Below are 72,089 nucleotides of genomic sequence, written 5' to 3' on the forward strand. Positions count from 1 at the left end.
AGTATGTATGTAGCATGCATGTAGTATATATGTAGTATGTATGTGGTATGTATGTAGCATGTAGTATGTATGTAGCATGCATGTAGTATGTATGTAGTATGTATGTAGCATGCATGTAGTATATATGTAGTATGTATGTAGCATGTAGTATGTAGCATGCATGTAGTATATATGTAGTATGTATGTAGCATGTAGTATGTAGCATGCATGTAGTATATATGTAGTATGTATGTAGCATGTAGTATGTATGTAGCATGCATGTAGTATATATGTAGTATGTATGTAGCATGTAGTATGTATGTAGCATGCATGTAGTATATATGTAGTATGTATGTAGCATGTAGTATGTATGTAGCATGCATGTAGTATATATGTAGTATGTATGTAGCATGTAGTATGTATGTAGCATGCATGTAGTATATATGTAGTATGTAGCATGTAGTATGTATGTAGCATGCATGTAGTATGTATGCAGCATGCATGTAGTATGTATATGGTATGTATGTAGCATGTAGTATGTATGTAGCATGCATGTAGTATATATGTGTTATGTATGTGGTATGTATGTAGCATGCATGTAGCATGCATGTAGTATGTATGTAGTATGTATGTAGTATATATGTAGTATGTATGTAGCATGTAGTATGTATGTAGCATGCATGTAGTATATATGTAGTATGTATGTAGCATGTAGTATGTATGTAGCATGCATGTAGTATATATGTAGTATGTAGCATGTAGTATGTATGTAGCATGCATGTAGTATATATGTAGTATGTAGCATGTAGTATGTATGTAGCATGCATGTAGTATATATGTGTTATGTATGTAGCATGTAGCATGCATGTAGCATGCATGTAGTATGTATGTAGTATGTATGTAGTATGTATGTAGTATATATGTGGTATGTATGTAGCATGCAGTATGTATGTAGCATGCATGTAGTATATATGTAGTATGTATGTTGCATGTAGTATTTATGTAGTATGAATGTAGCATGTATGTAGTATGCATGTTGTATGTATGTAGCATGTAATTTTTTTTTTTTTTTACATTTAACACATTAGCCGGATGATGGGACTACTACTGTCCCATCATTGGCTAATGTGTCAATCACTGTCATGGTAGCAGGCATCGCCCGATGGGACTTGTAGTCCCATCGGACGATGCCTGCACAGACCCCCGGAGCCTGCACAGACCACCCGCAGGCCGGCACAGACCACCGGCAGGCCGGCACAGCCCCCCGGCAGGCCGGCACAGCCCCCCGGAGCCTGCACAGCCCCCCGGCAGGCCGGCACAGCCCCCCGGCAGGCCGGCACAGCCCCCCGGCAGGCCGGCACAGACCACCGGCAGGCCGGCACAGCCCCCCGGCAGGCCGGCACAGACCACCGGAGCCTGCACAGACCCCCTGGCAGGCCGGCACAGCCCCCCCGAAAGGCCCGTACAGACCCCAGAGAGGCTGTACAAGGGCAGGAAAGGGTTTTTCTTATTCCGATACCGGAAGTCCCATAGACTTGAATGGGACTTCCGGTATCGGAATCGGTGATACCGATACTTTTTTTAAAGATCGGCCGATACCATCCGATACGATACTTTGAAGTATCGGACGGTATCGCTCAACTCTAGTTGCTTCCCTTCCCTCGGATTGCCCTTCGGTTGTTAATGTGTACATATTGCTGATTGATAATGTCTATGATAAATGCCTGCAGTAATGCTACATAGAAATATGTAGTATCACTCAACTTTAATGGTATTGCCACATGTCTGCGTTACCATTTTGTAGAAAGCTGTAACATATTGGCTTGTGTTCCTTTATTGCATAATATAATGTGTTTGTTCTGTATGTACAGTTAAGGTAAGTTAGTGCATTCTTTTTGGGGGACATTAGAAGAGGGCACTTTAGTATATAGTTCATATAGACATGGGTAAGCGTATTTCTGTTGAGGGCCACTAGATGGGGGCATACTAGTGGGCCTGATAGGTGTAGCTGATAGGATGATTATAGAGGGTTAATTGTAGGAAGGGTCTGCAGGGTAGTAAGAGAGAGTTTGCTAGGAAGCTAGGCCAGATGGGACCAGGGTGCCATAGTGTCCACATGGGCTATAGGCCCAGGGCAGCTTAGCAGCCACATAACGTTCAAGCGCTGCAACTCACATTACCTACAGCCACTGTGTGTCATAGCAGTGGGCCAGTGCAAGGAGAGGAAGGATGTGGCGACTTATCGCCTGGGTAAATGCTTTTAGGGCTGGAATCAGCTGGACAGCTGAGATTAAGGAAGTTGGAGATCGGTACAGACGGGCTGGATGCTTTACCAGACGCAACCAAACTTGATGACTGATGATTTTGAGTCTGGGGTGAAACAGGCAGAAGGAATTGTCATCATGGTGAGGTCAGGCCATTAAGGACCTGGGGAGCGGTCTAGGACAGTTTCGTCCGGGCGTGTACTGCACAGAAGCAACAGCCAGAGAGGGAAAGATGAGGAAACCAGCAAATGTCTTGATGTACCAACTGTGGATGTAACGTGTGAAGTACTCAGTAAAGAAAGTGTTAATGTTTACTTGGACTGTGTCTCCATTGCTGGGGGTTGCCTGCAAGAGGGACCGGTGATACCTGAGAGGTGTCCAGAGGAAGCTGAATCTGGAGATACAGGTATGCAGAAGAGAAGAGTACAGTTTTCTGTAGGGGAAGGAATGGATCTCGATATTGCAGTTATTCAGGTCACGACTACAGTCCTGTCCTTTCCTTACATTTGGCATAGTCAACAGGAAGTGACTATCTCACAATGCGGACAACCCGCAGAAGGAAATTATAAAGATGTGTGTGCGACTGCTGTGCCCCTGGAAGTTGACCAGGAGGAAGAGCAAGCAGTTGTTATAGCCGAAGAAGAAATTGTACCCGAAACACTGGATTTGCCTGACATTGATTTTGTGACAACACCGGACTTGACTAGTGAATTGCATTTGACCAATTTGGAAAGAAAATCTGACATGTCTACTGTGACCAAGATGGCGGCGGTGAAAATGGCTGGAGAAGGTGAAGAAGCAAACAGCAACAAGAACCGCGTCCTTTGTGGGCATTGCTGTCACCTTTTGGCATCAAAACCTGCCTGTCAATATGCCCTGGTCCGCCCCTGGTGGGTGTGGCTGAAGAGAAGAAGGCCTCTCCCCCTGTCACTGACCAACAATGGATGGGAGGAGCAGTTGGAAGCGGGCTCAACTGGAAGCGGGTGGGTACAGAAAGAACATGTTATGTATGGCCGTGTCTATCGGGATTGGCTGAAGAAGGCTGATGAGATAGAGAAGCGGGGACCAGCCAGCCAGTGGAGAATGGAGCTCACAGCTGCAGAGTCCGCGTTCTCTCAATCCCTGGAACCAAGGGTTACGGTGCTGTGCCTCCTGGAGTCGTGGCATACGACCGACGGTGCGGAGGAGGGTACTAGCCACGGTCCCGGAGCATGCAGGATGTACTACAGAAAGGTGGTGAGTGCGCCTCAGTTGCCCCAGCTCTGACTCCATAGGGTTTGGTCTGCCCTTTCCTCGTCTGCTTCCGAAAGTAGTCCCTAAGGATGTGCCGCTCAGTCACCTGGCGCAGGGGACTGTGACTGAGGCTATCGCCAGCGTATCAGCGGGCATTTCCTGTACCAATCAGACGGAAGAACATCCGCTCCCGTCCACATCTCTGCTTTGTGGTGCTGCCGCTGCCCTGCCCAGATGGATCCTGAAGTCCACGGCTACGGAATCGTCTTTGGCCCATACCAGGGTGTGGAAATCGAAAAAATACAAAGGGGACATGGGCCTCTTCCCGGAGTCAGTGCAGACCCAAACATCAGCCAGCCCCTGGGAATCTGAGAGCGCTACAATGGTGCCATCCACATCTTCTGCGGCTGCAGAGATGGCAGTTGAGAGAGCGACACGCGGTGTGTGCCATTAAAATCTGAACGTAATAATGTATTTTGCTTGTTACATCATCTTTGGAGCTGACAGGACTGTTTTGCGTCCCTGTGGGCACTGTAGCCCTCTGGAAAAAGTTTCCCCCGCACATGGTAAGCGGGAATAGCACGGCCTTTGGGGATGCTGATGATAAAGCGTTGTCCGCGTCAGTATTTCAGTATGCGATCTTGGCCTAGAGGACTGCGAGCTAGGCAGAATTTGTGGAGCCTGTGCACTCTGTTTTTTTGTTGCGCCCATTGCACCCATTCTGCTGGAAACAGTAGAGACTGTCTCCCTAACAGGAGACCCATGGAAAGACTGTACTCCCCTCAAGGGAAGGGGGAGCACCTCTCCTAGGAATGCTTCCTCACTTGTGGAAGTGTGTAGATAAGATCTTTAAATCTTGGAGGACTGGGAACCAGGAATGTTACCTGTGCGTCATGAACTGCGATGCGTACCGGATGCAGCTTATATTAAGCCAAATGACGTGCATTTTTTTATGGTTTAAAAAAAGTTTTTATTATTATTGGTTTTTGTATCATGCCTTGGTTGAGGATGACCAAGTTTAAGGAAAGAAGGAGTGTAAGGGGGTGAGAGATAATATCTTTCTTGCTTCCCTTCCCTCGGATTGCCCTTTGGTTGTTATTGTGTACATATTGCTGATTGATAATGTCAATGATAAATGCCTGCGGTATTGCTACATAGAAATATGTATTATTGCTCATCTTTAATGGTATTGCCACATGTCTGTGTTACCATTTTGTAGAAAGATGTAACATATTGTCTTGTGTTCCTTTATTGCATAATATAATGTGTTTGTTATGCATGTACAGTTAAGGTAAGTTAGCGCATCCTTTTTGTGGTACATTAGAGGAGGGCGCTTTAGTATATAGTTCCTATAGACATGGGTAAGCGTATTTCTGTTGAAGGCCACTAGATGGGGGCATACTAGTGGGCCTGATAGGATGTTCATAGAGGGTTAATTGTAGGAGGGGCTGCCAGGTAGTAAAAGGGAGTTTGCTAGAAAGTTAGGCCAGACAGGGCCAGAGTGCCCTAGTGTCCACATGGGCTATGGGCCCAGGGCAGCTTGGCAGTGATGTAACGTTCAAGCACTGCAATTCATGTTACCCACAGCCACTGTGTGTCATAGCAGTGGGCCAGTGCAAGGAGAGGAAGGATGTGGTGACTTATTGCCTGGGTAGATGCTTTTAGGGCAGGAATCGGCTGGACAGCTGAGATGAAGGAAGTTGGAGCTTCGACGAGATTGGTACACATGGGCCGGATGCTTTACCAGAGGCAACCAAACCTGGTGACTGATGATTTCAAGTCTGGGGCGAAACAGGCAGAAGGAATAGTCATCATGGTGAGGTCAGGCCAGTAAGGAACTGGGGAGCTGTCTAGGACAGTTTGGTCCGGGCGTGTACTGCGCAGAATTGACAGCCAGAAAGGGAAAGATGAGGAAACCAGCAAATGTCTTGATGTACCAACTGTGGATGTAACATGTGAAGTACTCAGTAAAGAAAGTGTTAAAGTTTACTTGGACTGCGTCTTCATTGCTGGGGGTCACCTGCAAGAGGGATCAGTGATACCTGGGTAGTGCCCAGAGGAAGCTGAATCTGGAGATACAGGTATGCAGAAGAGAAGTGTACAGTTTCTGTAGGGGAGGGACTGGACCTCGATATCGCAGTTATTCAGGTCACGACTACAGTCCTGTCCCTCCCTTACAATAGTACTGTGCATACAAAAACTTTTTTAGAATCTTCAACTGAGTCGGTGGGAGTGATGTGTGTGTCAATTTTTTTTTCTAATCTTAGGCAACCATGCCTGTCATAGTACAGTGCCAAATGGAGCTGTGTGCATTCTTGAACCCATATCTGTGGGAGTAGTTTGCCAAAAGTTGCTGTGTGTACTCTGCAATTCTGGGTAAGGCTAGTTTCACATTTGCGTGTCAGAGTGCAGCGACGGCCTGCGCACGGCCGCCACTAAGCCCCGCCCCCTGCCGTGCCTCCTCCGGTAGCTCCGCCTACCGGCGCATGACGCTGCATGCGTCCCCTATCTTTATCACTGGGGACGCAGGCCGTGCGCAGTATGCGGGGGGCGGGGCTTAGCAGCGGCCGTGCGCAGGCCGTCGCTGCGCCCTGACACGCAAATGTGAAACTAGCCTAAGTCTGGATAAGAAATTTATCTGCTTCTGTGATGGAAATTTGTAAACATGCTCGGTGCGTGCAATTTTTAACTGGACTGCCAGCAGCAAGCCTCACTGTGGACCGCCAGCTTTTCATCAGTGGCATTTGGAACATATGATACTAGAGCAGACATTTTGGAGCTGTGGAGGTACTCTGCCCCATGTTCTTTGGGTGAAATTTGTAAGCTGCCAATGTACGAGTACTCTGAGCCATGGCCTGTGCGTGAAATTTGTAAGCTGCTTCTTAGGAGGTACTATACCCCATGGTCTTTGGGTGAAATTTGTAAGCTGCTTTTTAGGGGGTACTTTGCCATATGGCCTGTGGGTGAAATTTGTACTCTGGACACCTCAGACTTTGGAAGCACAATTTTTGTGTTTTTTCTTTGGACTGTCCATTGGGACCTTTTTAGACTTTAATTTCTTGCCATTTCAGGTGGAAACACATTTACATTAGTCCCATTGGTCAGATCCCGACCCTATGTTTTGCATTAAAGTGTCTAATTAGCGTGTACAAAGGTCATTATGAAGGGAGGGGGAGTAGGGTCAGCTGTGATATTGCCAATTGTGATTGACGGATCCTGTAATTAGAGGCATTACCTGTCATTGTAACCCTGCCTCTGATGATAAGTAGCCTGCAGAAAGCTGTTCCTGAAAGGTCAGGAAGCATGGGTATAAGAAAGCACCCGCGGTCAATGTAAAAATTGAAAAATATGATAAAAAAAAACTACTGCCAGTAAAAAAAAATACATGTAACACAAAAACATGATTTAAATTACAGGTAACATACATAGTAACATAGTTTTGAAGGCTGAAGGAAGACCTTATGTCCATCTAGTTCTGCCTATTTTTAGTGCAGCTGTTCTGCATTGTTGATCCTGGGGAAGGCAAAAAACCCACAGAGTAGAAGCCAATTTTCTCCATAGGGAAAAAAATTCCTTTCCCTAAGCTGGTTCAACTATCTACCTATAATATTATGTTATTCGTAATCTTCTATACTGTTATACAGTTATTTTCTTTTGTCAGCTACTCACTAAGTCAGGTTTTAATGTTAAATGTATTTTTTAATGTTTATTAATTTTTTTATTTTCCATATCAATATCTACAGGTCTGGCAAAAATTAAGAGACCACCACATCAAAACCCTGTCATGGCCAGCCTAATCTCCAGACCTGAACTCCACTGAAAACCTCTGGATTGTAATCATGAGGAAGAAGGATAGTCACAAGCCATCAAACAAAGAAGAACTGCTTAAAGTTTTACAGTATGAAAGACTGGTGGAAAGCATGCCAAGACGCATGAAAGCTGTTTTTAAAAATTATGGTTGTTCCACAAAATATTGATTTCAGAACTGTTCCGGAGTTAAAACATTAGTATGGTTGTTTCTAAATGATTATGAACTTGTTTTCTTTGCATTATTTGAGGTCTGCCAGCACTGCATTTTTTTTTTAATTTTGACCATTTCTCCTTTTCAGAAAAAAAAATACAAAATGTATTGCTTGGAAATTCAGAGACATGTTGTCAGAAGTTTGTAGACGTAAATAAAAATTTACATTTTACTCAAAATTATACCTATAAAGAGAAAAATCAGACAAACTGAAAATTTGGAAGTGGACTGGATTTTTTCCAGAGCTGTATATTACAAAATATCCAAAATCTTGCAACTTTCACGCTGACCCCCTAAGCCTAAAAATAAATAAAACTCTCTGTTCTGTACAGATCACTTTTCAATAGCTACATTGACTTAGGTACCAAAACTTTTCTAGACAAAGCTTGATCTGGGCAAAGGTTTTTATGAAGAAAGAGGGAGCAGGTCAGTTATGACATCGACTATTCTGATTGGTGGATCCTGTGTCATCAGCTGTGTATAGAGATGTTACTTGACATTTTAAACCTGTATGTGATGATAATGAGACTGTTGAAATGTTATCTATACTGAACAGAAATTGTGACCCTGATTAAGAAGTTTCCAACAGAATTCTGGAGTAAATTTGTTTGATATCTCACATTTTTTGCGGAACTCATAGTTGTGCAAAAATGTTGTAAATTTGGCATTTTTTGCACTAGTCCTGGCCAGTTGCACCTATTTTTTGAAAAGTGAAAAGGGCGTGATTACGAGCAACCAGCAAATTATAATTCATGTCACAAATGTGTTGTAACTTATGCACAGCATCTGACACATGCCCCAAAGCACATACCTGTTAATGTATTTGGCACATCTTACTCCAGCGCATTGGTCTCCAACACTGGTGTACAAAATGCCTGTCTTGATGTCAACGTGAAAATCGTAACATTTCAGATTTTCAATAATATTTATTAATATTGACAATTGAAAAAATATATCAAAATGTAAAAAAAATACAGTAGCATTTTACATGAATATCTGAGTTAATTGTGATGGCACGTTCTCTTAAATAACAGAATTGTCCAGGACAGTAATCATTCTTCCGTGAATGTTAGGAGTTAGAATTTGGTGTACTTGCAGATAGCAAAATTTCCAGCTTTTAGGCTGCAATCCTAGAATAAGAGCAAATATGCAAATGTGAAAGAGAAATATTTATTTCAGGAGAATTGAGATTTGTATTGAAAAAGAGTCCTTCATAAAATTTTGCTTAGCAGAAGTCTAAATCTGGTCACAGACACAGTAAACGCCATTTGGCATCACCATTTCAATGGTGGATGCAGATATTGTTGAACAGAATGATGGATCAGGTAGCTGTTCCTGTGCCATTCCTCAGCCGGTGCATCTGGGTCTCAGGGCAGCAGTTCCAATGTCATCACTAGATCAGGTATTAGGGTATTTGCACTCGTTGCGGATTCTGCTGCGGATCCGCAGCAGATTTGGCCCTGTGGATCCGCAGCAGTTCCGTAGGCATTGTACAGTACAATGCAAAGCAATGGGAGTTCAAAACCACAGTGCAGATGCTGCGGATTTTTCCGCACTGATCTGCTGCGGTTTTCAATCCACAGCATGTCAATTCTTTCTGCGGATTCCGCAGCGGTTTGACACCTGTTCCATTGTCCAGGTGTCAAACTGCAGGTCACTTTACCTGTGGTTTTACCTGCAAATCTGCACGGAAAAATCCACACTGTGTGCACTCACCCTAAGGGTGTGTGCAGATGCTGCAGATTGCGCTGCGGATTTAGTAAAATCCGCAGGTAAATCCTCAGGTCAGAAGACCTGCGGTTTATCTGCGGATTACCCTGCGGTTTATCATCTCTACAATGGAGCAGATGGCAAACTGCAGCAGAATCCGCAGAAAGATTTGACATGTCATTTCTTTCTGCGGATTGAAAACCACAGCAAAACCGCGAGGAAAAATCTGCACCGTCTGCACTGCGGTTTTCGTTTTCCATAGGTTATAATGCTACTGTACACCGCAGCAGAAACTGCTGCGGATCCGCAGGACCAAAACCGCTGCGGATCCGCAGCAGAATCCGCAGCGTGTGCACATACCCTTACACTGCAAAGAGTGGAGCATCGAATTGAAGAAACAGGGTGAATAGAATAGTTTATTTTTTATATTGGTTAGTATTTGCAGAAAGCTGTGGTCATCATATTGTGTGAGTATGCTTTAGGGACATTATATCATACTGTATGGGGAACAGTGGGGCTCATCACACTATCTCTGGGGCGGCAGGAGTATCATACAGGGCGTGGGGGCCAGAGAGGACATTACACTCTGGGGGGGGGGTTACTGTCAGGTGTCATACTGATTTTGACGGGCTGTGATGCCCATTAAATTGTGTGTAAGTTCAATAGGGGCCATCATACTGTAGTGGCCATTATATTGTTTGGGGAGCGTGTGAGCATCATTCTTTGTGCTGGGCGGTGGGGATATGATACTGTGTGGGGGGACTGCGGGGTTTCACGCTGTGTTGGGAGTCTCTGAAGATCTGATAATGTGTGTGAGACCTGTGGGTGCACCCTACTATGTGGGGAGTACCGTAGAGGCACCATACTGGGTTGAGGGCATTGTGGGGAAAGCATACTTTGCTGAGGCCACCGTGGGGTCTAGTTAGCATCCATGTGAGGGAATTTACTGCGAGGATAACATACTATGTGTCGAGGGTAACTTTATTGACATCATAATTGATGAGGGCCATGAAAGGCAAAAAAATTACTGTGTAGGGCTGGGGTCACACTTGGAACTGCAATGCGAGAAACTCGCGCGAGTCTCTCGTCTCAATACCTGGCACTGCCGGCGGCGGCTTGGACCGGAGCTTTCAGCTGCATAGAAATACATGCAGCTGCACACTCCGATCCCGAGTGCTGGAGGCAGTGCCTGGAATTGAGGCAAGAGACTCGCGCGAGTTTCTCGCATTGCAGTTACAAGTGTGACCCCGGCCTAAGTGTTTAAATAAGTGCTTCAATCCATGTCCATGTCTGTCCAGTACATGTCCATGTCTTTATGTGGTATGTCCTTCTGTGGCTGTGTCATGACCCCACTTTCTCTGCCAAATACTTTTTTGGGGGGAGAAGGTACTCAATTAAAGACTTTTGCTATAAAACCCCATGATTTCTATGTACACCCCTGCACAGACAGATGCCACTGGATTCTCTGTGATAACTTGCTATTTTTCTATATCAAGTATTTTTAAGTAGATTTAGGTTCTGTTATATTAGATCCTACAATAAAAAATTACTATTGATAACGGCAGGATATTTTATTATCTTTTTACCTCTGTATGGTTATGTGTGTGCATAGTTTTTTTGAAGAGGTCAAAAATTATGAGATTTTCAAGTAGAAATAGCATAAGGTAATGCACATGCTATGTGACATTTAATAGTTGCTTTTTGTGGTCACATAGAATGACGTGCTCCTATGCTCATGCGCTGTTATTGCCGATGTCAGAGATTGAAAGCAGCACAGGTTAACAGTCACAGGAGGAACTGGCGGACTCAGTCTGTTAGCCCGTATGGTACACTGCTTTCAAACTTGCACAGTATGTTTACCGCAGATTTCGGGAAGCGATTAATTAGCTTCAAGTTTTCAAAAACTCCAAAAGAAGTGCGTGGACTGTTTTTCAGGTGTTTTCCACTATCAAGATGATCTGTTCTTTGCAATACATGTCAATGGGAAGTTACAAAAAATACCACAAAAGAAGCCTGTGTGTCTTTTTGAGAATTTTGCAAGCCTTTTAAGGCATTTTTGCCTCAGAGCATTAAACATGTTTTACTTATTGCTATGTTCACACGTTGTGTTTTTTCTGCAGGCAAAACCTGTTTAAATTTGCAACAAAAAAGTAAGTTTTTTCACAGCAGGGACAGTGCCACGCTCCTTGGTCAGTCCAGCTACCACTCTCAGGGGCTCAGATCTGTCACTGCGCACGTCGGGTCTGCCCGCACTAGCAACTGTCTCAGGCTTGTCAAGGGAGTCTCATCCGGTCACGAAGGCTGGCGGGTCCACGTTTACACAGAGGGCGCTCACAGTGCACTGTTGGTCTGTCTCAGTCCTCAGCAGGAGGTCTCTTTTGAGCATACGGTCACACTTGGGCAGAGTGGGTAAGGTACTCACTGTGTCCTAGTGTACGGCACCGGGCTTAGCTTCTGCATGCTCTGCTCTGTTGGCACTGCTCCGCACACTCTGCTCTGCTGGCACAGCTCCGCACACTCCGCTCTACTGGCACAGCTAATTTCCCCAGCACCACTGCTCCTATTCCGGGCAGCAGCAGCATGGCCTGTCACAAGGCCAGCACCTTCTGGAGGGGGAAGCAGATGGTGCTCTCCTCTGCTTTGTGCGCTGCACTTGGTGTCAACTCCTGCTGCAGTGAGTGCTTTTTCTTCTTATACCTCTGTGTCAGTGTGCTCTCTCTGGGCTCTCCCTGCCCTCTTCTGTCAGCAGGAAACTCCGTCTCTCCTCTCCTTCCTTCCTGCAGCAGGGGAAGGTCTGTCTCCCTCAGGCTTCCCCCCAGAAACAGAGGATGCAGCCCCTTCATTTCTGGACCAGGCATGCAGGTACCCATGGTCCAATCCACTTCCTTACATTTTGCTGCAATATTTGCTGTGTTTTTGTTGTCTCTTGTGGATGCGGCTAAAGTTTAGTGCCCCCCAAAAAATTATGATGCAACTTCCTTAAGGTTTTTGCACCAAAGACGCATCAAAAACTGATACCTGCGCTATTTGCTGCGTTTTTGCACTTGCCCATTGTTTCCTATGAGTGAAAAAACGTTGCAAATAAGCATAAAAAAACTGAAATAAGTGACAACTGCAGTTTGCAAAAACGCAGCAGTTCTCCAAATCTGTCAGGAAAATAAAACCAAGTTGTGTGCATGAGATTTCTGACATCTTACAGACTTTGCTGGTACTGTAAAACGCAGCTTAAAATTTGCAATAAAAAACGCAGCAAAAAAAATGAAACATGGGAATTTAGCCTAATGGATTTCAAAAAACGTGAAAAAAAGCACGTAAAAAATCTTAAAACAAACGCAGAAAATGCAAAGTTTTGCAGAAAATGCTGCAAAAGACGCTTCAGAAAGAAAACTATAAAACACGACATAGAAGGAGCATTTCTTGAAGCGTTTTTTGCTTGAAAATCTTATCATTTTTGACAAGCTCAAAAAAACAATGTCTTTGTGTTCACATAACCTTAGAGAAAGTATACGATTATTTTAAATGTGGACCATGAAATACAGAACTGTTTCTTGCGTTTTAATGGTGAAGGATAATGGAGGAATGAGGTACTTGACACATTCACTCTCCCCAGGATACTCACAACCTCTCCTCGGTGTGTGCATTGTTCTTACACAGCTGAGGTAAAATGAAAGCTGAGCTCTTATTGGTTGCTAAGGGAAATGCAGACAGTTTTGATTGCTCGATAAGTGTCACTCAGTACAGACCACACAAGCGAAACAAGTCTCTGGTTTTCATGGCTGGCGTTGTATATCGGCGAGATTTGTTTCCTATTATTGTCATCATCTCTCTCAAAAGTGCCACTTAATTTCTAAAAAGGGAGAACTTCAATCTTACAGACGATTCAACAATCCCCACATGTAGGAGGGCTGAATCTGAACACGTGTGGGGCACTCCCTCCACATGCGGCTGATGCTGGCTATGATAAAGAGCCAAAATCAGTTCTCTAATAGCCACAGCAAGAACTGAATTGCAGACACTATTATATGACGCCATTGCGGGTGTGAGCGTGTGCTGTCTCCTATCGTCGCCCCATGATGCGAATGTAAAGGGGTTAAGTTAATAATGTTCATTGTTGTATTTATGCCTTTTTGCTTACTGTTATTGCTACATGTTACATATACTACCTCATGTATGATATGGTACTGCTACCCCTTCTGGGTATTACCATTGCTTTGTCTCCATGTTCTTCATTGTATAAATTGTGATAATGTTCATTATATTTGGTGTACAGTATAGGGAAAGCATAGTGCTCTCAGTTGGACACTAGAGGGGGGCACTCTAGTATACGGAACAGTTAGTAGATAGTATAAGGTTAAGTGTAGGATGGGCTGCCGAGAATTAAGGTTAGAGCAGAAGGGAATTTAGTCAGACAGAGCCAGGGTGCCCAAAGTGTCCACATGGACTATAGGGGCCAAGGACAGCTTGGCAGCCACGCAACGTTAAGCAGCAGCAGCCCACGTTATCCACGGCCACTGGGCATCATTGCAGTGGGCCAGTACAGTAAGAAGATGTGGCGACTCATAGCCTGAGCAGATGCCTTTAGGGTGGGAGTCAGTTGGAGTGAGGAACAGAAGGAAGTTGGAGCTTCGCAGGGAATGGTACAGATGGGTTGGATGCTTTTCCAGTGGCAACCAAACTGGGTGGATGATGATTTCGAGTCTGGGGCGAAACAGGCAGAAGGAATTGTCATCATGGTGAGGTTAGGCCGGGAAGAAGTCTAAGACTGTCCGGTCCGGACGTGTGCCGTACAGAAGCGCCAGCAAAGTAGGGAAAGCTGAGGAAGCATGTAAAGTTGAATGTGAATTCCATGACGTGCCAACTGTGGATATAATGTGTGAAGTTCTAAGTAAAGAAAACGTTCAAGTTGTTCTGGACTGTGTCTCCATTACTGGGGGTCGCCTGGAAGAAGGGCTGTTGCCGCCTGGGAAGTGCCCAGGGGGACCTGAACCTGGAGATGTAGGTACGCTGAGCAGTGGATTACACTTTCTGTGAGGGAAGGTCTGGACACAGATGCTTCAGTGTCTCTGGCCAAGACTACAGTCCTGGTCTCCCCTTACATTATTGCAGTGCAACAATAGGTTAATATGACAGCCGGGGGCTTGCTGAAGACCCTCATCTCTGCCATGTAGGTCCTCCTCTGAAGATCAACTATACACTGCGCTTTAAAAAGAACTATGAATTTTTACTATATACTACAAAATTGTGATACTGCAGTATAGAGCATAGGTGGACGATTACAAGTTCAAGTCCCCTAAGGGGCAAAAAAATGAACATGTTTGGTTTTTCTGCATCTATAAAAGTTCGATCTACTAAAATATGAAATTTATTAGCCGATCGGTAAATGCTGTAGCAAAAAAAAACAACACAGAAGTGCATTTTTTCTGCCACCACACCTGCCTAAAAAAAATACCATAAAAAGCTATCAAAAAGTCTTATGTACCCTTATGTACGGTACGCCGACCTGTGGCAAACGCATCGTGCTGCATTTTGGTGCATCTGGCACACCATCAAAAAGACGCATGCACCGGCAAAAGCATACCTGCGCACGGCCTGCGTACCCAATGCTAAAGATAGGGTACGCAGGTCGCATGCAGCGTCATGCACCCATAGTCGGAGCTGACCGGAGGATGCGTGGCAGGGGGCGGAGCTTCATGGCAAGCGTGCGCTGTTCCTCAAAACGCTAGTGTAAAACTAGCCTTACCTGTCTAATCATGTTTCCAGTTCAAATGAACGCCATAAAAACAAAAAAATCCAATGTCGAAATTGCATGTTTTTCCTCCATTTCACCGCACGTTTTTCCCCATTTTTCAGCACACTATATGGTAAAATGAATGGTTTCATTCAAAAGTACAACTCGCCCCACAAAAAAACAGCTCTCAAACGGCTGTGTCAACTGAGATATTAAAACGTTATGACTAGAGTTGAGCGAAACGGGTCAAAAAATTTCAAAAGTTGCCGACTTTTGGTAAAGTCGGGTTTCATGAAACGAAACCCGACCCTAGGGTGAGGTCGGCCACGAGCTCGGCGACTTTAGCGCCAAAGTCGCGTTTCAAAAGTTTGTTTTCCACCCTTTTTCAGCCAATCAGGATCCACGGACACTGTGGGCAACGTGATGACATAGGCAGGGGTCACCACCATCTTTGAGAAGGGCATGCAAGTGATTGGCTTACTTTGGGGGGCGTCACAGGAGGTATAAAAGGGCGTGCACGCCGACCGCCATGTTACTCATGCTGATCTCAGAATAGGGAGAGCTGCTGCTGCTGATGATTCTGCAGGGAGAGTGTTAGGCAGGGAAGAAGACACCAAAAACTGCTTCTGCTGCTAGCTATTTTGCCTGTACAACACAACAGTCACTGTGTGTGCAGTGCAAGTGGAGGCTATATTTTGCTGGATCAGCTGTGTTGGTTGTTAGGCTGCCTTATAAGGCTTCCTGATAGCTGCATTGCTGTTTTCCCACTGCTCTGTAAACTGCTTTTTTAAAAGCAATCCAAATTTTTTTTTTGGTCCTGGTGAGGTACTGAGCGTGCATTTTTTCACACCATACAGCGGTGTACGCTCCTCACACAGTACCGTGTAACGACTGTTATCACGGCCACAGTGAAGCTATCTGTGTGTGACTCTGTAAGGATAAGTCGAGGACATGTTCCATTCTTACAGACCTCCACCTTCTAGTTTTGTCTGGTTTTCAAACATTTAAGTATATTTGCTGTTTGATCACATTCAAAACTATAGAGAGACAGCGTGTGTCAGGCCGTATACTTAAAAAACACGGAGCTTGACAATTTTACGGACACCGGACAGCGGTGTACGTGCACGCTCCTCTCTCAGTACCGTGTAACGGCTGTTATCACGGCCACAGTGAAGCTATCTGTGTGTGACTCTGTAAGGATAAGTCGAGGACTTGTTCCGTTCTTACAGACCTACACTCTAGGGAGATTCCTATTCTGCCCAATTCTATATACACCTTGTAGTTTGTCATACACTAGCCAATTTATGCCTGTGACATAGCGGTGTGATATTCACTGGGCCTCACACAATCCAACAGTGTCCACAAGTGTGTTCAGAAATTCTACATCTCCCCTGTCCTATAGTGACATTTTTCACACCTGCGACATTGAGACTGTGACATAGCGGTGTGATATTCACTGGGCCTCACACAATCCAACAGTGTCCACAAGTGTGTTCAGAAATTCTACATCTCCCCTGTCCTATAGTGACATTTTTCACACCTATGACATTGAGCCTGTGACATAGCGGTGTGATATTCACTGGGCCTCACACAATCCAACAGTGTCCATGAGTGTGTTCAGAAATTCTACATCTCCCCTGTCCTATAGTGACATTTTTCACACCTGCGACATTGAGACTGTGACATAGCGGTGTGATATTCACTGGGCCTCACACAATCCAACAGTGTCCACAAGTGTGTTCAGAAATTCTACATCTCCCCTGTCCTATAGTGACATTTTTCACACCTGCGACATTGAGCCTGTGACATAGCGGTGTGATATTCACTGGGCTTCACACAATCCAACAGTGTCCACAAGTGTGTTCAGAAATTCTACATCTCCCCTGTCCTATAGTGACATTTTTCACACCTGCGACATTGAGACTGTGACATAGCGGTGTGTTATTCACTGGGCCTCACACAATCCAACAGTGTCCACAAGTGTGTTCAGAAATTCTACATCTCCCCTGTCCTATAGTGACATTTTTTACACCTGCGACATTGAGCCTGTGACATAGCGGTGTGATATTCACTGGGCTTCACACAATCCAACAGTATCCACAAGTGTGTTCAGAAATTCTACATCTCCCCTGTCCTATAGTGACATTTTTCACACCTGCGACATTGAGCCTGTGACATAGCGGTGTGATATTCACTGGGCCTCACACAATCCAACAGTGTCCACAAGTGTGTTCAGAAATTCTACATCTCCCCTGTCCTATATACACCTTGTACCTTGTTTTACATTACTATATAGTTTGTGGGATTTTGTGTACATTTTTACCAAAAATGTGGAAGGCTGGTGGAAGAGGCCGTGGAATTGGGCGGGGGTTGGCAGCTGGTAATGATGGTGTTGGTGGTGGATCTGATGGTAGTGGCAAAAGCAAAATAGGACCGAATGCAGGAGGTGTTGAGCCTGCGTCATCGTCTGGCTCCACAAGGCCTCGAAGGCTTAGTTTTCTAGGAGTTGGCAAACCGCTTTTAAAGCCAGAGCTTCAGGAAAAAGTTTTGGCTTACATTGCTGACTCAGCCTCCAGCTCTATCTCCTCCTCTTCTGAAGTTGTAAAAAATAAAAGCACTGAGTCGTCATTGGAGGCTCATGTTCATGAACCACACCTTTCCTTGTGTCCTTCACCCCAACCAAGATTGAAGGATGACGCAGGCCATACAACTGCTTACTCCATGGAGCTGTTTTCACATACCATGCCTGGGTTATCAAGTGAAATGGTGAATTACCGAGGCCAAGATGAATCTGACATGGAGTGCACTGATGCACAGCCACTGATAGATGATTCTGCTGGTACATTCACTCAGAGCACTACATTGTCCTCGCAGTGTAATGAGCCAGATTCTGACCCTGATGAGACTCAGGTGCCCCTTCCCGCATACTATACCACCATACACGGTGACACAGAGGAAGGTGCACATGACATTGAAGAGGAGGTGATGGATGACCCAGTTGTTGACCCAGATTGGCATCCATTGGGGGAAGAGGGTGCTGCTTCCAATAGCTCAGATGAGGAGGAGGAGCATCCACAGCAGACATCGACATCGCAACAGCTGTTATCTGGCAGGCCCGGAGCACTCCAAAGACAGGTTCCAAAAATCATAAGAGTTGCTGGACAGCTTGTCCAGACGGTCAAAATAGCACAGCGTGCTAGGCCGCAAAATGTCTTCCAAAGTAGGAAGATTGCAGTGTGGCACTTTTTTGAACAAAATCCTCATGATCAGGCCAAGGTTATCTGTAAGAAGTGCGCAAAGACCTTTAGCCGAGGGAAAAATCTGAAAAATTTGAATACCAGTTGCATGCTTAGACATTTAACCAGCATGCACTTGCAAGCGTGGACACAACACCAAACCTCAAGTACCACATGTGCAACTGATCACAAAGAAGGTAGTCAGCAACGCTACATTGTTTCCCCCACTGTAAGCCCACCGGTTAGCACAGCAGCAAATGTTGAGGTGTCGTTGCAAGGCCAAAGCAGTCAGGGAATCCCACTGTTATATCAACGAAAGACTGAATCTAGGCCATCAGAAAGAACACCAACTCCATCACCATCATCAACCCTCTCTCAGTCCGCCCTGTCCACCGCTAGTTTCACCATATGCAGCTCTCAAGTCCAGCTCACCCTCCCAGAGACTATGAGTAGGTCAAGAAAGTACTCAGTCTCTCATCCGCGTACACTGGGTTTGAATGCCCACATTGCCAAACTAATCTCGTTAGAGATGATGCCCTATCGGTTGGTGGAAAGCGCAGCTTTCCGAGAAACTCATGGCCTATGCAGTACCACGCTATGACCTACCCAGTCACCACTTCTTCTCTCGCAAAGCCATCCCAGCCCTCCACCATCATGTGAAAGACCGCATTGTCCATGCACTCAAGCAGTCAGTGAGTGGAAAGGTGCACCTCACAACTGATGCATGGTCCAGTCGGCATGGCCAGGACCGTTACGTGTCCATCACTGCGCACTGGGTTAATGTGGTGGATGCAGGATCCACAGGGGACAGTGGTGGTGGGACAGTGCTGCCTTGCCCACGGTATAGGAAACAGTTGGTTGTAGGCGTTCGACCCTCCTCCTCCTCCTCCAGAAGCGAAAGCTCGTCCACAGAGCGCAGTCGTACGAGCACTCCATCTGCAGCTGCCACTGTTGCACACAAGGTGTCCCCCTATCAAGCAGCTAGTGGAAAGCGTCAGCAGGCTGTGTTCCAGATGATGTGTTTGGGCGACAGACACACCGCGGAGGTGCTGGCCGAGTACTTTCAGCGACAAACTGAGTCATGGCTGGGCAGTATACATCTTGAGGCAGGCAAGGTAGCTAGTGATAACGGCCATAATTTTGTGGCAGCCATAGCCCTTTCAAAACTCAGCCACATACCTTGCTTGGATCACACCTTGAACCTGGTGGTGCAGTGCTTCCTCAACAATTATCCGGAGTTAACAGCCCTGCCGGTCGCCTGTACACTCCATTCGTATGCAGAAGCTGCAGCGATTGCTCCACCTTCCCAACCACCGCCTCATTATCGACATTGCAACAAGGTGGAACTCCACCTTGCACATGGTTGAGCGGCTGTGCGAACAGAGGCAGGCCATAATGCATTTGTGGGAGGATACACGGCCAGGCACTTTGAGAGCAGACATGGAGTTGACAGGTGTGCAGTGGTCGAAGCTGAAAGACCTCTGTAAAGTCCTTCAGTGTTTTGAGGAATACACACGGCTAGTAAGCGCAGACGACGCCATCCTAAGCATGAGCATCCCACTTATGCGTCTGCTCATGCAAACTTTGACGCACCTTAAGGAGCAGGCGTCTGCAGTCAATGTTGACGAGGAGGAAGAGGAGGAGGGAATCCTTGATGACATTCAGCCATTGTCTGCTCAGGGACCTCTCCTGGACGAGGTGGAGGAAGAAGAGGAGGAAGAGGATGATGATGGGGATTACTTAGGGGAGGAGGATGCATCTCGTGGGGCAAGTGAAAATGTTGGCGTGGCAAGGTCTGGTACAGGGTTTGTGCGTGACTGGAGGGATGTGGATTTGCCAGAAAGTGCTCCTCCAACCAGCACTCGCAGTGCATCATTGACACCGGGAACATTGGCCCACATATCAGATTATGCCTTGCAAATCCTAAAAAGGGACCCCCGCATTGCAAAAATGATGAACGATGACGACTACTGGTTGGCCAGCATCCTGGATCCACGCTATAAAGGCAAATTACAAAACATCATGCCACAGGAGAACCTTGACCTAATATTGGCTAATAAACAAGCAACTCTGGTAAACCGGTTGGTTGAGGCATTCCCAGCACACAGCATGGTTCTCACATGAGCCGTACGGGCCGGGGGCAGCTTGGCAGAGGTGTGGTGCACACAGCAGAAGTGGCGTTGGAGACAGGGGTTTCATGACAATGTTGTGGACTGATTTTTCAAGTACCGCTCACACAACTGGTAATACTGCATCGAGACAGCAGTTGTCAACTATGGTTACAAACTACTTTTCCTCCCATATCGATGTTCTCCCGCACAGGTCATTCCCCTTTGACTATTGGGCCGCTAAACTGGACACCTGGCCTGAATTGGCACAATATGCCTTACAGGAGCTCGCTTGCCCAGCTGCAAGTGTGCTATCGGAAAGAGTCTTCAGTGCAGCTGGATCAATACTGACAGAAAAAAGGACCCGTCTGTCAACCCAAAATATGGATGATCTAACCTTCATTATAATGAACCATGCATGGGTTTCCAAGGATTTTGTCCCACCTTCCCTTGATGACACATAGGTTGCCAGAAAAATGGCTTGCTTTGGTCCTCCTCCTATTCTGCGAACTTGACCTATTTCGCCTTTTGCAGCAGCTGAATGTCCCACATCAACATATGCCACTTTGTAAACCGCCCTAACTGGGCTGCCCCGCCCATGGCCGGGGTCACCACCTAGCGCACGAAACCGTGCGAGTGCCGTTGCCCTGGACAGGTGGATAGGCCGACTCTTGGGCGCGGGCACTGGCAAAAGGGTCCCTTATAGTGCAATCAAGTGTCTCTGACGGTGATGGTTAAGATGTAGCTATGCCCTGTCCTGCTGGCCAGGCTCTAGCTCCAGATAATCAATGGCTTCCATTTCTTATGGACGTCGACTCACAATGACATGCAGTGGTGGTTTATCATCAGCTTTCACAGTTTTCCTACTCACAAACGTGTGACATTCCAGCGCACATTTTAAAATGTGCCCTCTCATGCCAATCAAATAGAATCGCCTACGGCCTGTGGCTTCTGTCTTTTGCGCTCCAAAGTTACGTGACAGATCATGATAGCCAGTGAGCACCATGTTTACATCGCTCCCTGTGATAAAAATTTGATTGAGATGAGTAACAGTGATGGAATCAACGGAAGTGCGATACAGCAAGACTTTATTCACAAAAAAATGTTTTCACTGTCTCAACACACAAATTAATTGAGGGTCAGCATCGCCTATGAGAATTGTGACGGAAGTTTTTCCCGTAAATAGTAATTCCTAGATTTCTGCAATCACTAGCCTTTATGTCAGTAATTGTATGCATCTCATTTCCTATTGCGGAAAGGCTGGACTGTATTACTGAGACAGAAATATATATGAAGATTTAAAAATAACACCAAAAGTATATAGTTGTGTACGCCTCAAATGTATTTCCTTTTTTCCACTTTTTAGATTGCTGTGTAATCCATACTGAGAACACGGAGATTTTACATGTTTAAACTATGCTATATATACCTGCTATCCAGCGATAAAGTACCCTTTCTCAACTTTGTACAATCTGGTCAAATCCATACTGGGCCTGAGAACATCTGAGTCTGCCTCCTGATCTATAGACATATATTTTTAATGTGTAAACTAGGCTACATATATACGTGTTATCCGGTGAAACTGTACCCTTTATCAACTTTCTACAATGTTGTTGAATCCATACTGGGCCTGAGAACGGCTGCCGAGCTGTTAAGCAAGCTACAGCACCTGTGGTTTGGACACGTAATTTTTTCAGGAATGACGGTTAGGCCTAACTCCGGAATTGCGGTTGACCTGAACTTACTGGGAAATCATCGTTCGCGGGGAATAATCGGAATCCCAGATCCCCATCACTAACGGAGTTCAGCAGGTTATCTGCACCTGTAAGCGACAAAAGCTGGTCCTTTCAGTGTAGCGTGCATGCAGCCCTGGACATGTACGGGAATGCTAGACCTGTTATTGCTCGATCTCACGTGCCAGAGCCTCGCTTATCCCTCTAGTAAGCTTGACGCGTACTGCGGGGGCATGCCGGAGTCTCGGTTTTTAACGGAATAAAGCTGAGAAATCGCTAGCACAACTACAAACACACATACCACACCACACACAGAATCGACAAAGCTTTCAAAGTTTGCATCTTTTCTTCAGGTGGCATGGTTGTGGTTTCCTGGGTGGAGTCCAATTCTGGTGGTGCCCTTTTGGACATTCCTTTAAGGTTCAGCTTTGCAATCATACTGCCCCCGGAAACCAAAAACTTTGCCTTCATGGATGCTGTTTGGAGGTTCGTGGGAATAACGCCGCCCGATCAGCATTCGGCATATGGGTCGCCCTCCCAGGGCTGTGGGGTACTCGGTACCGGGCCGGTGTCAGTGGGATGTGTCACAGCAGCGGTGACCCGGACGGTGGCCCTGGGCACCCATGTAAATGGCGTGGTATAATGGTAAACAGTTTATATAGATAGTTTGACGCCACCTGTGGTGTTCGGCAACATAGATGTTAGGCCAACGCTGCATGCAGATCCTCTGGGACTGATGGTGTTGTGCAGCAAAGATGGTGAAGCTCCCCACAGGTGGAGCTGGAGTCCCAGGGAAGTGTAGATGTAGTGATGGGGGAAAGGCACAGGCGGTGTAGGTGCTGGTACGCAGATGTAGCGGTGCTGGAATAACTGTAGGACACCAGAGCGTGCAGTTCCAAAGCTTTACTCACAGTCTGCAGGTTACACAGATGCCTGCCTCCGTGCTGTGTCCTCCGGGTCAGGACTTCAGCCAACCTCCGGGACCAAAATGGAAAGCTCCCTTCCAACACTCCGCCAACATGTACCTTCCTGAACGTCTCCTTTCTAGCGCTTGTGGGGGAAGCACTCACAGGACCGTGGTTCACTGAAGCGCCTCCTGTCTAACAGATGTTCCTCAGACTTTACTTGTATGGCAGACAGCTGTAGCCTTTTCCTTCTGGCTCCCACACGTCGATGCTGGGGCCTCCGAGCCTTAGTTGGGTACAGAGCATTTATAGCTGCTACTTCCCCCAGTTTCTGCTGCAGGAACGTCAGTGTCCCTACAAACTCGGAGACCGGAAACGGGACCATGCGCTCCAGCTAGGAGTGAGCCTTAACTCTGCTCATCCTCCAGCTCCCCTTCTCACGTCCACACACTTCTCCTTCCCTGCACAGAGTGTCCTAACTTACCTCCTCCCGACCACAGAGATCAGCTCCTCAGCAGTCAGGTTCAGAGGTCTCCCTGCTAGCCTGGAGTGGGAAATGTGTTGTGTGTTGGTTTCACTGCTAGAGAGATCTTTCGTTGCTCCCAAGCTTGACAACACACTCCCTAGGAGGAAGGTAATGCCACAGTGGCGACCGTACTCTTGGGGACGCCACAAGTGCACTGAGGCCCAGCCACTGCTGGATGATGCTGCTGGTACATTGACCCAGACCACTACATTCCCCTCGCACTCTACACTGCCAGAATCTGACCCAGAGGAAACTCAGGTTCCCCTTCCCACATACTATACCACCTTACACGGTGACAAAGAGGAAGGTGCAGATGAAAGTGCAGGTTCCTTGAGCAGGTGGGGGGGCATACTCATGGGCGATGGCACTGGCACAGGGCACAGCATAGTACGCAAAAGTGTCTCTGCCGGTGGGAGGGCCTAAACAGCCAAGTGCAGTGTGATGGAAGATGGGGACGACAAGGAGTTCAGAGTAGTGCAGGGATTCCCTAGCAAGGAGACTTATGTAATTGTTTTCAATGTTGGGACAGCAATTTTTGGGGAGCACTATACTCTGGTGAATGATATATGGGGCCCACCATACACTGGAGCATTCGAAAGGTGGACATCAGACACAGGAGCAGCATTTACATGGCCCATTATACACTAGAGCAGTAGAAATGGGGCCCATTATATATGGAGCATTATTTGGGCCCATAAGACAGTGGAGCTTCATCCATTGGGACCAACATATACTATAGCATTATGTGGAGCTCATCATATACGGTTTGAAACATTATATGGGACCAATGATTCCATATGGAGAAATATATGGGCCTCATTACTCTGTATAGTGCACTAAGCGCTGGCCATAATACTGTATGGAGTTATATACTGTCCGTTTTTGGATTTATTGGAGAATTTAAAATGGATTTCTCTGCCGTATCGGAGCATCATGAGTTGTGGTATGTGTTAAAGGGGCGCTCTTTGGCCCTACCCCCCCACAACTATAGCCAAATAACCCCCATTTTTCAGTGCGTAACTAGTATTATGAAGTAAATTAAGGTTGACAAGCTTAAGTAATAAGAATTGATGCTTTTGGCATTCAAATGGGCACTGTAGGTGTGTTTCCTGTCATCCTCTCACTGCCGACTTTAATTCCCCATTGACTTACATTGGGTTTCGTGTTTCGGTCGGACCCCCGACTTTTCCCCATAGTCGGCCGATTTTGCTCAACCCGACTTTTGGAAAAGTCGGGTTTCATGAAACGAAACTCGACCCTAAAAAAACAAAAGTCGCTCAACTCTAGTTATGACTTTTGGAAGGAGAGGAAGAAAAAATTTCCTGGATTAATTGACGTTTAGGAAGTATGAGAAATATAGGACTTTAAGGGTATATTTCCACGTTCAGGAAACATCGTCCAATCTGCAGTGTCCAGATGTTACAGCATAGTGGAGGGGATTTTATGAAATCCCATCTCCACTATGCATGCAAATACGCAGGTGGCAGACCTACGTATACACACATGTGGCACGTCTTTATAGACCACAGAATGTCTACTTATCTTGTGGAGATGCTCAGTCTCTGCAAGATAAATAGCACAGTCTATGTATAGGATGCGGTAATTCCGCATGTGTTCTTTGAACACATGCGGAATCACCACGCGTAAAAAAGGGGGCAATGTTTTGGGTGTAGCTGCGTCCTCTCCACAGTGTTTCCTTCGCGTGGAAACATACCCTATGGCTGGAGTCACACACAACGATTAAAAAATCGTTCCGATTTTTACGGTACGAAATCGCACAAAGATTTTTTGTCCAGGGATCCGTCTGTCATCCGAATTTCCGTCGATGAACCGATTTTATTCGCATCTAAGCATCCATTTGACATCCAATGCCAATGCCTGATGCTATTTCTTTGACCAGGAGAAGTCTTGCGATTTAATCGCAAGTCACATGTGTGGTCCGTTTTCAATACGATTTTTATTCGCATCCATAGACTTGCATTGGCGAATCCGATCCGAAAATCGGTGACAATCGCAGCATGCTGCGATTGTCTCGGCCCGAGAAATGGATCCGATTAAAAAACGGATGATGGGAGCAGCACCATAGAATAACATTGGGACGAATGCAATGCGATTTTTTATCGCATTGCATTCGTCCGATTTAATCGCTAGTGTGACTCCGGCCTAAATGTAATTTTGACAATGGCATTTAAATATTATGATTGTAGGTGCATGTGTGCACCGGTTACTATAGGCCGTCTGTGACTTGATTGTGGGGTACTATGGCATCCATGGTCCTCCTTAGTGCCAGTTTTACTCTCCTGTAACACAAGGTAAGCTTCATAGTAGACTGTGATTTTTCCTATATACTGCAATGCTGTGACCCTGCAGTATATGGTATAAATGATAATAAGATCGCAGGTTCAAGTTCCCTAAAGGCGATAAAAAATAAAGTCAAAATGTAAAAAAAAAAAGAAAAATTTATCCACTTAGTGGATAAATAATAAGTCCAGTCTCTCAAAATATAAAATTAATTATTCCGCCCAGTAAATACAGTAAAGAGAAAAAAAATTAGAAACGGCAGTATTGTGTTTTTTGTGTCAACGCACCTCCCTGAAAAAATGCAATAAGAAGCAAATGATCAAAATGCTATATGCACCCCAAAGCGGTATCAATAGAAAAGTCAGCTATCCATACAGAAAAATAAGCCCTTGTACAGCTTGATTATTGGAAGGATACAAATTTCACAGGTCTCGGAAAATGGCAAAATGAACCAATAATATATGCAGTATATATTTTTTACAAACTTTACGTTTTTTTTGTTCATTATTAACATTAAAAAAATCCATGCAAATTTGGTTTTGCCATAATTGTACTGATGAGGAGAATCACATTGTTGTGTCATTTTTACAATTTGAAGAATGCTGTAAAAAAAACCATCCACATAAAAACAGTAGGTATTGCTTTTTTTCAGTGCGAGGCGCCATTTCAGTTTTCGTCTCAGGGAGCAGCAAAGCTAGAATCGGCCCCAGAAACAGAAATACACATGCAATCAATAAGTCCTTGCAGCCCTCTCAACTTCATAAACTAAAACCTACAAACTTACTCGACTACCAAAAGCAAAGGTTTTCACATGGCCACACAGCTGATGGGATTTTGTAACTATCTTTGGTGGAGAATGAAATAGACCAGTGATTGCCTGTTCTATTCTGTACTGTGGAAACTTGTGCAATAATGCATCACAATGCTCTTGCAGGCAGGGATCTTTGCTGAAACGACACATAAGTGCCATTATCGCAGCCTGAGCTCCTTCCCTGCAGTTTGCCACAGAGCTACGTAAACATCTTGCCCTCATTCTCATCGCCAAAACACTGGGAGGGATGAACACTTATACTCCTAAAATATATTCTGCTGTGCTGTGCTCGCTAGAACCCAGAGGGGAATGTAAGAAGGTTGAAATATTCATCTCAGCAGTTATTAGCAATGAATATTGATAGAAGATATATTGACATAAATATTTATTTCATTCTTTTCCGGAACTATGTCAAGGAAATATCACTTCAGAGCTCTGAGCCAGTAGAATAGACTTTTGATGGGGCTAAAGCTTTGGAGTTAGGGCAGTATGTCAATCTTTAAGCACACATTAGCTCTCCAGGAGTGTGTAAGGAAGGCTAAAATATCAGAGCTCTACGTATGCTTACTCTTATTTATATAGACTAAAGTAAGGCGGCAATCAAATGGGGACTGTGAAAGTTCAGAACTATCCTGTCTTGTATGATGTATCCTCGACTTGTACATGGTCAGTGACATAACTAAGGCAGTAGCGCAGCCTTACAGCGCTGGGGTCCTGGGTTCAAATCCCACCAAGAACAACACCTGTAAGGCACTTGTATGTTTCTCCCTATGTTTGTGTGGGTTTCCTCCCACGCTCCAAAAGACATACTGTTAGGGATTCTAGATTGTGAGCAGCATTGGGGACAACTATGATAATGTATGTAAAGTGCTGCAGAATATGATGGTGCTATATACAGAGGTTGGACAAAATAATGGAAACACCTGGAAACATCAACAAAAGTTAGTTTAATATGGTGTAGGTCCACCTTTTGCGGCGATTACAGCCTCAATTCTCAGAGGTATGGATTCATACAAGGTGTGAATTGTTTCGAAAGGAATTTTAGCCCATTCTTCAGTTAAAACACCCTCCAGTTCTTTGAGCGACGATGGCGGCGGAAATTGACGTCTAACTTGAATCTCTAAAATCGACCATAAATGCTCAATTATGTTGAGGTCTGGGGATTGTGGGGGCCAGATGAGATGCTCAACTTCATTACAATGTTCCTCGTGCCATGCTTTAATGATTCTAGCTGCATGAATTGGTGCATTATCATCCTGAAAGATGGCGTTCCCCTCCGGGAACACTGCTTGAACCATAGGATGCACTTGGTCACCCAAAATGCCTAAATAATCTCGGTTGTTAACCGCTTGGAAACATTTGTCATTGAGAGCAGCGGTTTTCTAATTGCAGCTCTTCCATGGAATCCAGATTTGTGCAGCTCCCGACAAACAGTTTTCTTAGAAACTGGGTTCTGTAGGTGTTCATTGAGCTCAGCAGTGATTTTCGGAGCCGTGGTCTTGCGATCCTCTCTCACAATTCGCTTTAGAGTCCGACGGTCTCTTTCAGTCAACTTCGACTTTCGGCCGGACCTGTGCTTTGCTGCGGACATTTTCCCTTCTCTTTCAAACGCAGTCAATACTTTGGAGACAGTACCTCTTGACACGCCAAGCATTCAGGCACTTTCTGTTACACTAGCACCTGCCATACGAGCACCAATAATTTGGCTTCTTTGAAAATCCGAGAGGTCTGCCATTGGTATCAGGTTTTCCTCAATGTTCTTACAATTCTGCAAAACAAACAGTTAATTTACATACACATATCACATAACACAAATAATCAACTAGAAAAACATTACCATATGTCACGGTTTGCATGTTTATAACATGTTCGAAGATTATGATGCCAAAATGTTAGGTGTTTCCATTATTTTGTCCAACCCCTGTAAGTGAGTAAAATAAATTGATACAAATAAGTAACTGGTGGTTTGTCATGTCACGTTATACTATATTACTCTTTTTTATGCCCAGAAACAGACACAGACAGAAGAGGGCAAGAACAATATATGGGCCCTTTGCAGTCCAATAGCTCATAATAATAAACAATTCCAACTGACTTGGAGATGGATCTGGTCCCCTCACCTCTTGGGCACCTGTGTGACTGCACAGGCTGCATCAATGGTATGTCCGCCCCTGTTTATGCTATTAATGTGGAACTTATTTTATTTCAGGCACTGTACCTTTAATATGTACTCATACTGTAGGTAATTTCATGTGAAGAGGTTTTTAACCATTTCACAATCTTTGCGGTACCTATACATCATGGGTGGGATAGGGTTCCTGACCTTTGACGCATCACTGCCATACAATGAATGGATATTATTAAGGAGCCTTACATAACTTAGAATATAAGACATAAAACCAAACCTTTATTAAAGTCTTGATAAAAGACACCACTACCACACAAAAAATACAAATAACCGTGTCACCTACTAGGCCCTACACAGAGGGGTCCTGATATCCAATCTGCCTAGCAGCGGAGGTTGGCACCCTAAACATATAGGAGATTGGCGCCCTGCTCCACAACGGCTGTACCCTAAAACTCGTAGATAACCCTGTATGAGTGCAGCAAACAACCATTCACTCAACCTGAGAAGGAAAGTATAGGGGTTGCCACAATGATGATTGCTAGGTAGGCAACAATAGAAAAAAGTGCAAAAAAGTGCAATTGACAAGACAATAGAGTGACATGTGCAAACAATTGAGTACCTAACTAACTGTTCCCTGAATCTGTAAACCTTCCTATCAGCAGAGGTTGGCACCCTACTGGTCAGCGGAATGGCGCCCCCGCTCCACGATGGCTCACCCTAAATCAGCCCTTTATATTGCTAATAATTTCACATTTGGGTGAAGAAATAAATGGAAGGCATTATGACATAATGATATGACATAATGAATGGTTAAACAAGATATGTTGATAACAGTAAAAGGGGTACTCAAGTTTTTGATGCAGGATAGAATGAACCTCAACGCGTTTCTCCTAACAGGATCATCAGGAGGTAGATAGTTAGATGCTGCCACCCTGCTGATTTAGGGTGAGCCATCGTGGAGTGATCTATGGGGCAGCTCTCATCACCTTTTTTTTCTCGGACGTATTATATGTGCAAGAGAAATCACAGCATGCTGCGATTTGAACCATATATCGGCCAAGTTTCGCCAATGCAAGTCTATGGGTGTGAGAAAAAAACGGACAACACACGGACCATACGTGTGACTTGTGAGAAATACGCAAGCATTCTCCAGGTGACAGTAAATTGAATCAGGCATTGTCAGGAAGCTTTGGCATGCAAATTTCCCTTGCAAAGTCTCGAAAAATCCAGGAAACACCTCCACGGAGTCCAGCAACATGGCCACACACATTAACGTGGAGATGTTCACAGTTCTGGTGCAAGAGAGGCCAGAACTATGGGATCAACAGGACGCACACTATGCAGACTGGGTACGTAAGGAGGCAGCATGGAGGAGAATCTGCACACAAATGTTCCCCAATTTTGAGGAAAGAGCTCGTGAGGTGCAGCAACAAATTAGTAAGTACAATCATAAAAAAATAATATGTAAAGTTTCACATGAGGTACCAAATTAAAATAATCTCATCATATGTGATGAGGTTTGTAATATGTGGCATATTTCAGACTATACACATGCTAAGTAGCAGGCGACATTACAGTGAAGCCTATATTTTGGAAGTTACACACTGTGATTGAAAGTCAATACACTTCTAGTGTTTCTTTGCAGTGACTGATGTCACAGGATGCTTGCGAAGTTGCAGAGACCAGTACCGGCGGCAACGGCAACATTGGGGCCAGAGTGGTGATGCAGCCCCCAAGAAACAGAAATATCTTTACTATGACAAGCTCAATTTTCTTGCACCGGTGATGGATCTCAGACCGTAAGTGCATGCATGACACCACATCTTTTAAACATGCTCTAATGGCCATAGTTTAATTTATTTTTTATTCTACTTTGTGTTTAACAAAAGAATGGAGTCAAACCTAGGGAGAGGGAGACAGCTTCGGTGTCTGAGGTCAACATTGACCCAGTTGGGGAAGGTGACGTAGTGGCTGGCCCATCTTTGGCATCAACAGGCAGCACCCACCCACCACCACCAGCAGCGCCTTCTGCCACACAGTAGGCAAACCCAGAGGACGAGGACCTCTACAAGCGCCAATGGAGACAGGTACAAAGTCTTGCAAATATATTCTGGGACAGGTGGCCAAACAATATTTGTCTACCCTGGAGCCATGGAAAAAGTGGCAATCTACCTGGCCTAATCTTCGGATTGGTGACCTCGTCCTTGTTAAAGACTGTCAGGCCCATTGAAACCAGTGGCCACTAGGACTAATGACTGCTACATTCCCGAGCAAAGATGGCAATATCTGCAAAGTCGAACTCAGGATGGCCAAGGGAGATGGACCTAAGACATTCTCCAGACCAGTGACTGAGCTGGTCCTATTGTTGTCTTCAGAGGATAGGAAGAACAGCTTATCCTCTACTGACATTGCTACTTGGTTGTCTTGCTTAGTTCTCTGGCAGACTGTGCACCCCAACTGATCCTCATAGCTTCCTGACACCATACTGCTGTCATGAGTAAAGTCTATTAAATGATTGGGCAGTTGGATGCTGTGTGGTAGTTCCTTGACATGGAACTCGTTGTGGCAAGGTTGAAACAGAGATGGGCGTCCTTTCTCCAATGTATTTGTTAGCATACTCACAGAACATGGGGCGTGCATGTTTCCCAAGCATACGTTTCCTATTATGACCCATCCTAGGTCTAGCTTTTGGGCATAGGGAGCATTGTGGAGTCCATTGATATGACTTCTCACTTTATGAACCTGTAGGATATCTCTTCCCAACAGCAGCATTATCTGTGCCTGATGGTCGAGCTCCAGTATAAGGTGAGCTATGCGTTCTAAGTGAGCATGATGGATTGCCACATCTGGCGTAGGGATTTCAGATCTATTGTCTGGGATCTAGTTACATTCGATGATTGTAGTTAGTGGCAGGCAGAATTGTCCATCTAAGAACTTAATTTGGTAGTCACTGGCTTTCCTACCTGCTGTTGTCACGGTACCTGCACATGTCTTTAATGAGTAAGGAGTGCTTGGTCCTTTGATGTTGACTAGGTCAAAGAATGTTGATCTAGCCAGGGATCGATTGCTTTGATCATCCAAGATAGCATACAGTCTCACAGCTTTGTCTCTATGGCCCTTTGGGTACACTCTGACGAGACATATTTTTGAACAAATATCAAAAACTGACCATCACATACAAGCATAAACATTGTGTGAACAGGTGCTTAACCTAGAGTCACCAACTCATATACATGCAAGCAAAAAAGGAAGCACACTGTAGCGCCATAACATGAAAATATGAAAAATCAAGAATGAATTGCATTCTGCATTAGAAATATGAAAAATTGAGAAAGTTTAGCTCATAAAATGGCCAAGTTATGTGTACCTGGAAGCCAACGTTAAGGCATATCTCGTTTTCCAGGTCCCTGCCTATGCCAATCCTCACTAAGACTGAAGTCTCCATCTGAATGGGAACCTATGAAAAATCCTCTGTTTAGGCTGAAGTCTATATTTCTGTGGAGGGGAAGTGGCCCTGCCTTGATTAAAAATGCCTGCGGCTAACAGGTGGAGTGCTCAGTCAGAAAGTAAATGAATACAAATATCAAAAACTGACCGTCACATCCAAGCATAAACATTGTGTGAACAGGTGCTTAACCTAGTCACCAACTCATATACATGCAAGCAAAAAAGGAAGCACACTGTAGCGCCATAACATGCAAATATGAAAAATGAAAAATGAATTTGTATTCATTTACTTTCTGACTGAGCACTCCACCTGTTAGCCGCAGGCGTTTTTAATCAAGGCAGGGCCACTTCCCCTCCACAGAGATATAGACTTCAGTCTAAAGAGAGTATTTTTCATAGGTTCCCATTCAGATGGAGACTTCAGTCTTAGTGAGGATTGGCATAGGCAGGGACCTGGAAAACGAGAAATGCCTTAACGTTGGCTTCCAGGTACACATAACTTGGCCATTTTATGCGCTAAACTTTCTCAATTTTTCATATTTCTAATGCAGTAATGCAATTCAGTCTTCATTTTTCATATTTGCATGTTATGGCGCTACAGTGTGCTTCCTTTTTTGCTTGCATATTTTTTGAACAAGACCTACTGTCTATTGTCCCTTTACAGACTTCAGCACATTGTAAAGTGATCTCTGGCATAGCTGCATCAGTGCTCCTTTCCTCCCCGCCATGCTCACTGTCAGCTGGCGTGTTCTGTGCACTCCATAGAGCTGGGCCAGGGTGTAGGGCAGTGTTGTGATCTGTGGTACCACTTTCTGTGCATTTTACACCGACGTTACAATCCTTGGTGAGATGAGTAGTGGATGAGCAGCACTTGTAGCAGATACCGTTCTCTTTCAGGAAGCTTCTGCGATCCGGCATAGATTTTCCTCTGAAGGCTCTGCATTTCAGGAGAGGATGAGCCTTCTGGTGAAGCGGGCACTGCTTGTCAGGTTCTTGTACCTTTGTCTCTGATTCAGAGCAGCCAGCAGACCTGTAATTGGAACTTGGAGAAGAAACATTAGTCTTGTGCATTGCCACAGATGTTGTGCGTGGGTTTGCAGCTGGTGGTGGTGTGGCATATGACATTGCAAAGTCAAAGCTGGGATCATTTCTGCTTGTCCCTTGTTCATGTATAAAGTCTACAAAAACAGAGAAGGGAGGGAATGAAACACTGTGCTTGTATTTGTACATGGAACCACGTGTGAGCCACCTCTCCTGTAGCTTGTAGGGCAACTTTTGGACTATAGGGTTAACACCTTTGGTTGTGTCGAGGTATGCAAGTCCTGGTAGATAACCTTCACAACTAGGACCTCTTGCAGCAGGTCACCTAGCTCTCTTAGTTTTAGGAGACCTTTGTTAGATATTTTAGGAAAGTCATCGATTCTCTTGAACAAGGCTCTCTCTATTACCGCTGCAGAGCCGTAACACTCATCTAGCCTCTTCCAGATCTCTTTAAGGCTGATTTGAGGGTGGTTTATATTAATGTCTCTGATCCTTACTGCGTGTTTGACTGACTCTTCTCCCAGGTATTTGACTAGGAGGTCTATCTCTTCCCTGTGTTGTAGCCCCAAGTCTCTAGTGACATTTTGGAAAAAAGCTTTCCAAGCTCTGTAACCTTCAGCGTGGTCAGTGAATTTCATGAGTCCCTTGGTAGCCAGATCACGTCATGTGAAGATCCTAGCAAGTTCTGTTGTGCAACGGTTGTCAGCGGAGTATACTGGTGATGGGTCACCCTGATAGTGATGTGAGGTGCGTTCATACCTGTTAATATCCTCAGGGTGGTGCCAGCCAGTGTCATATTGCTTCCGTCTGACGTGTGATGTGCCAGCAAGGTGATTCACGTTGGTTGCCTGGTGAGGGGCAAGGTAGATTGCAGAGTTGCTTTGCTCCACATTTTCCTGGAGCTGAGCCTCATGATGACTCCCACTCACTTCACTAGATGTGTCGTGATCTTGGTTATAGTTTGGATCAGTAAGTTCATTTTCATACTGAGATGTGCGTTGTGGTGAATCTTGCAATGGCAACTTCAGACTTGACGCACTGCTACCGCTATGCAGCTCAGGGTTGTGCACGGCTTCTAGTGCTTCTGCCTCGGCCAATGCTGCAGCAGCCTCTCTTTTTACTGCTAGGCTCTCTAAGGCGGCATCCACATGTACCTTCTCTAAATGCATCTTTCTCTCTTGCTCATCTCTCTCTAAGCGTAACTGTATGCGTGACTTTTTCTCTTGGTCTTCTAGGCGTGCTTTCTCTAATTTAAGTTGCATCTCTTCTTCAGCATAGTGTGCTCGCATTTTGGAGGCTTCTGCATTTGCGCGGGCAATGGCGACCGCACTACTGATAGATACAGTCTTTGAGGAGACGGATGTAGCAGATTTTGTCCTGTGTGATTTGTGGGACATGGTGTCTTAGGAGGGATGCTTAGCTGTGCAGAGATTGCTGTAGCTGTATTAGTCTCTGTGTAGCCGGTGACTTGCATCTCACTAGATGGATTTCTGCAGTTTACTAGTTCCTGCAGGATGGATGAAGGCTCTTCTATCTCTGAGTTCCACTAGCTGGATAGCTGCTGTTTTACTGCGGTCCTGCAAGATGGAAAGCTCTTCTCTCTGTATTCCCACTAGCTGGAGAGCCGCTGTTTCACTGTCCTGTATTCAGCTAAATGAACGGGATCCATATAGCTTAACAAGCAGCTAAACCATTATACCGGGGTCCAATAAGTTAGACTGTAGTTGAATCGTTTATTGAGCGTAGGTATATAGATGATGAAACTACAATACAAGACAGATACATAGAATCAGTGCTGTGTTCATAGGAATACAATATATACATAGGCATACACAATCTGCACTACTAGCTGAATGGGGGGAACTAACTAAGCTGACTAATATAAGAGATACGGATATATAGAGGGAACATGTCATGTACCAGCAATGCTAACGCAGGGGGAGAAGAGGGATGAGGTGCCTCCAGCATGCAGACTTGATATAAAATGACAGACTGAAAAGAAAAAGGGGGCCGGGATAGACCATGGTACTTTGCAAACTTACCCAGGATATATTGTGGATTGGAGGGAAAATGAATCAGGAAGTGCAATGTATAATAACATGCAGTTATGACTTTGGCCACTAGATGGAGCCAAAAACACTAATCACTAAACTATAGAAATCTGAACATTCTATACATAAAGCAATCATTGTATGTTATCAAAATAGGCAGTTCAAGAGTCATTAATTATGCTGGAGGCAGAACACATCCAGTGCGCCAATACAGTTAAGAAACTGGAACGTTTCCTCAAACCCACGGGCTATCCGCAGCCAGTCTTCCATTTTGGGCTCAGGCATGACAGATTGATGTAGTTGGGACCATATTTTGGAGAAGGTAGAAGGGACAATGCCTGAGATGGTGGATTTGCCAATTAAGAATTCAAGATGCAGTGCCGCATAGGAAAGCCCAGTGGAAAGGAATCTATAAGGGAAGATACAAAAAAAAAAATAAGAATCCATGCCGCCAAAAACCAGTTTAGTCCTCACATAAAGTTATGGGCAATAGCTAATAAGCCCTGGCTTTAAAAAATTAAACAACATGCAATGCCTTTGCTCGTATTAAAACCAGCATATAATGTCAAAGGACAAATGTTGGAGTAAAAATAATGAAAGAACATGGACCAAAAAATGGAAGGGATGAGTGCATTAAAGGAAAAAAAAAGGAAAATACATAATCAACATAGAGGATGAATACATATCGTAATGTAAGTAAAAGGCGCTCCTCTGCAGAAATACACTTGCGCATCTTGGTGTCCTTAAAGGTCATCCCAGGGTGCCCAATTTCCATCAGAATGTTAAATGTGGGCAGACTCATCCAACAATACTGGTAGAACTTGTCAGGATGGCTACATAGAGAACCATACAGACAGCGGAAATGGCCTTTAGCCAGCTGACACCTCAAAAGCGGATGTACCCACATTTGTCTCCGCCTCCTCGAATCCACAATCACTGGGTATGGCTCCCCAAAACATCGGGACAAGACCCAGTGGAAAAGCACCCGCTCAGTAGTGTTGAAAGTAAGCCTGTCTGACATGTTTGACACAAAGCAGAAATACCACAACACAAGCACGGACTCTAATGCTAAGGTTGGAGGCTGTCACCTGTTGTTGAGCCAATAAATAGGGTTGCTGATTATGATTTTAATTAATTTCAGGCCAAGGAACTGTTATATGTAAATTTTGCAAGGCTGTGAGAAAATTACGCCATACGCATGCCATTCTGATATCACATGGATACTTAGATGTGAGGAAATCGCATCCTCACATTGCAAACGGATTACACATGGATCACTGTTTAGGGAACATTTGTGCGATTCTCGGCCGTCAAAATCGGACTGATTTTTTATACGTTAAGTGTGACTCCAGCCTAACTTTGCGTCTTCATTAAAGTGAATGGATCCATCGGGGGTTTCATCTGAATCACGTAATTTGGAGGTTTATACCTAGAGATTAGCGTCTTTGCCTTTTTTCGGGTCGAGTCGGGTTTCATGAAACCCGACTTTCTCAAAAGTGGAGTCGAACGAAATCGGCCGATTATCGTAAAAAGTCGAAGGCCGACTGAAACACGAAACCCAATGCAAGTCAATGGAGAACCAAGGTCGGCAGGGAGTGGAGGACAGGAAACACACCTACAGTGCCCATTTTAATGCCAAAAACATCAATTCTTATTACTTAAGCTTATCAACCTTAATTTACTTTATAATAATAGTTAGGCATTGAAAACTGGGGGTTATTTGGCTTAAGTTGTGGGGGGGTAGGGCTGGCTCCAGATTTTCGTGGGCCCTGGGCCAAAGAGTGTCACTGGGCACCTTTAACACATGCCACAATTCATGATCCTCTGATACGGCAGAGAAATAGCAGTATAGTACAATGAAAAATACTTCACTTCTTACATCTCATGAGACTGATATCCATCTTAAATTCTCCAATAGCACCAAAAACGGACAGTATATTTCTCCATACAGTACTATGGCCACCGCATAGTGCGCCATACAGAGTAATGAGGCCCATATATTTCTCCATACAGAATCATTGGTCCCATATAATGCTTGAAACAGTAAATGATAAGCTCCACATAATGCTACAGTATATGTTGGTCCCCATGGATGAAGCTCCACTGTGTTATGGGCCCAAATAATGCTCCATATATAATGGGCCCCATTTCTAATGCTCCAGTGCATAATGGGCCCTGTAAATGCTGCTCCAGTGTCTGATGTCCACCTTTGGAATGCTCCAGTGTATGGTGGGCCTCATATATCATTCTCCAGAGTATAGTGCTCCCCAAAAATAGCTGTCCCAACATTGAAAACAATTAAATAAGTCTCCTCGCTAGGGAATCCCTGTAATAGTCTGGACTCCTCGTCGTCCCCATCTTCCATCTCACTGCACTTGGACTGTTTAGGCAGAGGGTGTACAGACGTGATGTCATCGCGCTCTCTGACCAGAATGTCACTGTCAGGAAACGCGGAAGACGTCACGGCGGTGGAGCAGAGAGAGGTAAGTATTTCAACTTTGCAAGTGCTGTGGTCCTGAGCAAGCAGGGGGGGCCCACTTGTTGGCGGCGGCCCTGGCACAGGGCCCCTCATAGTACGGCAGTGTGTCTGACGGCGGGAGGGCCCTCCCACCGGCAGAGACACTTTTGCGTACTATGAGGGGCCCTGTGCCAGTGCGTCGCCCATGAGTGTGCCCCCCCCACCTGCTCAAGGAACCTGCACTTTCATCTGCACCTTCCTGTTTGTCACCGTGCAAGGTGGTATAGTATGCGGGAAGGGGAACCTGAGTTTCATCAGGGTCAGATTCTGGCTGTGTAGAGTGCGAGGGGAATGTAGTGGTCTGGGTCAATGTACCAGCAGAATCATCTAGCAGTGGCTGGGCAAGGTGGAGGGTGTCTATAGGATTGGTGAGATTTTGAATCTCACTATAGATTTGAGGACGCAGAACTATTGTCTCTGGCCCAGGAGAGATTACACTTCAAAGTAACAGGCTGAAATTGGATGGTAAAAAACAGCAAAAGAGCAAGAAGGTTTACCCATATAATTAATAATAATGCCGTGCATGGCCATAGTGTGAACAGCGCCGCATACAAGTGTTATGTTGTGCATTAATATACCTGGCAACCGCCCCCTCCATATATTGGTAGGCTGCGTGCGATTGTTTTATCGGTATTCTTGCACCTGTGTTGCCATCTTAATTATATGGGTCCACTGCATCCTGATAGTGCATTTGTCTGGGAGGCCTGTACGGGTAAACCTTCTTGCTCTTTTGCTGTTTTTTATTATTGGTGGATTTTCAAGTCCTCTTTCTGTGCTGTATTAGTATTAGGATTTAGTGTTAGGTACCCGTAAACGTGGAGATCTTTGACGCAGGTTACGGGCTCACGTATTTTGGCCAAAATATCAGCTAATACTCCACATTTTTTTTTGCACTTTTTATTCAGGGTGCAGTTGGGCCCATTTGGTCTTGTAAACTGCGGTGTCTGTTCACATGGCATGCATTTTGATAGCGCTGGGCCAGCCCGCCTGAACTAATAGAATGGTGTCACTACTAGGCTGGCCTGGTTGCAGTGCATGGCCATAGTGTGAACAGCGCTGCATACAAGTGTTTTGTTGTGTATTAACATACCAGGCAACCGCCCCCTCCTTATATTGGTAGGCTGCGAGCGGTTGTTTTATCGGTATTCTTGCATCTGTGTTGCCATCTTAATTATATGGGTCCACTGCATCCTGAAAGTGCATTTGTCTGGAGGCCTGTACGGGTAAACCTTCTTGCTCTTTTGCTGTTTTTTATTATTGGTGGATTTTCAAGTCCTCTTTCTGTGCTGTATTAGTATTGAAATTGGATGGTGTATGACAAGGTGGAGGGTGTCTATAGGATTGGTGAGAATTTGGATCTCACTAGAGATTTGAGGACGCTGACAATGATGCTCTCAGTCCAAGTATGGACGCAGGCAGCCTAATAAGGAGGACTGCTGCACACACAAAAGGGTGGAAAAATGAACGCTTGGTAACAGTGCAGAAAAGAGGAAGAAAAGTATTTTTTGCTTTTAAAAAAGCAGTTTGCACAGCAGTGTGCAAACAGCAATGCAGCTATCAGGGAGCCTTATAAGGCAGACTAATAACCAACAGAGCTGATGCACAAAAATATAGCCTCCCCTGTCACTGCACACAAAGTGTTGTGTTGTAAGTGGAAATCGCTAACAGCAGAAGCAGTTGTTTGGTTCTTCTTCCCTGCCTAACGCTCTCCCTTATTCTGAATCAGCAGCAGCAGCAGCTCTCCCTAAGGCTGGAGTCACACAGAACGAATAAAAAATCGGTCCCATTTTAACGGTCCGAAATCGCACAAAGGTATCTTAACCAGTGATGCGTTTTTGATGCGATTTTTCTTCATCGATGCGATTTTAATCGCATGTAAGGATCCTTTTGACATCCGTCTGGCGAGATTTTCTCGTAGGATAGCAAAATGGACATATAATGGAGCCCAATGACAGGTTTCCCCACACAAACGAATTAATAGATCTAGACACACATATATATATTTAGATATATATACAGTATATGTATATATATATATTTTATACATGTCATAGAGACACATTTATACATATATTTGACATTCATACAGTTCATCATAGCAGAATAGCCGCAGAAACATTTGCCGGCTTTTGTATAATTATGCTCCTGCCCAACATGAAATGACACATGGTTTACATATAGTTAACCATTTCATTTCATGTTTTTTTTGTAATGTCTATCACTATTAATTAGATGAGTGTTAGTGGGTAAAATTATGGAGTTGTAGGGGTTAATTTAAGGGGTTAATTTGTTGTATTAAATTACGGGGAGTCCCTGCAGCCTCAGTGACGTCAGCAGAAGTCCCTGCAATTTAATACAACAAATTAACCCCTTAAATTAACCCCTACAACTCCATAATTTTACCCACAAACACTCATCTAATTAATAGTGATAGACATAACAAAAAAAACATGAAATGAAATGGTTAACTATATGTAAACCATGTGTCATTTCATGTCGGGCAGGAGCATAATTATACAAAAGCCGGCAAATGTTTCTGCGGCTATTCTGCTATGATGAACTGTATGAATGTCAAATATATGTATAAATGTGTCTCTATGACATGTATAAAATAAATATATATAAATATATATATATATGTGTGCCTAGATATATTCATTCTTTCTTTATTTAACCGGTCTCTGAGATTTTACTGTATTGGAAGAATTGCCGGCTTTTGCTAAAGGACACCGGGTGCGATTTAATCGCAACTCACACATCGGGTCCGTTTTTAGTCCCATTTTTTCTCGCCCTCATAGACTTGTATTGTCGAATCCGATCCGAAAATCAGTGACAAACGCAGCATGCTGCGATTGTCTCGGTCAGAGGATCGGATGCGATCAAAAATCGCTGCCCCATAGAATAACATTGGGACGAATGCAATGCGATTTTTTATCGCATTGCATTTGTCCGTTTTATTCGCCAGTGTGACTCTGGCCTTATGCTAATATCGGCAGAAGTAAGATGGCGGTCAGCGTTCAGGCCCTTTTATAGCCCCTGTGACGCCACACAAAGCCAGCCAATCACTTGCATGCCCTTCTCAAAGATGGTGGTGACCGATGCCTATGTCATCGCGTTGCCCACAGTGTGCGTCCTCCATCATTTGCTGAAAAAGGGCGCTGGAAGCATCATTTGAAAAGCGACTTTTGGGCTCGGGTCGCCGACCTCACGCTATGGTCGGGTTTCGTTTCATGAAACCCGACTTCAGCGAAAGTCGCCGACTTTTGAATATGACCGACCCGTTTCGCTCCACTCTATTTATACCTAAACCCTGATGTAAATGCTCAGCGTAGCGCACAGTATAAATGTGATCCCAAACATTATGCAAAATGTTCCCTATAAAAGATTCAACTCTATAAAAAAAGCCTCCAATCAGGTCCGTCATCTGTCAATTGAAATATAGGGAGTTTCAATGTTACTGGTAATACAAAGGCTCTGGAAAAGTGCAATGGTGGGTCGCCCCTAAAAAAAAACAGTGAATTCTGCGCTCCCAAATACAAATGCCCTTCTTCCTTCTGGCAGATCCCAGTAAAGGATGTTCTCTATGTTCCCAGCCTTGAAAGCAATCTTCTGTCACTAAAGAGGCTCCTGCAAAAGGGGAATGTAGTTACTTTTAAAGATAGCAGCTGCATCATGTCAAAGAAGGGTCACATTCTTGCAGAAGGTAAAATCCAAGATGAACTTTATTAGCTAAAATGCAAAGAAAGAGTGTACAGTGCTAGACAAAATCTACATAAGAACTGTATCCATGTATGGCACAGATGTCTTGGGCCCAGAGACCCAGAAGCAATAAGGAAGCTAGCTCCACTTGCAAATGGTATTGAAATCAACCAGTGTATTCAAGAAGTAATTTGGTTGAAACAACTTTTGGAAGATTGAGGACAACTATGGATGCATTAAACTTGCCAGCAGTGAGATGCGGGACGATCGCACTGTGGGTACCTGCGTGCCAGGGCCAGAACTGATGAGGCTGCATCCCCTGTTCCTGGGGGGGAAGCTAGAGCCGGCAGGACCTTCCTCCTGTCTGAGGGGGCGTGGCTAAGCATTACAAGGGGCAGCACTGGCTGATGAACAGACAGAGTTGGTGGGAAGGTGCAGCGCGCGGCTGAGGAGAGTGAAAGCTCCTGCTTCGGGGCCGATAGGAGCAGAGGCACGCACATGGCCATGAGAGATACAGACCGCAGGGACTCTGACGAGAAGTCCATCATGTGCAGGTCGGCACCAAGACATCGAGGTGCCAATCGCTCTGTAACGGTCAGTGCTGCGTGTGTGCCGCCTGACAGAGACTGTGACTGTGACCGGGTACTGCTGCTTCCTGATTCCCTGGTGCATATTCATCGAGCCTCACCTAATTCTGACAGGACTGTGGCCTATTCCTTGAAAGCCACCGGAGTCTCCTTACTGAGGACTCCACGGGATCTTTCAAAGACTCAACGTTGCCAGCCAGGCATGTATCGTCGTCTTCTTCAGAACCCCACCGGATCTACGTTGTGCCGACAGCTGTTGGTGCCATCATCTGTTCCGGGACCTCTTCTGATAGGAAAACGTCTGATTGATTAGTGACTCCTTTGAGAACGATTTCACTCTTTACTCCTACGTTGATTCCCCCTCAACCAAAGCCCTGTATTTCCTGTACTGCCTGTTATTTACCTCACAGTTACCTATCTCCCTGCGTGGAGTAACTGACTGTTTTATTTTAACCTGTTAACCCTTGATCTGCCTCCTGTCTGTCACTGTATCTGCCAACCTGCTCACACAAAGACTAAGCACATTGATGTAAAACATCACCACTTACGTGACTTAGTGGAACGTGGTGTACTTGAGTTTGTTTATTGTGAGTCTGATAAGATGATATCTGATGGTATGACAAAGCCATTATCAAGAGCCACGTTTGTGGACTTCAGAACTGCAATGGGACTAAAAGGATAAGTAGTTGTTGAGCGGGGGTGTTGGAATATGTCTGGTACAACAACTCCCTTTCTGTCTATGAGTGTTTAGCTGCTAGATTTGTATGCTGTTTATAAAGTTAGAAAAAAAAAACTCCCAGAGGCTCACACAGGGAGAGCATGTGACTGTATTTCCTGTTTTCCTTTGTCTGTGTCTGCTACAGATGGTGCACAGATGGGGACACATAAATGATTTATTCCTGATCTATTAAGCTTATCATATATTGTTCCTGATTGTTCCCAAATAAACAAGTTCTGTTGTCACATGCTTGGAGAGTATCATGAGTAATCCACTGCCAACATTTATATATCATTCCATAGTTTGGGTGCACCGTCATTGAGTGATTGCTGCTTTCTGTTATATTTGTTTGTTTTCCTTTGTGTCTTTATTATAGAGTAAAGGGGCCTTTACACATAGCGATATCGCTAAAGCGTCACCGATTTTGTGACGCAGCAGCAATATTGCTAGCGATATCGCTATGTGTGATACTTACCTCCAACCGGCTCCCCCACTGTCTGTCACTGATCGTGCAGCTCCATTTCTCGTCGGGCGCTTCCTGCTGGCATCGACAAGCGACGCGGGCGGGAAGACGTCAGGATCGCCGCGTCTGAAAGGTAAGTAACGACCGCTGCTGCATCGCTGTGAGATCTGCCTGTGTGGCAGCTCACTAGCGACCATTTAGCGATGCACCAGCAATCCTGACCAGGTCGTATCATTGTCGGGATCGCTGGTGCATCGCTAAATGTAAAGGGGCTTTAAGACTAGCATTCCTGCTGCCCGACACACTAGCCAGAGCTGTGCATAGGCGAAGACAGGGATAGGTATGTGATCACTGCATGGGATGAAAGAACCCATCTAGGGATTTCAGGGAACTCAGGATTGCACAGGGCAAGTTTCAGGGGTTATACCTCTAATTTTTTCCAAGTGGCAATGCTTGCTTCACTTCCCATCAATCTGGCTCCATGGTGGAGTGTTATACCTTGTCAGGAAGGTGAAAACAGGATGTGGGGTGTTAGGTGTCGGGTTCCTGTGCCTGCACAGCAGGAATCCCGAGCCTTGCATTCGGCAGTCTCCCATTCCTCTCTGGCCGCAGAGGAGGCTGCTCAGCAGAATCGTCGATCCCGGCGCTCTGCTCAGACCAGCTCTGTGGGTTTGGTTGCTGCTGCCACCTCTGGTCCAGCTATAGCAACGCATGCTGGTCAGCAGCGAGCTACACCAGGGACCATCTCTCATTGGAGATCGGAGGTCACGTGCTCAGGTCCTTCTCCAGCTCGGATTGGACCATCAGGAAAGGTCTCGGAAGGACGCTGCTATGAAAGGTTCGCATGGCCGCTGGGCCATGTGCTAGTGTAGACTGCATTACCAGACTATGAGGAGTGAGTGTTGTATGCATGTATGAATGTCTCTGGTGAATGACTCATTAAGAAACCCCTACCCTTGGTACGCATGTGTTGTGCAGCCTAGCCTGTTAAGCGCCCAGGCTTGGGTGTAGGTAGAGGCAGAGTCTGAGACTGGCATCAGTGTCTACCGGTGGCTCTGCATGCCACGGTGCATGTGCTCGACACTCCATCATAGTCAGCGTCTATAGTGGCATCCGCAGGTGCGACGCTGCGCTCTCAGAAGGTCTACAGGGACTCTGACCCCGTGTCCTTGGGGCAGAATTCTGTGACCGCTTTCTGTGCGCTCCGTTGCGGAGCTCTGTGAGCTAAACAGGCTCCGGCATTTATGTTCTGCAGTAGTGCGGCTCTGTGAGGTAACAGAGTTCGCCCTGTTCACACTGGGAGACATTAACCCACGTGTGACCTTTTGTATAACTCTTTATACTTCCGCCATTACTAAGCAGCAGTTTACCACCCCTGCACGGTGGACCCCGCGCTACGAACGCACCTTACTATTATTTTATTATTTGGTGCGTTCTGCCAGCCCTAACATGGGGTGAACAGGTTAAGCAGAATCTGTCATGAGATTTTTGGCACCTAATCTGAGAGCAGCATAATGTAGAGGCAGAGACCTTGATTGCAGCGATGTGTCACTTACTGGGCTACTTGCTGCAGTTTTGAGAAAATCACTGTTTTATCAGGAGAAGATTATCACTAGAGGACTGGTAAACCTGCTGCCAGGTAGTCCTGCATATTCATAAACTTTGTATAACTTCACCCCCACCACTGATTGGCATTTTTCTGCCTTTGCACAATGTTTACAGAAATCTGTCAATCAATGGTGGGGTTGGGGTTTACAGCATTCATAAATTTGGAGGACTACCTGGCAGCAGGTTTAACAGTTCAGGTTTAATAACAAGAATTTATTGTGGACATTTACTCCATGGTTGTTGTAGGATTAGTATCCGGAGAGTCCTTTAACACCCCTTTCTGGTCCTCTATTTAGGCATATGACCAGGTGGACATTTATGTAGCATGTTTCAGTGGATTTTTATTCCATTTTAATAACGAAGTGTGCAGCCCCAAAATGTTCCTTGAAAGGGCCTGACTTTCTAGCAAAAGTGTGGCCTGAACTTCCCAGTTGTGCAACCCCATCATAGGGAGCAGGATCCCACAACCCAAGATCACAGGGAAAAAAACAACATCTTACAAAATCTCTTTTGCAGTAACCAACCACTGCCATGAACTTTACTGAGCTGTTAGTGGATGACAACATCATTATAGCAGTTACCATACATTAACAGCTCAGTAGAGTGTGCAGCAGTGCTGGATTGATGCAGTGATCTCTTTCAATGCAAAAGAGGGCCCTGGATGTTTGTGGGTTCCCTATTTGCATTTCATGATCCAACACACTTTAATGCCTGGGTCAGAAGTCACATGTACAATAGCTGATAAGAGTCAGTGATAAGCGGTCATAGAGGAGCGCTTAGGAAGCAACCCAGGGGCAGACAAAAATGTCAGGTCTCCACCGCAGCTCCAGCCGAAAACCTCTAATGGAGGATAGGAGCAATGAGAAAATGGAAACGGTCTTAGGAGCACAGGAAAGAGACTCAGACAAGAGATGGGATTAAACCACAACGCGTTTCGACGGAGAATCCGTCTTCATCAGGTGGAAGTTTCCACCTGATGAAGACGGATTCTCCGTCGAAACGCGTTGTGGTTTAACCCCATCTCTTGTCTGAGTCTCTGCGCAGGAAAGAGACTCAGACAAGAGATGGGGTTAAACCACAACGTGTTTCGACGGAGAATCCGTCTTCATCAGGTGGAAGTTTCCACCTGATGAAGACGGATTCTCCGTCGAAATGCGTTGTGGTTTAACCCCATCTCTTGTCTGAGTCTCTTTCCTGCGCTCCTAAGACCGTTTCCATTTTCTCAATGTACAATAGTTGAGCCTTGGGCTACAAATGCTGTGTTCTAGGTGGGCCAGATGTACGGGTATTCAATTTAGCATGCTTTGTGTTCAGACATCTGATATATTTAGTGTGTTGGGCAAAATGCATCTGTCAGAGCAATTAGAAGGGACCTTATTTGGAGCTAGGCTTATTGTGACGAATATTGCCCTTGGTTTCCAATGAAGCGGTTTCACATCTCTACCTGATGTAAATTCACTTTCTTGCCTGCCTTTGGTTGAAGGTAGTGGAGCTGGTTGTATTGACAGAGGAGTCGCGAGTTCTCTTTCCGGGCTCCCTCTGGTGGTTACAGGAGGTAATGGAGCTGATCTAATTGACAGAGGCCTGCCACCTGATAATGAGGATGACGATTGGACATCTGGAGTCTCTGACTGGATTTAAGACAGCTGACCCCCTCTATCCCTGCTGGTGATTTATCCTGCCTCCTGAGGTCTTAGTTTCCAGTTCAGTCCCTGCATGCTCAAGCTAAGTGTTCTTTGCTATTGTTCACATTTGATTTGGTTTAGTCTATTCAGTTTTGTGTGGTCAGCCAGCCCCGGCTGGGGCTGTGCTGAATTTCCATCCTTATGTCACTGTTTGTGTCAGTTTGTTTTTTGTCCCTTATTAGATTGGCCTCTTTTTGCTCTGCTTTCAGAATATGCCAGAGTGCTGATATAGTGGGAGAAGTCTAGTGACTTCAGAGTTTTTGCTATCAGAAGTGTTGGACATTTTTGCAGGGTTTTTTGCGTGATTGCAGACAGTGTCTTTCCTTTCCTGTCCTTTCTAGTTAGTGTGGGCCCCATCATTTGCTCAGCCTATTTTCCTACCTGTGTTTGTGTTTTCACCTTGTCTCACCGACAATATATGTTTGGGGGCTGTCTATTCCTTTGGGGTCTGCTCTGGGGCAGTTTAGATTTCCCCTTTTCTTGCTTTAGGCTTATTTAGTTCTCTGGCTGTGTCGAGGCATCTAGAATCGTCGTAGGCACGCTCCACGGCTAATGCTAGTTGTGTGGATAGGATCAGGGGTCTGCAATCCACTTAGTTACCAACCTCTCTGGTTTTCTGTAGCTTAGCTTGGTCTTGTTTTCCTCCTCGGTGACCCAATCATAACATCTACCTACATCTGCCATGTTCTGGACTGCCGTCATTTCTGGGCCTGCTAAGTAAGCACTCTGTAAATAGAGGTGGCTTGGATATTGAAAGCTGCAACTTCCAGGCTAAAGTCTGTATCACCTGCAAGCAAAAACCAAGATGCCCTGAGAGAGCATTGCAGCTAGCCTGCTAAGCCCTGCAACTGTTACATGGCACTAAGCTGAGCTAACAGACTTCATGTTGCCGCTAATACCCTCCAAGCTGTTCCTCAACTCTTATGTGTAACCACCTGGGCATCAATACTGTGTGCAACAGCCAAGATTGTGTCATCAATAGGAGACTACACTAGCTGCCTTATGCCGAGTAAACATCTGTTCCAGATGAACCGCACTTGGTCTGTGTGAGTCTTTGTACCATTCCCAAGTGTGGTAGTGAGTGAAAGACAGGGGTGGACACAGACAAAAAAGGTCCTTTGTGCAAGAACAATATATCGCCCTTTGCAGTCCAATAACTCATCATAATGTACAAATCCTCCTGCTTTGGAGGTGGAAGTGGCCCCCTTACCCCTTGGGCCCCTGTGCAGCAGCACACAATGGTATGTCTACCCCTAGTTAAGGGTGGTAGGTCACACACTGAATGGTGAAAGGCCTTATAGCTAAAATGATATTGAGATTCATTCTGGAACCTAGTACATGTCATCATCCTTTGCATCAGGAGGGCCTGGTCCTGTTGGACTCCACTGCCATGTAAGAGAAAAAAGATATGTAACTATTAGTCTGGTTCTCTTTTCCTCTGTGAGTTGCTAATTGGAATTGTATCCCATCTATTGAGGTATAACTAGACACCATAATAATTTAAATGTACAGCCACTATATTTACTGGATATACTGTATTTAGCATACAGAATGTCACATTGTACAATATCTATATACTCTGTAGTATACAGTATATCAGGTTGTATAGGATCTAATGTATGTGATGTTATGAAGCTGACCCATTTGGTGTAATATACCAATAAGCAGACTATAAACCTATATAGAAAGGGAAGTTCAGTCACTTGAAAATCAAAGAAAACTTTATTAACGAATAACAGCAATTTAAAAACCACAACCTATTCCTTAGGAGAGCCTCAGCTCTAAACACATAACAAAAATCAGTTTGCACTAATAAAGTTCATCACCCATCAGATGGAATATCAAAGTAAAAAGCATTATATAACGAAGAACAATTTAAAAAATATATACATCTCAAGTATTCAGATGCCGTATGGCTAAAGTGAATAAGGTTTAGACAGAAGGCATGTCCTGCTAGATACTACATACAACACAATAATAATGTAGCATCTATAATAATAAATGCCCTAAGCAGCTTCCGGTTGTAACAACTTCCGTCCAGTTGTAACCGGTGACGTCACCGCACACCTCTTTCCATGTTAACCCTCAACACACACACTCCTCTCACCTTTCACCATCTCCACTCACTCTTTCACTCCACATACGACCCCTTCTCTCACTCCATCTCTCATACTCACGCCGTCATCGCCGCTGATCCACGATCCCCGACATCTTCTTCCGCCGGCGCCATCCTGGATCCAGACGTCCTCCACGCCGGCGACATGTTCTTGCGGCGACGCCATTTTGGATCGGCGAAGTCCCGCGATAGTCAAGATGGCGTCGCCGCAAGAACATGTCGCCGGCATGGAGGACGTCGGGATCCAAAATGGCATTGGCGAAATCTCGCGAGATTTCGCTGACGCCATTTTGGATCCCGACAGCATCCACGCCGGCGACATGTTCCTGCGGCGACGCTATTTTGGATCGGCGAAATCCCGCGATACTCAAGATGGCGTCGCCGCAAGAACATGTCACCGGTGAGAACGACGTCGGGATCCAAAATGGCGTCGGCGAAAACTCGCGAGATTTCGCCGACGCCATTTTGGATCCCGACGTTGTCCACGCCGGCGACATGTTCTTCCGGCGATGCCATCTTTAGTATCGCGGGATTTCACGATACTCAAGATGGTGTCGCCGCAAGAACATGTCGCCGGCGTGGACAACGTCTGGATCCAGGATGGCGCCGGCGGAAGAAGATGTCGGGGATCGTGGAGCAGCGGCGATGACAGCGTGAGTATGAGAGACGGAGTGAGAGAAGGGGTAGTATGTGGAGTGAAAGAGTGAGTGGAGATGGTGAAAGGTGAGAGGAGTGTGTGTGTTGAGGGTTAACATGGCAAGAGGTGTGATGCTATCGCATCCTCCCGATGCGATAGCATCGGGCCATAATCTAGTATTTAATATTCAGTGATTCAAAACATCCTGACTATTAATATACAATTCTAGTAGCTAATTACAGTACTTACATACAGTATATACCTTAGGTTCAATAGCAAAGTGCTGTGCATAAAGCAAAGTATAGTACACAAGGTATACAATTCAAAATGAGGAATATAAAGTGCAATCATACTGTATATCTTAGATTTAACAGCAAAGTACTGTGGATAGAAAAGTGCTTGGCATAGCGCAAAAAGATATACAGAACAAAAAATGTGCAATAAAGATTCAGCATAGAGTATGTTAGGTAAAAGTAATAGGGGATATAACCTGATAGTGTAGCACAGGCCCCAATGTGCGTTTCGCATTTTAGCTTCTTCCTGGGGGGTTGGTAAGAAGCAAGCTAGCATGATATACCATTATCAGTCCTCTCTTCAAACTCTGATAATTGACATTCATACATATACATTTGACATTCACAAAAAAATGATTGGTTAGAGTTTGAATGTTGGGACCATTGGAAATGGAAGGAGAATACATTCCATAGATGGTTCAGTTCAATTAGGAATCCTAACTAACTATAGGTATAACAAAAGTTTCAATGATATCACCCACTGTAGTCATATATTGACTAGTTATGAGAGTATCAAAGTTTAGTTCTAATAAAGGAGATTACAGGGCTTGATGTCCAGCTGTGTTTCTAGATACCTCACAGCTGACATCAACACCAAACCTCATTACTCTGCGTGCCAAACCACCAGGGCAATTGGGAAGAGCCAAGGCGAAGTGCCAGAATTGCAGCATCTCATGTGATGCTCCACTTCTGGGGTGGCTGTGGGTTGGGCTGGGAAGAGCCCAATAACCATGGACCCTCCCAGTCTGATAATATCAGCTCTCAGCTGTCTGCTTTACCTCTGCTGGTTACAAAAAAATGTGGTGGACTCCATGTCAATTTATTTATTTATTTATTAGGTTAATACATGTACAGTAAGCTACACATGCAAGGCACAAATTATGTGACGGATAGCTATCTATCAATCCATCTACTATCTTTGCACATCTTTAACACATAAAAATCTGTAAATTCTATTCTACATTCTATTCCGGTACATGTCACACAGAAGGCACACGGATGTTACACACTTACACACGTATGACCAACAGAAAACCACACAGACAGTAAAAGCGGACCGTCTCATGCATACTTTTTTGGACCTGTGAAGGGGGCCTTACCTTAATTATGGAACTGGGTGTTGGTGTTGAGTAGAGAAGGGCCTTGAATTTGGCCCTTGGGCCAATTTCCCACCTTGTTATTCCCATCACCCATTGAAAGGAAAACAAAGAACCCATATTTTGATAAGGAAGCTTAAGGCGTCAATATGCAGTACATTAGACTAATCCCTATGTTGACGGGTTCAGCTGACAGTATAGTATGCATGGGTGTGAGAAATGACTGATGTTGGACTGCCAATCGCATTATTCTAAAGCGCCAGCCGATAGGTTTCTTATAGAGAACACAGAAACGCTTATCCAACTTTAGTTTGGCCTTTACTTTCATTTTAAATTTCCATAAGCTCCAATCATTTTTGAGGGATCTGAGACCTACAGATGCCCTTCTGACACATTTTAATAACATTTAGCAAGAAAATATCATCTAACACACGGCTTCCATGTTTAAATATGGCATGAATTTTGATTCAATTATTTAATAATTAAAACACAGCATTGTAGAGCATTTACAGTACTAACATATTACACACAGTCTCTTATCCTATTGTATGATTTTAACATTCTGTAACCTATTATGCATAACTATTTGCATAAGATATTTCATTTTTAAGTACATCTCCAGTAATGGAATTGTAGCAAAATGTAATATAAATAAAGACAAAAAGTAATCGAGCCATTAGTAATGCAAAACTACATCTAAAGGATAGTCCCATATTATACAAATGTACCTTAGTACACAGAATGAAAGGTGAATAAAAGAGAAAATAACCCTGATCCTATGCTTGTAGGAAGACAGAACAAAAGGGCAATTAAACAAATATAGCTATAAAATAATACCATAATAGTAAGACTGAGCACAATAAATATGTAAAGTTAACAAACATAATAGAAACAATAGTAGCAAACCTAAATCATAAAGCTTAAATGGGTTATTATCTCAAGATGCAGCTTCAGGAGCTCCCCGCATTCGCCAGCTTCCTGCTCTATACCAAAAATATGACAATTTGTTATTATTATTGTTATTTTTAGAGCACCATTGATTCCTTGGTGCTGTACATGAAGGTGTTACATACAGAATAAAAATATAAATTACAGTGACAGACGGATACAGAGAGAAGAGGGCCCTGCCCTTGCGGGATTACATTTCACATTTTGGGCCAATGGTAAGGTGGTAAGGTGTGTTCTGGTCATTCTTAATTACTGTATATACTCGTGTATAAGCCGACCCGTGTATAAGCCGACCCCCCTAATTTTGTTACAAAAAACTGGGAAAACTTATTGACTCGCGTATAAGCCGAGGGTGCACAGTGAGTGGCCCCAGTTAATGCTGCACAGTGAGTGGCCCCAGTTATGCTGCACAGTGAGTAGCCCCAGTTAATGCTGCACAGTGAGTAGCCCCAGTTAATGCTGCACAGTAAGTGGCCCCAGTTATGCTGCATAGTGAGTGGCCCCAGATAATGCTGCACAGTGTGTGGCTCCAGTTATCTGCACAGTGAGTGGCCTCAGTTATGATGCACAGTGAGTGGCCTCAGTTATGATGCACAGTGAGTGGCCCCAGATAATGATGCACAGTGAGTGGCCCCAGATAATGCTGCACAGTGAGTGGCCCCAGATAATGCTGCACAGTGAGTGGCCCCAGATAATGAGGACAGTGAGTGGCCCCAGATAATGAGGACAGTGAGTGGCCCCAGATAATACTGCACAGTGAGTGGCCCCAGATAATGCTGCACAATGAGTGGCCCCAGATAATGCTGCACAGTGAGTGGCCCCAGATAATGCTGCACAGTGTGTGGCCCCAGTTATCTGCACAGTGATTGGCCTCAGTTTTGATGCACAGTGAGTGGCCCCAGTTATCTGCACAGTGTGTGGCCCCAGATAATGCTGCACAGTGAGTGGCCCCAGATAATGCTGCACAGTGAGTGGCCCCAGTTATGCTGCACAGTGAGTGGCCCCAGATAATGCTGCACAGTGAGTGTCACCAGATAATGCTGCACAGTGTGTGGCCCCAGATAATGCTGCACAGTGAGTGGCCCCAGATAATGCTGCACAGTGAGTGGCCCCTGATAATGCTGCACAGTGAGTGGCCCCAGATAATGCTCCACAGTGTGTGGCCCCAGTTATCTCCACAGTGAGTGGCCTCAGTTATGATGCACAGTGAGTGGCCCCAGTTATCTGCACAGTGAGTGGCCCCAGTTATCTGCACAGTGAGTGGCCCCAGTTATCTGCACAGTGAGAGGCCCCCCAGTTATCTGCACAGTGAGTGGCCCCAGTTATCATGCACAGTGAGTGGCCCCAGTTATCTGCACAGTGAGAGGCCCCAGTTATGTGCACAGAGTGTGGCCCCATCATATTGCTGCTGCTGCCGCTGCCTCAGTTACAAAAAAAACTGTATACTCACCTCTGTCGCTGCCCCCTGCTCATCAGCGTTGCGGGCTCTGCAGTGACTGTGCAGGCAGAGGGCATGATCACTCCCTCTGACCTGAATGTCACTGCAGAGGAAGCAAGACAGCAGAGCGCAGAGACAGGTGAATATGCCTCCCCCCCGTTCATACTCACCCGATCCTAGCGCTTGTCTCTGCAGCTCCCCTGCCTGTTCCATGTTGTCGGCGCTGCTCTCTGACTGTTTCAGCGGTCACGTGGTACCTCACATTAAATATGCGCATATTTAATGAGCGGGTACCATTTGACAGCTGAAGCAGGAAGAGAGCAGCGCCGACAACATGGAACAAGCAAGGGAGCTGCAGAGAAGGGTGAGTATGATCTGACACCCTCGCTCCCTCTACCCCGCTGATCCCCCCGTTATATGACTCGCGTATAAGCCGAGAGGGAGACTTTCAGCCCAAAAATATGGGCTGAAAATCTCGGCTTATACACGAGTATATACGGTAACCAAGCAACCAGTCCATCTATTGACATTCAGCTTTACCCGTAAATTGTTTTTCTCAGTAACAAAAGTTCATTATCGCTGGCGAGATCGCTATGTGTGACGGGGATCAGCGACCGGCCCCCCTGCCGGGTATCGCTGATCATGCTCGATCGGCCTGGGCCATTTTTTGATCGCTGGTCTCCTGCTGGCCAGCACGCATCGCTGCGTGTGGCGGCGAGAGACCAGCGATCAGCGACGTTTGATGCTGGTTTCTAATGTAAACAGCGGGTATTCAGGAGCCGCGGCTCCTGGATACCCGATGTTTACATTAGGGTATGTGCACACGGTGCGGATTCTGCTGCGGATCCGCAGCGGTTTTGGCCCTGTGGGTCCGCAGCAGATTTAGGTGCGTTGTACAGTACCATTGTTTTCAATGGTAAACTGAAAAACGCTGTGCACATGCTGCAGATTTTTCTACAAAATCCGCACCACCAAAAACCTATGTGTGCACTTACCCTTAGAAACCAGCTTGCTCGCTGGTCCTGATCGCGGGAGGGGCTGTCTATGGGACAGCTCACCAGCGATCAGCCTAACGATGTCCCAGCGATCCCATCCATGTCGGATTGTTGGTGGGATCGCTGGGACATCGTTATGTGTAACGGGGGCTTTACTCACATAGTACTGACTCACATGGTACTAATACCTGTGGAGAGATCTTAAAATTGCAGTTATTTATTCCAAAGGGTGTGCAGCGCAATATTATGTTGAGGGTGCCATCATTTTGTCCCTCCTATTTTGGGGGTTTTGTGTGAAATTATGCCCAATTTGCATTTTTATCTCAGTTTTTTTGTGTTGTTCCAAAACACACATGGAAAGAGAGAGAGAGCAACCTAGCCATTATTATGACAGTTTTCCAGCAGCAAAGTTTGGGTCCCCATTGACTTTTAACGGTTTTGGGCTCAGGTTCAAGTTCGGGTACAATTCTGGTATCCGAACCTAACCCGACTAACCAAAACATCCGTAGGTTTGCTCATTCCTACTCATAATGCGTACATGGTTCTTGCACATTACTGATGCACAGTACTGAATCATAGTACTGAAACTCAAAGTATCATAGTTTACTTGGCTCATAGAATAATTGTATAGCACTTACATTGTACTTGCATATACTGTAGTACTGGCTCACATTGTACTTGCATAGTGCAGAGTCATAGTACTAACATAGTACTGACTCATATGGTACCTATATGGTACTGACTTACATAGTACTGACTCACATGGCACTTAACGTACTGACTTACATAGTACTGACTTACATGGTACTTGCATAGTACAGATTCATAGTACTAACTAACATAGTAATTGCATACTACTAACTAAATAGTACTAACTCACATAGTGCTGGCTGACATTGCACTTATGGTACTAACTCGCACAGTACTAAATCACATGGTACTTATATAGTACTGACTCACATATCGCTGACTCACATGGTACTTATATTGTACTGGCTCACATAGTACTTACACAGTATTTGCATGTCAATAGCTCACATGGCTCTTGCATAGTACTGACTCATATCAATGGTAATCAAAGTATCATATACAGTATTTGACTCACGCAGAAATTGCATAGTATTTACACATAGTACTGAATCATATAGTATGAGTATTGTACTAACTCACATGGTACTTGCATACTACTGACTCACGTGTATTTGTACTAACGCACATAGTACTTGTATTGTACTGACTCACATAGTACTTGTATTGTACTAACTCACATAGTACTTGTATTGTACTGCACATCTGGGACTTCAGCTTGAATCTTTAGATCCAGAAGATGGAATACCTTGTGGCACAGATGAAGAGGATGATGGAGCAGCGCGGCCAGCAGTGGATGAAGGAACAGCTGCAGCGATGGTCTGGTGATGGCGACGGCGGAGAAGATGGGACCCCTCTGCCTCCGAAGCGGCAGCGACGATCACGGCCTCCTGAGCACCTCAGCCCGGAGTTAAGTTTGCAGCGGAGGATGAGCCCCATTAGCAGACCTGTTGCAGAAGACATCGCGGGGCCGGAGCCAGAAGTCGAGAAGCAGGCAGCAAGGTAACGGGGCGGTGAGTGACGTGGCCGGCCTCCCCTCCATTTCGGATCGCGTCACACAGTGGTGACACGCACGTCGCGGCCACGTTACCCGGCGTGGTCACCAGACCCAGCGCGGTCATCGACATCGGTGGACGGCGGTGACGTGACGCGGCAAGGAGCCCGGTGGCGAGGTGGTGTGTGACTTCACCGGCCTCATTTCCTTTCTCGCGGCGCTGGGGGGAAGCGGGCGGTGGCTCGGTCATGTGGCCACCCTTCAGCTGCCAGGGGCCACAGGTCATGTGGTCCGGCGTCGCGTTCCCCCGGCGTTGGGTGCCAGATTCAGGAGGTGTTGCCTGCGGCTGGAGCGCCAACCTCCCCCCCCTGTTTGAGGCTCCGAGCCAGTGACTTTTTGCCATGCGTTCCCGGACGGACAGTCGGTCTGGGCGCTGGCGCTGCGGCCCAGGAGGACTGCAGTCGGCGTAGATCCATGGAGAAGATCGCAGTTGCGGTGCTCGACGCGGAGGACACGTGACGGCTGTTCCGTGGGGTTCCGCGGAGTCAGCCTAGTAAGTAAGGCTCACTTAAACCTTTATTAATGTCTAGATTATATTGGTTGGGAAGGGTGTTGCTACATATGGTTTCGGGTGTTTGTCTGGGGGTTCGGAAAGATGCGCGGCTGGTCCATGTGGACAGCGTTCGAATCTGTGAGGGAATGGTTGCTTTGTGGTCCAGGAGGCTGTTTTGTGCACTTCATGAGTGTAGGGAGGTATTTTTTAATTTCTTGCTAGTTTGCTTTTATGATAGTGGGTATATCTATAGGTGACGACATCATTTTATTTTGGTTAGTATAATTGTGCTTGCATTCTCTGGGTGTTTGTGTATGACTGGTGGTGATTCCATGGCGTTTTGTGAGTAATTCAGGTGGTGATACGGATATTGGCAGAGCGGTGGTGGATAGCCATATCCATGCCAGTTTTATGGTTTATTGTTATAGGCATGGGGTCTTTGGGCTGGAGGATTATCGCCGCGCCAAGTATTTGATAAGGGTTTGATGGTAGTTCACTGATGTGGTGAGCTGTTTTATCACCGCGCCTAGTATTTGATAAGGGTTGATGTTAGTTCACTGATTTGGTGAGCAGTTTTATCGCCGTGCCTAGTATTTGATAAGGGTTGATGTTAGTTCATTGATGTGGTGAGCAGTTTTATCGCCGCGCCTAGTATTTGATAAGGGTTTGATGGTAGATCACTGATGTGGTGAGCAGTTTTATCGCCGCACCTAGTATTTGATAAGGGCTTGATGGTAGTTCACTGATGTGGTGAGCCGTTTTATCGCCGCGCCTAGTATTTGATAAGGGTTGGATGGCAGTTCACTGACGTGGTGATCTGTTTGGGTAGTGCATCGGGCGGCTTAATCTTTCACGTTACAGTGGGGTGTGTTCTATTGCTGGTCAGAAGTGAGGGGGTAGGTGGTCGAGTTTTCATTAGGGTGTGTTTTATTTATATGCCGGGTTCGGTTCTCCAATAGGGACTTTGAGTGTACTAAGGGTTTTCATGTTCACTAGGGGCATTTTGGTTTTGTTGCGGCAGACGTTCTGGTGAGGTCGAGATGCTTGGGACGGCAGATCTTTCGGGAACCTGCCTTTCTGGCAGCAATGGATGACATTTCCCCCGGGGGGCTTGGAGTTGACCTTTTACCGGATTTGTTTTCCTGGTTAATTTCTGGGGGTACGTAGATATGGCGTGGAGCTGGGGTTATGGTTGGTCAATGTCCGGTTGTTGAGGTCCGTGGTTTGGTTTCTGTGTGGTAGTCGGGGATTATCTGGTATTAGGGATGGTGCAGTGCTTATTTTCTGTTCATGGTCCAACCTGGGACTACTATCTGGTATTAGGGAAGGTGGTGTGCTTATTTCTGTTCATGGTCCAACCCTTGACTACTTTGGTTTTCTTCATGCTCAGGGCGTTGTTGCGGTTATCATGTGTTTGGATAAGTCAAAGTGTTTGATTCACCTGGGGCCCTATGTCTAAGTCAGGTTAGGTTAACGAGTACATCGTGTCAGGTCGGGGGTCGTTATTAGGTTCCCGTGTATATCGCGCTGCTGTTTTGGGGGGTTGATTTTGGTTATTGAATACGTGGGGCTACGATCCACTGGGGGTTGTTGCATGATCTGCAGTCATATGGCGTTCTTACGGTAATTTGCTGGTCGTGGCTGCCCTGGGGCAGTTTTTAACAACTTTTGTACGTAAGGACTGGTGGGTTCTCACTGCGGTTCTTTAGGGTTGCCGATTGAGCTTTTGGCAGACTGTATCGGGTGGTATTTGTTACAGCCGTTGATTGCAGCTACGTAGGAGTTTATTATACAGAGTGGATAGCTTTTCGTTACAATGGGCTAGGAGGTTTATTGTGGGTGCAGCTGGTCCTGCTTTGCCTGCTGGGTATACAGCTCTCCTTAGAGTCTTTTCTTTTTGGGTGCCCCCGGACGGGGGGGCCAGGGTGAAGTGTTGCGCAAGGATGATGCAACATTTGAGTTGGGTAACCCAGCGTGTGCTTTACTGGTCTCGGGGGTCCTGGTTGGTGAACGGTTTGTTTATCCAGCGGGTGTTGTTCCATTTGTCAGGAATTCTGTATAGAGCATGAGGCAGGACATGTTGTTTCGATGGCCGTGTGAATGGTCTCCCGCGTGGGTGTAGCCCGTCCGGCAATACATGGCTATGTCATTTATTCCGTTATGCGCACTTGTCAGGACCGGCTGGTATTATGGGGACACGGTTGTGGTGCAGCGCTGCTGCGGGGGAGGTGTACTTTAGGTAGTGGGTGAGCAGGTTGCAGCTATAACATTACTTTCATTAATGTCGGGCTGGTGGTAAGCTGTGGCAGGGGAAGCTAGTGCGATGTGCATTGACTTTTAATGATTCTAAGGACCTGGTAATCGTCTGGGGCTGTGCTCCGTTTGGGGGTGCTTTTTGCGGTGCTTTAAGGCTGAGTGGTGGACAAGCATCGGGCACCGGTGAGTGCAATGTTTTGACGGATGGCCCGGGTTTATGGTGTCTGGGGTTTTCGGGAGACGTGATGTGTGTCTGAGTTTTCCTGGACTTCAGGTGGTGTGGAGTCGCTTTTCTTTCTTTTGTGAGTAGTGTCGAATCCGCAGTTCAGCGGGGAATGGGTGCGGAGTACATCTCACTTTTGGTAAGAGGGTGGCAACAATAGTGTTGTGATTCTGGGTTCGAAGTGCACGGGTGATGCACACAATTAATTTGTTCCGGGTCGTGGTGATTACGGGGTGGATTGGTTTATGTTTTATAGTTGGGTGGATATTTTAAGATAGATGCTATCACGCAGGGTTGACGGGACCAACAGCGTTTTGGAACTGCACGTGTGTGGTGGAGACTTGGTCGCTGGGGCGTCAAGGAGTTTGATCTGAGACATCGGGCCTGAATGCTCCTGCCTGGGAGCCATGCTCGTGTTGTTGTTCATGACTATATAGTGGGGCACGTTTTTCAAGAATCTGTCGGAGGTTGGGGAACCAGTGTAGGTACTGTTGTTACGTCTATAATGGTTGGCTTTGATTATTATCAGGTGGAGTGCAATTTTCTGCCTGGGAGCCGTGCTCATGTTGGTGTCCATAGGGGCTCCTGTTTGGAATGACTACATAGTGGGTTTTACTGGGCACATTTTCAAGACTCTATCGGAGGTTTGGGGAACCAATGTAGGTTCTTTTGTTCACGGCAATAATGGTTGGCTTTGATTAATTATTAGGTGAAGTATAATTTTCAGAGGCGCCTGCAATGTTGCGGTCTCAACGAGGCAGAGGCGGCGGCTCAGGTTGGGGACTGGTCGCGCAGGTGGTGCATAGGATTGGACGATGCGGTTGGCTAGTTGCAGGTCTTGGGTGTGGCTGACCTTGTTGTACTGGTATTTTGGTGTAGGTTGGCATTGTGAGGTCTAATGGGGATCAGTTTTGATCGATTGGTCTTGGTACAGAAACATTGGTTACTCGAGCCGCAGAGTCAGCTCGGGTTGGGTTTTTGGTGGTGGTACTCGCACGTACAAGGTGTCATACGTGCTCGTGGTGGCGGAAAGGAGGGGGGTATTTGAAGTCGGTTGATTGCACAAAGAGCGGGGGGGTGAACCCAGTGCAGGAGCGGGTTACCCCTGGTGGTGCAATGGTATACTTGGTTAAGGTGGGTCCCAGCTGTGCTGGGTCACAGCGGGACATGTTAACGTGGGACCCTGCTGTGCTCGGTCACAGCGGGGCATGTTAACGTGGGTCCCTGCTGGGCTGGGTCCCAGCAGGACATTAGTTGAGCAACACTCGGCTGGGTGTCCTCAAGCCGGTGTGGTGCGGCTGAGGGCACGTGGTGGAGCTGGTGTTGCAATCATGTACAATGGGTTTTGCAACACTCGGCTGGGTGTCCTCGAGCCGGTGTGGTGCGGCTGAGGGCACGTGGTGGAGCTGGTGTTGCAATCATGTACAAGGGACTCTTCATTTACCCCCCCTCCTTTTGCTGGTGGTTATGTTTATGGAATATTTCTACGTTTATGGATAAAATGTTATTGCTTGTTTGGTGTTAATAAACTGGGCTGCTGTGGCCTTTTACATCCAATGTCACGCAGTCGTGTCTTATTTAAGTTAAGAAGGGGTAAGTGTGGGTTTTGGGAGGGGTCATTACAGTGAAGCCGTCAGTCAGACTTTCCTAAGTCAAGGCAAGCCCGGACGCCTGCCCCAAAGGGGCTACAGGGAGGGCGCACATAACTAAGGAGGGATGCTAGGCCTGAGGGTTAGTGAAGGGTAAGGTGTAGTGCTTTTGTGTTTGTGGGGAAGGTGTGGGTTGGAGCTATGGGGCTTATGGTGCAATGTGAGTTGGCAGGGAGTGGTCAGTAGTGCTTTGTGCTTGTGGGGAAGGTGTGGGTTGGAGCTATGGGGCTTATTGTGCAATGTGAGTTGGCAGGGAGTGGTCAGTAGTGGGATGGATATATAGGGCAGAACTGTGGGGGGATGGTCATTCCTTACTTTGCAGACGTCCGGAATCGTCCCACCCTCCCGCCCTAATTTTAGGATCTTCTGGAGATCGACATGGTGAAGAGAAGAAGAGGTTTTGACATTGTCACAGCAGTCGGCGGAAAGGAGGGGGGTATTTGAAGTCGGTGGATTGCACAAAGAGCGGGGGGGTGAACCCAGTGCAGGAGCGGGTTACCCCTGGTGGTGCAATGGTATACTTGGTTAAGGTGGGTCCCAGCTGTGCTGGGTCACAGCGGGACATGTTAACGTGGGACCCTGCTGTGCTCGGTCACAGCGGGGCATGTTAACGTGGGTCCCTGCTGTGCTGGGTCCCAGCAGGACATTGGTTGGGCAACACTCGGCTGGGTGTCCTCGAGCCGGTGTGGTGCGGCTGAGGGCACGTGGTGGAGCTGGTGTTGCAATCATGTACAATGGGTTTTGCAACACTCGGCTGGGTGTCCTCGAGCCGGTGTGGTGCGGCTGAGGGCACGTGGTGGAGCTGGTGTTGCAATCATGTACAATGGACTCTTCATTTACCCCCCCTCCTTTTGTTGGTGGTTATGTTTATGGAATATTTCTACGTTTATGGATAAAATGTTATTGCTTGTTTGGTGTTAATAAACTGGGCTGCTGTGGCCTTTTACATCCAATGTCACGCAGTCGTGTCTTATTTAAGTTAAGAAGGGGTAAGTGTGGGTTTTGGGAGGGGTCATTACAGTGAAGCCGTCAGTCAGACTTTCCTAAGTCATGTACTAACTCACATAGTACTTGTATTGTACTAACTCACATAGTACTTGTATTGTGCTAACTCACATAGTACTTGTATTGTAATAACTCACATATTACTTGTATTGTACTAACTCACATGGTACTTGTATTGTACCAACGCACATAGTACTTGTATTGTAATAACTCACATAGTAATTGTATTGTACTAACTCACATAGTACTTGTATTGTACTAACTCACATAGTACTTGTATTGTACTAACTCACATGGCACTTGTATTGTACTAACTCACATAGTACTTGTATTGTACTAACTCACATAGTACTTGTATTGTAATATCTCACATAGTACTTGTATTGTACTAACTCATATAGTACTTGTATTGTACTAACTCACATAGTACTTGTATTGTACTAACTCACATAGTACTTGCATTGTACTAACTCACATAGTACTTGTATTGTACTAACTCACATAGTACTTGTATTGTACTAACTCACATAGTACTTGTATTGTACTAACTCACATGTCTTGTACTAACTCACATATTACTTGTATTGCACTAACTCACATGGTACTTGTATTGTAATAACTCACATATTACTTGTATTGTACTAACTCACATGGTACTTGTATTGTACCAACGCACATAGTACTTGTATTGTAATAACTCACATAGTAATTGTATTGTACTAACTCACATAGTACTTGTATTGTACTAACTCACATAGTACTTGTATTGTACTAATTCACATGGCACTTGTATTGTACTAACTCACATAGTGCTTGTATTGTACTAACTCACATAGTACTTGTATTGTAATATCTCACATAGTACTTGTATTGTACTAACTCACATAGTACTTGTATTGTACTAATTCACATAGTACTTGTATTGTACTAACTCACATGGTACTTGTATTGTACCAACGCACATAGTACTTGTATTGTAATAACTCACATAGTAATTGTATTGTACTAACTCACATAGTACTTGTATTGTACTAACTCACATAGTACTTGTATTGTACTAACTCACATAGTACTTGTATTGTAATAACTCACATAGTAATTGTATTGTACTAACTCACATAGTACTTGTATTGTACTAACTCACATAGTACTTGTATTGTACTAACTCACATAGTACTTGTATTGTACTAACTCACATAGTACTTGTATTGTACTAACTCACATAGTACTTGTATTGTACTAACTCACATAGTACTTGTATTGTACTAACTCACATAGTACTTGTATTGTACCAACGCACATAGTACTTGTATTGTAATAACTCACATAGTAATTGTATTGTACTAACTCACATAGTACTTGTATTGTACTAACTCACATAGTACTTGTATTGTACTAACTCACATAGTACTTGTATTGTACTAACTCACATAGTACTTGTATTGTACTAACTCACATAGTACTTGTATTGTACTAACTCACATGGTACTTGTATTGTACTAACTCACATAGTACTTGTATTGTACTAACTCACATAGTACTTGTATTGTACTAACTCACATGGCACTTGTATTGTACTAACTCACATAGTACTTGTATTGTACTAACTCACATAGTACTTGTATTGTACTAACTCACATGGTACTTGTATTGTACTAACTCACATAGTACTTGTATTGTACTAACTCACATAGTACTTGTATTGTACTAACTCACATGTCTTGTACTAACTCACATATTACTTGTATTGCACTAACTCACATGGTACTTGTATTGTAATAACTCACATATTACTTGTATTGTACTAACTCACATGGTACTTGTATTGTACCAACGCATATAGTACTTGTATTGTGCTAACTCACATAGTACTTGTATTGTACTAACTCACATGGTACTTGTATTGTACTAACTCACATAGTACTTGTATTGTAATAACTCACATAGTACTTGTATTGTAATAACTCACATAGTACTTGTATTGTACTAACTCACATAGTACTTGTATTGTACTAATTCACATGGCACTTGTATTGTACTAACTCACATAGTACTTGTATTGTACTAACTCACATAGTACTTGTAATGAAATATCTCACATAGTACTTGTATTGTACTAACTCACATAGTACTTGTATTGTACTAACTCACATATACTTGTATTGTACTAACTCACATGGTACTTGTATTGTACCAACGCACATAGTACTTGTATTGTAATAACTCACATAGTAATTGTATTGTACTAACTCACATAGTACTTGTATTGTACTAACTCACATAGTACTTGTATTGTACTAACTCACATGGCACTTGTATTGTACTAACTCACATAGTACTTGTATTGTACTAACTCACATAGTACTTGTATTGTACTAACTCACATGGTACTTGTATTGTACTAACTCACATAGTACTTGTATTGTACTAACTCACATAGTACTTGTATTGTACTAACTCACATGTCTTGTACTAACTCACATATTACTTGTATTGCACTAACTCACATGGTACTTGTATTGTAATAACTCACATATTACTTGTATTGTACTAACTCACATGGTACTTGTATTGTACCAACGCATATAGTACTTGTATTGTGCTAACTCACATAGTACTTGTATTGTACTAACTCACATGGTACTTGTATTGTACTAACTCACATAGTACTTGTATTGTAACAACTCACATAGTACTTGTTGTACTAACTCACATAGTACTTGTTTTGTACTAACTCACATGGTACTTGTATTGTACTAACTCATATAGTACTTGTATTGTGCTAACTCACATAGTACTTGTATTGTACTAACTAAGATGGCACTTGTATTGTACTAACTCACATAGTACTTGTATTGTGCTAACTCACATAGTACTTGTAATGTACTAACTCACATAGTACTTGTATTGTACTAACTCACATAGTACTTGTATTGTACTAACTCTCATAGTACTTGTATTGTACTAACTCACATAGTACTTGTATTGTACTAACTCACATAGTACTTGTATTGTACTAACTCACATGGTACTTGTATTGTACTAACTCACATGGTACTTGTATTGTACTAACTCACATAGTACTTGTATTGTACTAACTCACATAGTACTTGTATTGTAATAACTCACATAGTAATTGTATTGTACTAACTCACATAGTACTTGTATTGTACTGACTCACATAGTTCTTGTATTGTACTAACTCACATAGTACTTGTATTGTACTAGCTCACATGGTACTTGTATTGTACTAACTCACATAGTACTTGTATTGTGCTAACTCACATGTCTTGTACTAACTCACATATTACTTGTATTGCACTAACTCACATGGTACTTGTATTGTACTAACTCACATAGTACTTGTATTGTGCTAACTCACATAGTACTTGTATTGTACTAACTCACATATTACTTGTATTGTACTAACTCACATAGTACTTGTATTGTACTAACTCACATAATACTTGTATTGTACTAACTCACATAGTACTTGTATTGTACTAACTCACATGGTACTTGTATTGTACTAACTCACATAGTACTTGTATTGTACTAACACATGTCTTGTACTAACTCACATATTACTTGTATTGCACTAACTCACATGGTACGTGTATTGTAATAACTCACATATTACTTGTATTGTACTAACTCACATGGTACTTGTATTGTACCAATGCACATAGTACTTGTATTGTAATAACTCACATAGTAATTGTATTGTACTAACTCACATAGTACTTGTATTGTACTAACTCACATGGCACTTGTATTGTACTAACTCACATAGTACTTGTATTGTACTAACTCACATAGTACTTGTATTGTAATATCTCACATAGTACTTGCATTGTACTAACTCACATGGTACTTGTATTGTACTAACTCACATAGTACTTGTATTGTACTAACTCACATAGTACTTGTATTGTACTAACTCACATGTCTTGTACTAACTCACATATTACTTGTATTGCACTAACTCACATGGTACTTGTATTGTGCTAACTCACATAGTACTTGTATTGTACTAACTCACATGGTACTTGTATTGTACTAACTCACATAGTACTTGTATTGTAATATCTCACATAGTACTTGTATTTTACTAACTCACATAGTACTTGTATTGTACTAACTCACATAGTACTTGTATTGTACTAACTCACATGGTACTTGTATTGTACCAACGCACATAGTACTTGTATTGTAATAACTCACATAGTAATTGTATTGTACTAACTCACATAGTACTTGTATTGTACTAACTCACATAGTACTTGTATTGTACTAACTCACATGGCACTTGTATTGTACTAACTCACATAGTACTTGTATTGTACTAACTCACATGGCACTTGTATTGTACTAACTCACATAGTACTTGTATTGTACTAACTCACATAGTACTTGTATTGTAATATCTCACATAGTACTTGTATTGTAATAACTCACATAGTACTTGTATTGTACTAACTCACATAATACTTGTATTGTACTAACTCACATAGTACTTGTATTGTACTAACTCACATGGTACTTGTATTGTACTAACTCACATAGTACTTGTATTGCACTAACTCACATGGTACTTGTATTGTGCTAACTCACATAGTACTTGTATTGTACTAACTCACATGGTACTTGTATTGTACTAACTCACATAGTACTTGTTTTGTAATATCTCACATAGTACTTGTATTGTACTAACTCACATAGTACTTGTATTGTACTAACTCACATAGTACTTGTATTGTACTAACTCACATGGTACTTGTATTGTACCAACGCACATAGTACTTGTATTGTAATAACTCACATAGTAATTGTATTGTACTAACTCACATAGTACTTGTATTGTACTAACTCACATAGTACTTGTATTGTACTAACTCACATAGTACTTGTATTGTACTAACTCACATGGTACTTGTATTGTACCAACGCACATAGTACTTGTATTGTAATAACTCACATAGTAATTGTATTGTACTAACTCACATAGTACTTGTATTGTACTAACTCACATATTACTTGTATTGCACTAACTCACATGGTACTTGTATTGTGCTAACTCACATAGTACTTGTATTGTACTAACTCACATGGTACTTGTATTGTACTAACTCACATAGTACTTGTATTGTAATATCTCACATAGTACTTGTATTGTACTAACTCACATAGTACTTGTATTGTACTAACTCACATAGTACTTGTATTGTACTAACTCACATAGTACTTGTATTGTACTAACTCACATAGTACTTGTCTTGTACTAACTCACATAGTACATGTCTTGTTCTAACTCACGAAGTACTTGCATACTACTAATTCACGTGGTGCTTCATAGTAGTACTCACTCACATAGTGCTTGTCTTGTTCTAACTCACATAGTATTTGCATACTACTAATTCACGTGGTGCTTCATAGTAGTACTGACTCACATGGTACTTGTATTGTCCTAACTCACATAGTACTTGTATTGTAATATCTCACATAGTACTTGTATTGTACTAACTCACATAGTACTTGTATTGTACTAACTCACATAATACTTGTATTGTACTAACTCACATAGTACTTGTATTGTACTAACTCACATGGTACTTGTATTGTACTAACTCACATAGTACTTGTATTGCACTAACTCACATGGTACTTGTATTGTGCTAACTCACATAGTACTTGTATTGTACTAACTCACATGGTACTTGTATTGTACTAACTCACATAGTACTTGTATTGTAATATCTCACATAATACTTGTATTGTACTAACTCACATAGTACTTGTATTGTACTAACTCACATAGTACTTGTATTGTACTAACTCACATGGTACTTGTATTGTACCAACGCACATAGTACTTGTATTGTAATAACTCACATAGTAATTGTATTGTACTAACTCACATAGTACTTGTATTGTACTAACTCACATAGTACTTGTATTGTACTAACTCACATAGTACTTGTATTGTACTAACTCACATGGTACTTGTATTGTACCAACGCACATAGTACTTGTATTGTAATAACTCACATAGTAATTGTATTGTACTAACTCACATAGTACTTGTATTGTACTAACTCACATATTACTTCTATTGCACTAACTCACATGGTACTTGTATTGTGCTAACTCACATAGTACTTGTATTGTACTAACTCACATGGTACTTGTATTGTACTAACTCACATAGTACTTGTATTGTAATATCTCACATAGTACTTGTATTGTACTAACTCACATAGTACTTGTATTGTACTAACTCACATAGTACTTGTATTGTACTAACTCACATGGTACTTGTATTGTACCAACGCACATAGTACTTGTATTGTAATAACTCACATAGTAATTGTATTGTACTAACTCACATAGTACTTGTATTGTACTAACTCACATAGTACTTGTATTGTACTAACTCACATGGCACTTGTATTGTTCTAACTCACATAGTACTTGTATTGTACTAACTCACATGGCACTTGTATTGTACTAACTCACATAGTATTTGTATTGTACTAACTCACATAGTACTTGTATTGTAATATCTCACATGGTACTTGTATTGTAATAACTCACATAGTACTTGTATTGTACTAACTCACATAGTACTTGTATTGTACTAACTCACATGGTACTTGTATTGTACTAACTCACATAGTACTTGTATTGTACTTACTCACATAGTACTTGTATTGTACTAACTCACATGTCTTGTACTAACTCACATATTACTTGTATTGCACTAACTCACATGGTACTTGTATTGTAATAACTCACATATTACTTGTATTGTACTAACTCACATGGTACTTGTATTGTACCAACGCATATAGTACTTGTATTGTGCTAACTCACATAGTACTTGTATTGTACTAACTCACATGGTACTTGTATTGTACTAACTCACATAGTACTTGTATTGTAATAACTCACATAGTACTTGTTGTACTAACTCACATAGTACTTGTTTTGTACTAACTCACATAGTACTTGTTGTACTAACTCACATGGTACTTGTATTGTACTAAGTCATATAGTACTTGTATTGTGCTAACTCACATAGTACTTGTATTGTACTAACTCAGATGGCACTTGTATTGTACTAACTCACATAGTACTTGTATTGTGCTAACTCACATAGTACTTGTTGTACTAACTCACATAGTACTTGTATTGTAATAACTCACATAGTACTTGTTGTACTAACTCACATAGTACTTGTTTTGTACTAACTCACATAGTACTTGTTGTACTAACTCACATGGTACTTGTATTGTACTAAGTCATATAGTACTTGTATTGTGCTAACTCACATAGTACTTGTATTGTACTAACTCAGATGGCACTTGTATTGTACTAACTCACATAGTACTTGTATTGTGCTAACTCACATAGTTCTTGTTGTACTAACTCACATAGTACTTGTATTGTAATAACTCACATAGTACTTGTTGTACTAACTCACATGGTACTTGTATTGTACTAAGTCATATAGTACTTGTATTGTGCTAACTCACATAGTACTTGTATTGTACTAACTCAGATGGCACTTGTATTGTACTAACTCACATAGTACTTGTATTGTGCTAACTCACATAGTACTTGTAATGTACTAACTCACATAGTACTTGTATTGTACTAACTCTCATAGTACTTGTATTGTACTAACTCACATAGTACTTGTATTGTACTAACTCACATAGTACTTGTATTGTACTAACTCACATGGTTCTTGTATTGTACTAACTCACATAGTACTTGTATTGTACTAACTCACATAGTACTTGTATTGTACTAACTCACATAGTACTTGTATTGTAATAACTCACATAGTAATTGTATTGTACTGACTCACATAGTTCTTGTATTGTACTAACTCACATAGTTCTTGTATTGTACTAACTCAAATAGTACTTGTATTGTACTAGCTCACATGGTACTTGTATTGTACTAACTCACATAGTACTTGTATTGTACTAACTCACATGTCTTGTACTAACTCACATATTACTTGTATTGCACTAACTCACATGGTACTTGTATTGTACTAACTCACATAGTACTTGTATTGTGCTAACTCACATAGTACTTGTATTGTACTAACTCACATATTACTTGTATTGTACTAACTCACATAGTACTTGTATTGTAATAACTCACATAGTACTTGTATTGTACTAACTCACATAATACTTGTATTGTACTAACTCACATAGTACTTGTATTGTACTAACTCACATGGTAATTGTATTGTACTAACTCATATAGTACTTGTATTGTACTAACTCACATGTCTTGTACTAACTCACATATTACTTGTATTGCACTAACTCACATGGTACGTGTATTGTAATAACTCACATATTACTTGTATTGTACTAACTCACATGGTACTTGTATTGTACCAATGCACATAGTACTTGTATTGTAATAACTCACATAGTAATTGTATTGTACTAACTCACATAGTACTTGTATTGTACTAACTCACATGGCACTTGTATTGTACTAACTCACATAGTACTTGTATTGTACTAACTCACATAGTACTTGTATTGTAATATCTCACATAGTACTTGTATTGTACTAACTCACATAGTACTTGTAATGTACTAACTCACATAGTACTTGCATTGTACTAACTCACATGGTACTTGTATTGTACTAACTCACATAGTACTTGTATTGTACTAACTCAGATAGTACTTGTATTGTACTAACTCACATAGTACTTGTTTTGTAATATCTCACATAGTACTTGCATTGTACTAACTCACATGGTACTTGTATTGTACTAACTCACATGGCACTTGTATTGTACTAACTCACATAGTACTTGTATTGTACTAACTCACATAGTACTTGTATTGTACTAACTCACATAGTACTTGTATTGTAATATCTCACATAGTACTTGCATTGTACTAACTCACATGGTACTTGTATTGTACTAACTCACATAGTACTTGTATTGTACTAACTCACATGGTACTTGTATTGTACTAACTCACATATTACTTGTATTGTACTAACTCACATAGTACTTGTATTGTACTAACTCACATAGTACTTGTTGTACTAACTCACATAGTACTTGTTTTGTACTAACTCACATGGTACTTGTATTGTACTAACTCACATGGTACTTGTATTGTACTAACTCACATAGTACTTGTATTGTACTAACTCACACGGTACTTGTATTGTACTAACTCACATAATACTTGTATTGTACTAACTCACATAGTACTTGTATTGTACTAACTCACATGGTACTTGTATTGTGCTAACTCACATAGTTCTTGTTGTACTAACTCACATAGTACTTGTATTGTAATAACTCACATAGTACTTGTTGTACTAACTCACATGGTACTTGTATTGTACTAAGTCATATAGTACTTGTATTGTGCTAACTCACATAGTACTTGTATTGTACTAACTCAGATGGCACTTGTATTGTACTAACTCACATAGTACTTGTATTGTGCTAACTCACATAGTACTTGTAATGTACTAACTCACATAGTACTTGTATTGTACTAACTCTCATAGTACTTGTATTGTACTAACTCACATAGTACTTGTATTGTACTAACTCACATAGTACTTGTATTGTACTAACTCACATGGTTCTTGTATTGTACTAACTCACATAGTACTTGTATTGTACTAACTCACATAGTACTTGTATTGTACTAACTCACATAGTACTTGTATTGTAATAACTCACATAGTAATTGTATTGTACTGACTCACATAGTTCTTGTATTGTACTAACTCACATAGTTCTTGTATTGTACTAACTCAAATAGTACTTGTATTGTACTAGCTCACATGGTACTTGTATTGTACTAACTCACATAGTACTTGTATTGTACTAACTCACATGTCTTGTACTAACTCACATATTACTTGTATTGCACTAACTCACATGGTACTTGTATTGTACTAACTCACATAGTACTTGTATTGTGCTAACTCACATAGTACTTGTATTGTACTAACTCACATATTACTTGTATTGTACTAACTCACATAGTACTTGTATTGTAATAACTCACATAGTACTTGTATTGTACTAACTCACATAATACTTGTATTGTACTAACTCACATAGTACTTGTATTGTACTAACTCACATGGTAATTGTATTGTACTAACTCATATAGTACTTGTATTGTACTAACTCACATGTCTTGTACTAACTCACATATTACTTGTATTGCACTAACTCACATGGTACGTGTATTGTAATAACTCACATATTACTTGTATTGTACTAACTCACATGGTACTTGTATTGTACCAATGCACATAGTACTTGTATTGTAATAACTCACATAGTAATTGTATTGTACTAACTCACATAGTACTTGTATTGTACTAACTCACATGGCACTTGTATTGTACTAACTCACATAGTACTTGTATTGTACTAACTCACATAGTACTTGTATTGTAATATCTCACATAGTACTTGTATTGTACTAACTCACATAGTACTTGTAATGTACTAACTCACATAGTACTTGCATTGTACTAACTCACATGGTACTTGTATTGTACTAACTCACATAGTACTTGTATTGTACTAACTCAGATAGTACTTGTATTGTACTAACTCACATAGTACTTGTTTTGTAATATCTCACATAGTACTTGCATTGTACTAACTCACATGGTACTTGTATTGTACTAACTCACATGGCACTTGTATTGTACTAACTCACATAGTACTTGTATTGTACTAACTCACATAGTACTTGTATTGTACTA

The sequence above is a fragment of the Dendrobates tinctorius genome, unplaced genomic scaffold (assembly GCF_039654945.1).
Source record: "Dendrobates tinctorius isolate UK_male_01 unplaced genomic scaffold, ASM3965494v1 ptg000208l, whole genome shotgun sequence".
Lineage (NCBI taxonomy): Eukaryota > Metazoa > Chordata > Amphibia > Anura > Dendrobatidae > Dendrobates > Dendrobates tinctorius.